This window comes from Phragmites australis, chromosome 4, assembly GCF_958298935.1.
Source record: "Phragmites australis chromosome 4, lpPhrAust1.1, whole genome shotgun sequence".
NCBI classification, from domain to species: Eukaryota; Viridiplantae; Streptophyta; class Magnoliopsida; order Poales; family Poaceae; genus Phragmites; species Phragmites australis.
The window spans coordinates 4050434-4121883 of NC_084924.1; the positions used below are offsets into that span (position 1 = coordinate 4050434).

A 71450-nucleotide genomic window follows, 5' to 3' on the forward strand; every position below is an offset into this window, starting at 1 on the left:
TTTTTTAAGAGCTAGATTATATAATTATAGCATCCTATGTACCATACTTTAAAAAAAAATCATGACTATTTCGATAGCGTTTTGAATTTTGAGAGCACTAAAATACTGTATTTTAAATTTTTTTAACATGTCATCCGTTGAAAGGACACATGTGACATGAGCCTATATTTGCAACTTTTTTCCAAACAAATGCCAAATTTTATTATTTTTTATTTTTAAAATATCTCTACTACTTAAAAAAATATATATATACTAAGTTCGTCCGCACGTTTTGATCCTAGATTTTCCGCTCTCCTTCTCCCCCGCCTGTCCACTCTCTCTCGCAGATCTCGTGATTCCCATGAGTCACCCCCCAACCATCCCGTGACTCCCACGCCCCCCTCCCCTATACGACTTCCTCTTCCTCCGCCTCCCCCTTCCCCGATCCCCTCTCCTCTCTTCTCCTCTCCTCTCCTCCACGCTCAATGCCACTGCCGCTCGGCCTTCCGTCTCCCCTCCTCTGCGCCCAAGCCGCTGCCTCCCCCTCGACGACAAGGATGGTGGCCGAGGAGATGAGAAACAGGGAAGGAATCACTGCCAAATCCCGCGCCCAAATTCTTCCCCAAATCGTTCAAAAACCCGTGCCCAGATCCTTCCCCAAACCAACGGGCGAAGCTTCTAGAAGATTCTAAGGGCCCCGATGCTCGCCTCCGTCGCCATCCTCCTCCTCCTCTCCGGCTACTTCGAGCTCCCCTCCATCTACTTGCTCCCCACCCCCGCACCCCTCGTCGCCGACTCTCGCTTCCCCACCGCGCTCGACTCCATCGACTCCCGCGAGCGATCCCCGTTCACCTCCCTCCTCACCACGTTCAACGCCTGGGACACCGCCGTCGGGTGCCCCCGCATCTGTGCCAAGCTCGCCGCAGAACCCGACTCCAACGTGGACACCACGGCAGCCTCCTTCACGTCCATCACCGGTGGCGCGGGGTGGAGTGGTGCAAGGTGCGAGGAGCTCAAGGTGCGGCACGTCGGGGTGCTCGTCAAGGGCTGGACGTGGATCCCCGACGCGCTCGATGGGGTGTACACCTTCCGCTGTGGGGTCAGCTGCGTATGGAGCAAGTCCACCGCTGTAGTCGATCGCCCCGACGCACTGCTCTTCGAGGGCACCACGCTGTCGCAGCAGGTCGGCAGCCTCTAAAATTGTTCCCATGGGCTTATGCAGCAGGATTGATTAACAAAGGGTTGCTGCCTTGCAAGTAACTCCTTTTTATTTCTTCTTCTTTTGCTTGATTAATAGTTCATATGGGTGTGGGGATTCAATGGGTTAAATGCAATAATCAATTGGAGGAGCAATTCATTGTGTATGAACTAAATGGATTTGTATTGTTCAACGAATTTCTCATTAGTTATCGCCAACGCTCCCACCCTTGCTAATTACGTCTTCACTCAGGCATAGGCCTTCAACCAAACTACAATTCTTCCATCATGCCTGGTTAGGCAAAAATCTTGAGCATCTCAGGCTTGCTATGGGCATGAGTTTTTTTTAGGGTGGCAACCAATCAAGACCACAATCCTTCATCGCATCGCAGGAGGAGATGGCATCCCCAGATAGCCAGAGAAGAACCAGGTGTGGTCGACGCCGAAGGTGTTCATGGCCTGCACCAAGCGACGACCATACGAGTCAGCAGGGTCTGCTTGTAGACGTGTGGGTAGTGCTTGGAGCAACAGGTGTTGAAACAGGATTAGAAACATCCCTTATTGGACTAGCTCACTCATCAGCTCTTTTAGTTGTGATTTGTGAAATTTAAGAATTCATGTATGGTGCTAACATTAGCCAAGCTTATTCTTCTTGTTCTAAAGTGGCTTCATAACTATGTTTCATGTAGAAGATGCCCATCCCAACACAAAAATAAGTAATGGTGATCTTTGTCACTCTGCTCTAGTCGCGGACATGTATTATTTTCCAAGTTTTAATTTTATCTGAAATGAGGGAAGATAGAGTAGAACCATGAGATCTTTCGCCCCCCTTGATCTTTGCCGGATGCATTGAACGCTTGTAATTTTTTTTCCTCAATGCCTTGTGTGTTTTCGCTGATGCGAAGTGTAATTGGACCTTCTTTCTTTATAGTGAAGTACCATTGAGGACTAAATCATTACCCTTGCAGGTATAGTGTTTCTACAGATTTTTCCTAATATTTTGGTTCAGTTTTAAGTGATTTACTCACTCATAGTCACTTATATTTCCTTGAATATGATACATTTATAAACTTTTACGTATCATGAAGAATTGATAAGGAGTGTATTTGTTTTTTTGGGTCATCTTACATGAACTAATTGGTGTTTTGTAACTCTAGAGTAGTTTGAGATAGCAACAGGATAAGCAAAATTCTAATATGTGGATTAACACTTTGGTAAATTGAAAACATCATTTATGCCCTTCGAACTTTTGCTCAAGCTTTCATACCTCGAGTAAGTAAGCCTTCATGTTGTCGTCCAAGCACTAGTACTCCTTTTGAACTTATTTTACGACTAGCTGTGAGTACCCTTTCACAAGAAGTCGTTTAATCCCAAGCGATGCAGCTATGTGGAGCCCGTTTACCAGTCCTTCATATTCTGCAATATTATTAGAAGCTTTAAAGTCTAACTGAACAATGTACCTGAGTTTGTCGCCAGTTGGAGGTTTGAGCACAATGCCAGCCCCCGAGCCCTGGAGTGTGAGCGATCCATCAAAAAAGAGCGTTTAGTGATCTTCGACCATGTTTGGCCTTTTTTCCTCAATGCTTGTTCATTCGGCGATGAAATCTGCTAACACTCCGGATTCCACGCTTGTACGTCGTGCGTAGCTTACATCGAACTCATTTAGTTCTACCGCCCATTGCGCGATTCATCTAGTAGCTTCTCGATTGTGTATTACATCCTTCAGCGGATACATCGTTATAACCGTGATCCTGTGCGCTTGAAAGTAGTACTGTAATTTTCGAAAAGACATCAAGACTGCATATATCAGCTTCTGTACTTGCGGGTATCGTAGCTTAGCATCGTGTAGAACCTCACTCACGTAATAAACAGGTTTTTGTACCTTGGCCTTTTTCTCGGGGCATTCTCGTTCGACCACCAGTACCGTGCTTACAACTTGTGGGGTAGCTGCAATATACAAAAAGAGCTCCTCTTTCTCGTTAGGCGGTGTAAGAATCAATGGAGAAGATAAGTACCTTTTTAAGTCCTGGAAGGCGCATTCCGCTTCCTCTGTCCACTCGAATCGGTCTTGTTTCTTCAACAACCTGAAGAAAAGGCATTCCTCGCTCGCTCATCCCAGAAATGAACCGACTAAGAGCAGCGATGTAACCTATCAGTTTCTGAACCTCCTTCAGTGTTCGAGGTGACCGCACCTGTTTGAGAGCCTCAATTTTGCGCGAGTTGGCCTCAATGCCTCGACTTGACACCAGGAAGCCGAGAAGCTTGTCGGACGGCACACCGAACGTGCACTTTTCGGGGTTAAGCATCATTCGATACTTCCTGAGGTTGTCGAATGTTTCCGCGAGATTGTCAACCAATGCGTTTCTGGTTTCAACTTGACTACAACATCATCGACTTATGCTTCTATATTGCGCCCGATTTGGGGTTGTTAGACAGTTTTGAATACACCTTTGATACATAGCACCAGCGTTTTTTAAACCGAAAGGCATCTTTACATAACAAAATACACCGAATGGAGTAGTAAAAGTTGTTTTCTCCTCATCCTCTAATCCCATGCTAATTTGGTGATACCCTGAATAGGCATCTAAAAAATATAGCAATTTGCAGTCTGTCGTAGAGTCGACAATCTGGTCGATGCGCGGGAGGGGAAAATGATCCTTGGGGCAAGCTTTGTTGAGGTCGGTGAAGTCAACGCACATTCTCCATCTGCCATTGGCCTTCTTGACGAGGACGGGATTCGCGAGCCACGTAGGATGACGCACTTCTCGAATGAAGCCTGCCTTTAAGAGTTTATTGACCTCCTCTTGGATGGCCCGCTTCCTATATTCCACAAACCTTCGCTGCTTCTGCACCACAGGTTTGGCGCCAGGTTTAACAGCTAGTCGATGCTCGATCACCTCCCTGGGGACCCCGGGCATATCAGACGGTTTCCATGCGAACACGTCTTGGTTTGCCTGGAGGAAGGTGACGAGCTTGAGTTCCTATTTAGGGTCAAGATTGGCCCCAATCTTAACCGTCTTGGATGGTACAGACGGGTTGAGGGACACTACCTTGACGCAACCACCGGTTTTCTTATTGTTGACGCCGTCGTTGATCTTGCCTTTGGCGTCGTCAGACTAAGAAGTGCTAGCAAGACTTATGAGCGTGGAGTTTTTGGCCTCAACGACACCTTGGTGCCTTTGATGCTTAGAATTTATGTCCTTGGGGGTGATAGCCACTCGACCAAAGTGTTCGACCATATCCAAGCTTTGCTTATCGCATTTGATCGCTGCGCGCTGATCCCCTTTAACTATAATGGCCCCCTTAGGACCTGGGATCTTGAGCATTTGGTAAGCATAGTGAACCACCGCCATGAACTTGCCCAGCATTGGGCGGCTTAGAATCACATTGTACGCCGTCTCAAAGTCCGTGACATCAAAGGTCAGCTTTTCTGTGTGAAAATTGTCGGGCATGCCAAACGTGACAGGCAGCTCGATCCGGCCGAGAGGCATGGTCGATGAGTTGGGAGTTATGCCGTGGAAAGGCTCAACTCCTGTTTTAATCTCTAATATATGAATTCCCATCTTGTCCAAGGTTTTGAAGAATTTGAGGTTGAGTGAACTACCACCATCGACCAAAGTTCTGGAAACTTTGATGCTGAGTATGGTCGGCTGAACCACGACCGGGTATTGACCAGGATGTGGTATCGCGACCGGATGATCGGTTTGACTAAAGGTGATAGACTGTTCCGACCACCTGAGATACCAAGTGGGCCCAGTCAGGGCTAAGTTGACTTCTCGCTCAACTGCCTTGTACTGCCTTTTGGACTCATACGTGGTGGATCCTCCGAAGATGTGCGCTAAGCTGTGGTCTACCTCATGGAACTGGGCTCGCTGCCCTCAACATTTGACTTAGCTTGCTTATTGCCACGCTAAGCATTCGCCTTGATCTTTTCATCAAACTTCTTCTTGAACACATAGCACTCGTCGAAGTCATGCTGGTTGCTCCGATGGATGGGATATCACTTCCCGCCACCTTGACTGAGGCCTTTATTGTCCCCAATGTTGCGCGATTTGTTCCTGTTGACCGCAGCTATAGTCGTATCGAGTCCCTTGCGCTTGTCACCGGGTTTGGTCTTCTTTCCTCCACTATTCGAGGACTCGGGTTTGTCCTTACTAGATTGAAGGTTTTTAGTGCGCACCTGCGCTTCTGCTCATTTTGCGCATTTGTCGGCTAACTCGAAAAGCTCTTTGACCCTATGGATCTTTCGAATAGCCATCTTTCCACGTAAATCTGTGTCCTAAACACCTCGTTTGAAGGTGATGATTACTGACTCATCGGAGATGTCCGGGATCGTGTTACGCTTGTCGCTGGACCGGTGGATAAAATCTCGAAGAGATTCATTGTCACCTTGGTGCAGCTGCTGGAGATCATTCTCCGTTCCTGGGCGCACGAATGTGCCTTGAAAATTGGCTATGAACTGAGCCTTAAGTTCTACCTATGAACTAATCGAGTTGGGCAGCAAGTTTAGCAACCAGGACCTTGCGGGTCCATCAAGGGCGGTTAACAGGTAATTGGCCATTACTCAATTGTCACCATCGGCTGCTCGAATAACAGTGGTGTAGATCTGCAACCACTCATTGGGATTGATTTTTCCATCATATTTCTGGATCGGGTCCGCTTTGAACTTCTCGGGCCATCGAATTGACCGAAGTTCGTGTACGAAAGCCTCGCAGCCTCCGTCGAACTCATCAGGAGGAGGTGGTGGGGGACTGTCACGCCTGCCTCTTCGAGCAGGGGAGTCATTTCAACCATCCCGTCCTATAGATCTGCGGTCATAGTAGCGGCGATCATCTTCACAGCGTTCTTCACGGTGGTTTTTGGTCACCGTCCGTAGATCATGCCGATTGCGAGGAATGCGATTCCTCAGGTCTTCCTGACTTCTGCGCCTATGGACAGGGCAACTATAGTTCGGCCCACATTGTCGTGTTTGGGCTCAACCACCTGAGATTCCCCTACTCGAGAGCGTTCCCGCCTGTGGCTCCTTGAGCCAGGACCGTACCGTCTAGGGGGCCTAGAATTGCTGGGATTTTTTGCTCGAGCTACTTGGATCTGAGTTGCATCGAGTAGGGTCTTGACCTGATTGACTATAGGGGTTAGCGGATTCGCTGAATCTTACTCTGGAATGTATCGAAGGATCAGATGTGCTCCTCGTATGTTAGCATCCGAAGTATTGAAAACGTCGTTACCAAGGCTCGGTGGCGATCGAGCCAATGAGGCTTCATGGTGACTATTTAGAGGGAGCTTCTCCCTTGAGCTATGAGTCGTCACAGGCAGAGGCGTACCCACTGAAAGTCGTCGGGAGAGGCTAGGAGGTATATGTTCTCCCGTGGTCCGCCGGTGAAGGATCGTGTTGGGTGCACGTAAGGCTCCAGCTGCGGATGTTTCTGCCGGTAACTCGGCGTCGATACTGTTGGTGGCGACAGCTATCGCCGGATCTTTGGGAATTCTTGTGTCGTGGTCAACTACGGCCTCTGGATCTATCGCCATTGGGTCAACCGATGGGGGGCCGTTGCTTCTAGCCATATACACGAATCGATCTGTTCGGCTGCTCTGGCTAGCATTAGAATCATCGTCGCGACCATCGTCGCTGTCGGTGTCCATGCAGTGGAGAACATTAGGTTTCGCGGGATCCCACTCGAGATGTTCCACCTCATGGTACGCATCCACTGGTCTGGATTCGAGGGTACCAGTATGGATCAGTCCACCTTAGCCATGGTTCCGAAGATGATCTCCGAGTCGACGAGAGGGGACTCAAAGTTGTCCGCCGTCGACTCGAAGTGGTCGTAGAAGCCATTGTCGGAGAATCCGACGTAAATTTGAGCCTGAGACATGATTAATCCTGCAAAGCAGAAGAAGGCCCCTACCTAGCACGTCAACTGTCGAAGATTAGTTTCTGACAATGTGTTCGTAAATTAACTGGGTACCTTCGAGTGCAGGGATCAATCACGAGACGAGACAATCGAAGTATACAGGTTCGGGCATCCAATTGAAGTAATACCGTACATCCTGTGGGGTTGTTGCTGCCATATATTGATGATCTCGAGTACAAGCAATAATGCTAAATCTATTACAGAGAGTATATCAGATCTGAGTTCTCTCTCTTTTTCTTCCCTTTTCTCCCCCCAGCCTTTTCGCCTTATATAGGGATGAGATACTGACTCCTATCCAGCTGTGATCGATAGAGAGTTGTGTTACTTGACGTCCAAGTAGATAAATCTGTTTTGAGTACTAATCGTATCGAGTTAGATAACCAATCGTAACCTTACTGATATGTACTTTCTTGATTTCGGATGTATCATGTACCGCTGATTCGATTCCGTGATATCTAAAACTTCTTAATATGTGTTGTACATACCCTGTTCGTATATGATATATTACTTATACGTATATACCACATAGTTAGATATTCGACAAGAGTTTTCGATACCAGGTCCAGATTGGCTGCTGGTTCTTCTTGCATCATGTTCTGAAGAAGTAAAAACGAGTATTCTGTTACTATTGTGGCGTGCTTGGCACCTGCGAAATGATATTATCCATGCTAAAGGAGGATCTACTATCAAAGGATCGGTTCAGTTTTTGGAGAATTATCGGAATACTTTGTTCAATATCCGACAACATCCAAGCTTTGAATCTGCAAACGCAAATGGCAAGCAGAAAATCGAGGAAGGCATCAAAGAGAAGAGCAGGAATTTGGGTGGTTATATAGACCAAGATGCGACACAACTCAAATGGAAACCACCACCTCAAAGATGGTGTAAAATTAATGTTGATGCTTCATATCAAGAAGACTCAGGAGAGCGAGTATTGGTGTTATTGCTCGTGATCATAGAGGACAGGTTACTCTTACTGCTTGGCGTACTATTCGGCGCTGCGCGACAGCCATGGAAGCAGAGACTCCAGCGTGCCTAGAAGGTACTAAACTGGCAGCGGAATGGGTGCAAATGCCGTCGATTCTTGAATCTGATTGCTCAACAGTGATACACGCTCTTCGGTCGAAGATGGTGGATAGATCACGATGGAGTATTATCATGAAGGACATTAAGGGTGTGATGCAATTTCTCTCTGATGTCCAGGTTTCTAAAGTTAGGAGATCATGTAATAGTATTGCTCATGAGCTTGCGAAACTAGCGCGTAGAAATAATCATTGTGCGGTGTGGAGATTTCAGGCTCCGGATTGTGTCAGGGAGCTGATAGATCTAGACTGTAATAGGTAATTTCCTTAATTAATATATTTGTTTGGTTCGCAAAAAAAGAAAAAAAGAAAACTGGTTGGCACATCAAATATGCTCCTGGGCAAAGAAAATATTCAACTGGGCCAAGTAAACTTCCTGCTGGGCTAAAGAAAACACATGCAAATTCCCACCAACCTGGGCTTGGAGCATTCCGTCTGTTTGGGCTGGCCAATAGCCATAAATCGCGCGGGCGGTAGATAGTCATCCCAGCTCTGCCGCGCTGTTGAATTCTCTGAAGAAAAAATAGAAAAATTTTACAGTGGTCTTGGAGGAACTTGAGTCACCTATTTTTTGATCGAATGATCTAGATTGGTTAAAATACTATATATTATTAGAGGTAGTATGAGTAGTATATAAGAGGAATATATGTAGTATAAAGGTATTTTTGGAAAAAAAGAAATAGCATGGTAGTTATATCGTGCAAATTCATAGGTTTAATATTTAGACTGACCTGAATGCTGATTATTTGGTTGAACGATTATTTAGGGATTAGATATAAAAAAAAGATTGCAGTGTCCTTCAATAGTATAGCGGGTAAATATTAATACTACTATCGTAATTACAGAAATATCCAATCACGTGAACAGTCAGATTAAATTTATACTATCTCTTACCTACATATAGTATAAACCACCATAAAAGAGCTAAAAAATATCGTTTCAGCCTTGTGTTATGCTTCATGTTTACATGCTGCCCATAAAAAAAATGTTTGCATGCTGAATATTCAAATGCAAACCTTGGTCTACAAGACCTCAGCAACATTTCATGCTCAACCTTCATCTAAAATAAATCATGGTCAGCAGTATATACCGAGACCTCCTTTTATAATGCACTAGGTGTCTCATCAGCTTTGATAGCCTCAATTCTTATTGTATTTTTCTTTTTTTGAGAAAAGAATAGATTGTATGCAATATCCAATGTATCTTTCATAGTAGGAAAAAAAATGCCTTGTTTTGCCTTTTACTTTGCCTTCAGTCCTCACCATCGTCCCGACTGGAACCTGTTTAGGTGAATATTTATTCAGCTGAGCAGTTGGACTTTTACTATCTTTTTTATTTCAAGGAACACTACGGTAGACACATGACCGGCGAACATTGCCATTAAAAAAGGATGAAAGGGTTTAGTACATCACCGATTTGAATGAAAGTATGGGTATGGTGAACGAGAAACTGGAAAAATTACATGATGCATAGAAGAGATTTTACAATCTTTTCAGGTAAGTTTGAATGCCAAGCAAGTACAGCGGAACACATGGGGACTCTCATTGGTAACCCATTTAGGTCTCTTTTGGATTACGGGATTTTGTCCCGAATCCTATGTTTTTCTTGTGAAATTGAATTATTTTCTGTAAAATCCATGTACGATTCCTGTGACATTTCCAGGTTTCAAAGGAGGCCTTAACGTGGTGGACTCTGTGGGCTTTCAGCTGGGCTTAGACTTGCTTTTGGATAATGTTAGTTAAAAGGATGTACTATCTAGTAAAAGGAAAAGAAGGTCCCATGTGTTCCCGATCTTGGATCCCGAGCTATAAAATGCACAATATTGGTAATCGAGAATCTTGACCGGCGACAACGAGATGAAAAGGGTTAAAGGCTTAAAGCAACTAATTGGAACATGCAATGCAATGCAAAGACGATAGATAGTCGTACGGATGGATACTCATTCGAATTGGAACAAAACATGACGTTTATCAGAACATTAGAAAAAGATCCGCGTGACACAAACTAATTTTTATTTAGACCACACAAACTATAGTTAACACGACATGTTGATTATCATTTATCACACTACATATATGGTATGTGACCGAGCGATTGCTCGATTAGTAAAGGGTGTCATTGAGCTTCTCCCCACTCAGGTTCGGACCTGGATGCACGCATATTTCTTAAGTGAATTTTAGGACTCTTGGTATTTTTTTTTCAAAAGAAACCACATGCATTGTTTGATGGACCCGTTTGGGAATTATGAGCCAAGGGAGCAGGCAATTTTTTTCCTAGTACTCCCTTCTTTTATTTAGGTAGTACGTATTAGGATTTGGAAAAATCTTCAAAAATAAATTTAACCATGAATTTGTTTTAGAATATTTTATCAATTGTTATAAAATCAATATCATATTAAAAAGATACATGAAATACAAATCCGTTGGTACAACCTTTAGACAGTAAACATGCCTATAATTTGACTAGTTGTTAATTAGTTGACACTTGTAACGCTTGATTTTTTTTTCAAACCCTAACCCACCCTACATAGAGAAAAAGAGGGAGTGCATTGCAAGAAAACAGTGATTTTTACAGCAAAACAGTATGAGATTCTTTGAAGACGCGTCTTGGAGGAGCGCTAGGCCGATGGGGGACGGTATCGATTGGATTGGCATATGCACCAGATGATCTCAAACGGCAAACTAACTAAATAACGCCACTATACTGTGAAGCGGAACTCTAAAACAATACCGAGTTGACTCATCGCAAAGATCATAGATTGGATGAAGGTCAAACTAATTATTAGTTAGTGCTCTCAAAATCAAAAAGTTATTTATGCTACAACACTTTGAAATTGATAGGATATATACCCGCGGCATGACGGCAGCACAGAAGAGGCAAATGGGCCCTTAAACCCGCGGAATAGAAAGCATAAAAGGCACTATTATATGTAAAGCATTTGCTCGAAACAGAAACTAATTTTGCTTTTGCAATACCTTTTTTTAATCTCATTTTCCGTTCTTGAAAAATGAAAAGACGTCACAAAATGTCTGGAAGAACAGTTGCGTGAACACGCGTCATCGAGTGCATCGCAGTGCAACGGATGCATCCGTATCTATGGCTATATGCTTCATCATACTAACTGACAGAGCTTCGCACGAGCCGTCGAACACAATGCTTGTTGCATCTGCATCGCATGCATGTATCCGTATCGGCGATCAAGATCCATTTGTGAGCGCAATGATCAGTCATGAGCATTGCTTCAGCAATGCGCCCTCGTTGTGTGATCTCAATTCTGAAGCTCAGCAGGCGAGCAATGGTCAGCCTTGTGCTATTGCTTTTAAATAAAAGCGAAGCGGGCCAAACTGCGAAAGCTGAAAGGCAGCTCTCGCGGGCACTCTCCTCGTTCGTGAATGGTGATGGCCTGCTAAAGTGAAAGGCGATGGAAAAGGACACCACTGTCCACTCGCTCTCAGTCGCCATCGGTGGGCGCGCAGCCAACATGCTTCACCATCATTTCCTCTCTTCACCGACAGACAGCCTTCCACCCGACTCCACTCTCTACTCTCTACTTACAATAAAATACTCCTAGCTGCAACTGGACTTGTTTGTTTTGCTTGGTCCATGGATTTACTGCCAGGTGCCAGCTAGGTTTATATAGCTGCAACTCGAGTCTTCAGTGGTTATCTATAGCTATTATCTTTTATTTTTTTACTTAATTTTTAAAAGATTTTGTTCCTAATTTTTCATATCTTATAATATTTAAAGTTATCTCTTATTTTTCTCTTTTTTAAAATCTAACTCTCCAAAATTTTCCTCCACGTAAGTAAGATTTCACTCCACTTCAACTTCATCTCCATCCATAAATTTCTCTTCTCTCTGCATAACATTATAAGGCCACGCTCAAGGGATTCCCCTCGTGAACGAAATTCCTGTCGTGAAGGGATTTTCGTTTCCTTCAGCGCTCCAACGGTTTCCCTTTACGGTTCCCTTCACGATAGGATTCTCAGGGTCATTCTCTTCAGAACGGGATTATCTCTCCTTTCCCTTCACGATTCTCCTCGAAGGGAAGCTGTTGGAGATGAGAGAAAATAAAGGGAATGAGAACGAGAAAAAAATCAGAAAGAAAATAAAATAAAAAAAATATGATTGAAGATGATCTAATAAGAGCTAGCTACTCAGTTACCCTCAGATGCATACCTGCCCTCAAGATTCTTGCATCCTATCACATTATGGCAATTAAGGTTGATTATAAAGTACCGCAAGTAACGTGAAAGGACACATGTACATAGTGACAGAGTTTTAACAAAAATTAAGAAGAGGCCAGTTCAAAAGATTCATCAACAAACTTATATAAAAAAGTTAATTTATTACTAAAATATAAGTACATTACTAAGCGTTTTTGAATAATAAGGAGGGGCCAAGGCCGCTCATTAAGCTCCGCCAGCGTATGACCGTGTGTCTAAGCGTATGTACTGTGTTTCTTTACGAGTAGATGAGTTATAGCAGACGCATGTTTGAACACGGCAAATTTGAGGCTTGTGCTTTTTATATGTGCTAGTATAGATATGGCAAATGAGACATTTCATATGCGATGACTACGTGGCACGCCAACGTGAAAGGACACATCGGACGAGGACCTAGATTGACCTAGAAAACGAAAATTGAAGGACTAGAATGGGCGACTTAAAAGTTAATAAGGGATGAAACTGTACCCCAGGAGAAAGATGGGTGACAAAGAGGCCTACTATTAAAATTCCTCTAAAAGTGGAGTAAAGTTTCCTATCCTGTAAAACTCCTTTGAGTCAATCCTACCATCCAAACACCATGCATAAGAAATTTTCCTGGATTGAATTCCACCACTTCTCTAAAATTCTTTGGTTCCAAAGGACCCGGAATAGTTTAGCAACAAACCATGGAGTGTAACATGTTAATTAGCACTTGAATTTTGAAAAAGAAAACGTTAACAAATGACCAAATCATGTTAGTGCGGCCAAGTTCCTAACTATATTTTTGGAATTACAGTTGCGCAATTTAATGAGCAATTCTCAAGTCACGGAAAGAAGGGCACATCCATATCACACCCAAGCATTTCCCCCCTCTTTGCACCAAGTGTCACGGGATCATTTCTTTTCTTGGTCTCATTTTTCCTTCAATTTCTTCCTCTTCTCAACTACTCGTTGCTCCTCCGCATGACATTGCTACCCCATCCTCTACCCCCCACCTTAGACGGCTCCTCACCACTGCACTAACTTGACGAAATTGAATGTTACTATAACACCACGTCTCGACCCTTCTCACCAGCCATCCTCCGTCACAATAGCTGTCAGCGTCCTCATTGTCCCACCCACGAACTGCTTACCTCTGAGCCCAAGGATTGGAGGAAGCCTCACTGGAGCCTGAACCTCCTAAACCCTTACCCGAATAGCTTGGGAGGAGAAGCATGGTCGCCGGAGAAGAAGATTCTTTCTTGCCAGAGCCACCAAAACACTCGAATTTGGAGAAAAGGGAGGAGGAGGAAAATTGAAGTGCACAGGAGAAGAAGAAACACCTAAGATATATTATAGCTATCCCCGATAAAGAAAAGGCAACTAGAACCGTGCCTACATAAGCAAGGCCACACAAGATAAAGTCACCTTTGAAGGCTTCAATCAAGCACCAACATACTGACAGTGGAGCAGGCCTTGTTCCCTAGTCACCCAACTATTCCTCCGTCGAGTCACTTTTCTCTGTTCCTCCTCAGCTAACCCCCTACCTCAAGTAGAAGAATACTCTGTCACCTTGCTGCCTGCTTCTCTCTTTCGGTCCCAATTTGTTAATTGCCACGCGCCGACGACCAGCACAGCCGTTATTCTTTCATTGCTAACAATTCACACACACACACACAGAGAGAGAGAGAGAGAGAGAGCAAGGAGGAGGAGAAGGTAGAGCAATGGGGATAGGCAGCGACAACGCTGCGTTTCCCTTCACCACCACCACCACCACCTCCCCGCGCTTCTGCAACCCCATCAGTCACAGGAGGTGAGGACTCCAATCTCTTGGTCGCCTTTCCCCCCTTCTCTCTCTTGTTTTTTTATGAGTTCAATCGATTTTTGAATACTTGGAGAAACAGATTGCAATGCGGTGCTAGTCTTAGATCACCTCACCATTTGCTGCGGCGGCTTTTCTTCTTTGAGATTTTTTTTTCTGCGGGGGCTCAAGTTTGCATTCCATTCCATTGATCCGCCCTAGCGCCTCGGGTTGTTTCTTTGAACGCGCCGCATTCGGCGGAACGGAACCACGGATTGGAGGAGGGCGTCCATTGTGTGCAAATGCCATCTCCAGAGTGAAAATTGAACCAGCTGCAGGTTTTGGAAGGAAGCATCGAACTGTGCTACTCTGAAAATGCTTTTGCAGTTTCGCTCCATTGCTCGAAAAAAAATATGCTTTTGCTCCTCTAAAGATCATCTGATGGCACTTCTAAATTTTTGTGCTTCTTAGGACGCCACAAGATTTGTCTACGTTTCTGTCTCTAGGGCATCCCTTCTCACACTACTTGAGCAGTTTATAGAGAAATTCATCAACAATATTGTGGTAAAAGCAGCGTTCAAGTACTAGCAGCAATGACTGGAATTATTTGTTTCCATGTTGATTCTGCAGCATCTGATGTTCATCGGAGTGTGTGGCAGAGGCAAAATGGTGTTAAAAACATTGTACTAGATGTTTACACATTGCCAATTAAAATACAAATCTTGGAATCTAAAATTTTTGGAACATTTCCTGTTGTGCAGGATATTTTCAGATGTTGCAGAGGATGTAACGGTATCGGTGGATGGTCAATCTTTTCTACTGCACAAGGTATATACTTCATTTCAACACCCTTGTGTTTTTAGTACAAAGTTTTATTTACTCTGTGTCCATATGAATCTATCTTCAGTTATCAGTCTGTCAGTGTGATTGTTTAGGCAATTGTTCATTTAGGCAGTTGCATTTTCCTTTACCGGAAGTTGAATGCCATGTTAAAAGCCATGTTTAAACCAATACTCCATGGGCATGCCACTTCTCAATAAATTGCTTGACAAAGAACGAGGAGTGAATGAAATGGACACTTGCTTTTGTTTGAGGACATAAAAATGGGTATAGGAATCCATACAAATGCTGTAATGACTAATGATTGACTACAGAACTCTTATGTGGTGTGATTAGTGATTCACTTCTCATAAATTTCATGCATGTAATGACTTTGCAAAATAATGAGTATCACGTATCAGCTTGGATGCAGTTTAGCCTGTAAGATATTTTTGGTCATTCCAAAGGCTGAAAAGTAAACAATTAATGAACAAATAGGGGAATTCACAATTACATATTTCTTTTTAAGCGCTTCAGTACACCACTTATGTAAAACTTGCACAAATTTTGAAGGATTAGTGAAGGATTTATAAACTGAGAAATGTTATTGGTACATCCCTCTGCATAACCCATGAAGCAAAATTTTAAGCTTCCTGGAATAAGTTTCACCATGCCCTACACTTGTTTTGCAGTTCCCTTTAGTATCTCGGTGTGGACTCGTACGAAAAATGGTAGTGGACTCCAAGGATCCAGATCTCTTAAAGCTGGAGCTTGTAAATGTACCAGGAGGTGCTTTTGCATTCGAACTTGCTGCCAAGTTCTGTTATGGTAGCAATTTTGAAATAACCACGGCAAATGTGGCCCATCTCCGATGCGTTGCAGAGTACTTGGAAATGACAGAGGACTATCAAGAGGAGAACCTCATTTTTAGGACAGAGACATACTTAAATGAGATTGTGCTCAAGAACCTTGACAAATCCCTGGAAGTTCTTTGTACATGTGATGGATTGGACCCAATAGTGGAGGAAGTCGGGCTTGTAGATAGGTGTGTTGATGCAATTGCGATGAATTCAAGCAAGGAGCAGCTGGTTTCGGGTTTGGCTCACTTGGAATGTGATGTGGGATCTGGAAAGTTGCGTATGCACTGCCAGGATTGGTGGGTTGAAGACCTTTCTGCACTGAGAATCGACCACTATCGACGTGTGATTGCTGCAATGAGGAGAACTGGGGTGAGGCCAGAGAGTATTGGCACCTCTATTGCGCACTATGCCCAAACATCGCTAAAGGGTGTCGAAAGACGCCATGTATGGGACTCAGGTCCCTTTGTCGGAGACAGTCAAAGAATGATTGTCGAAACACTCATCGATCTGTTGGCGACTGAAAATATTACCACGGTTACTTTGTCATTCTTGTTTGGCATGCTGAGAATGGCAATTGAAGTTGATGCAAGCCTAGATTGTAGAATCGAAGTCGAGAAAAGGATTGGTCTCCAGCTTGAGATGGCATCACTAGATGATCTTTTGATCCCCTCCACGCAAACAAGCGACTCAATGTTTGACGTTGACACCGTGCATCGCATATTGGTGAACTTCTTGCAAAGGATCGACGAAGATGATTCAGGAGAATTGTCACCTTGTGGATATGATTCGGATGGACTAAAGTCTCCAAGCCACAGTTCAGTCCTGAAGATTGGAAGACTCATGGATGGCTATCTGGCAGAGATAGCACCAGATCCATATCTGAAACTGCAGAAGTTCATGGCTCTTATTGAACTATTGCCAGATTATGCACGCATTGTTGATGATGGACTCTACCGTGCCATTGACATATACTTGAAGGTAAAGGGCATTAGATTAGAAATGTCGCATTTTTGTAGTTGTTTCAGCAAATGCGAGGTTTAATATACATAACTGATTTAGTGACAATGAATTCCATATTCTGAGTAGACATATTTCGCATCTAATAGATACCACCATATATAGACAACATTATTCACTCTTGATGAAAATGTGTGTATGCAATCAAATGGAATAAATTATAGCTGATCACTTGATTTTGATCTCTGTCTGATTAAACTTGCTGGATCAATCTTTATGCCTGAAGGTAAATTGCATAAAAAACAATCATTGATGAAAATATGATATACGATCAAACAGAATAAATTTAGCTGATCACTGAACTTTCCCCTCTGTCTGATTAAAACTTTTTTGTTTTGAAACGTCTGTCTGATTAAAACTTGCCTGATCAATCTTTGTCTGACCATATCCTGTGTTTATTCATCATCAGGCACACCCATCTCTTACGGAATCAGAGTGCAAGAAGCTGTGCAAACTGATCGACTGCCAGAAGCTGTCCCAGGACGCATCCAGCCACGCGGCGCAGAACGACCGTCTCCCGATCCAGATGGTGGTGCGCGTGCTCTACTTCGAGCAGCTCCGCCTCAAGTCGTCCTTCTCGGGCGGCGACGGCTCCTTCTCGCAACGCTTCATCTGCAGCAGCGGCGTGCCGAGCTCGTGCGTGTCCCCGCAGCGGGACAACTACGCGTCGCTGCGGCGGGAGAACCGGGAGCTGAAGCTGGAGATATCGCGGATGCGGGTGCGGCTGACGGAGCTGGAGCGGGAGCAGGGGCTGATGAAGCAGCAGGGGATGCGGGGGGACGGGCGGCCCGGGGAGCACGGCAGGGCGTTCTTGGCGTCGCTGTCGAAGGGGATTGGGCGGATAACGATGTTCGGCGGGTCGGCCGCGGAGAGGAGGAGGAAGAAGAGCGCGAGGAGCTCGCAGTGCTCGGAAGGGAAGAGCCGGAGGCGGCAGAAGGCGTCCTTCGCGTACGACTGAAGCTTGGAATCATCACTGATGGCGAGTGAGTGAGCGAGCGAGCTTGATGAAGCACATAACACTGGCGGGGCAGATGCATGCCTGCGTTTTCAGAGTTGGTGCAGGCAGAAGTGAGGGCTGTTTGAGCTGTAGTCATCAGCTCATCACTCAGACCAACCACGGGAGGAGGAATATAAGAGGCAGGCTTAGGTGGGGCAGACAGCTGTGCTTGCTACAAGCTGGTGAGGCGAGATTTTAGCGGGAATGCAGGATCATGAATGTAGCACCACCAGACCAGTACGTACGCATCTACATACTTGACTGTAATATTAGTCTATAGTACACTATTTTAGGTGGGGCTCCTTGCCTGAATGTCTGTCTGGTTACCAACAGAAGATTCGTGCAGTAGGATTGCGTGCGTGCGTCTTTGTTTTTCTCACCTGTGGTTTCCTTGGCATCGGGAGATATTTCACTCAGGTTTACTGTCGTCCCCCTCCCCTTTCCCATTCCACTTCTCTCTCCTTCCTCCCTATCTCTTCTTCCCCTTCCCTCCTCTCCCTAGATCTGGATCGGCGAGGGCACCTCTGTCGGTGTGGTGTTGGGGGCGGCGTGACCGAGGCGCCCACGCACGATCGGCTGAAGGTGGCGCGGCGGCGTGCCTGGCACGCCAAGGGGCGTCGGAGCCTGATGGGGCCCACGTGTATTGGCCACCGGCGGGGTCCACGCGTGTTGGCAATGGGTGACAGCGACCCTCGACGGGGCTCGCATGCGTTGGCTAGGGGCGGCGTCAACGCGCGTCGTCCAGTGGCGCGGCATCACGGATATGGGCTCCACATCATGTGGCGGCGACATCTGTGCACGGTGACAATGGTGAGATCGGCAGTGGTTGTTGGTGCGGCATGGTGGTGGTGTTGAGACCGGCGGTGATGTGGTGCCGATGGTGTGGTGGTGTAGGTGCAGAGGCCAGCGATGGTATTGACGGTGGTGTAGGTGTAGAGGTTGACGGTCCTTGTGGTGGTGTGATGGTGCGGCGTCAGGAGGGCAGCGACGGTGGTTTCAGTGATGGTGAACCCGACGACATTGAGTTGGGGCTCAGGCGGTGATCGGCGTTTGGGAGTGGTCGTGTGGTTTTGTACAGAGGTTGCGGTCGGTGATGCCTACGGCGGTGTGGTGGCCGGCAAGTTGGATCCTAGAGGCCATGACAGCGTGGTGGCTACCAGAGGTAGCTACACACATGTTGACAAGGCGGCTTGCAGCAAACTGCGGTACGCTAGCCCTACATGGCAGCGACTAGTACGGTGCAGGACAGCGTCGCAAGACAACACAAGTGGCAACGATGGCATGTCGGCAAGACGGCTTGCAGCGGACTGTGGCGGCTAGCCTTGCTTGGCAGCAGCTAGTACGGTGTGGGACATTGTTGGTCAAGACAGCGCAAGCGGCAACGATGGTGTGTCGGCTAGACGGCATGCAGCAGTCCGCGGCGACTAGCTTGCATGACAGCGACTAGATCGATGCGGGACGGTGCCGGACGGAACAACGTACGAGTTATCGGCGGGTGTGCTGATGCAAAGGTAGCGGTGTGGTACTAGGCGGTGGCATGGCGGCGTTTGGTCCCGCACAGCGGCGACCAATGCGGTAGATGCAATTTGTACGCAAGACGGTGGTCGGAATCACGGATGCGGGTCCATGTGCGTGTTTTGGCGTGGAGGCCAACGTTGTGCGCTTGTGTGGAGGCCGACCATGGCGTGATTGAAAGTGCATCTAGCCCCTATGTATGGTTTTGGTAATTAATGACAATACATATGGACTAACAATGTTGTTGAGATTGTTAGTAGGTTGTTCAATAGGTGATGCATGGAGAAGAGACATGCATGAACTCTAGGTGAATAGGAAGATTGAAAGTACATCAAGATGAATAAGCTCTAGGTGATGCTCGGATGTGATACATGGAGGAGAAATATGCATCTAGATAAATGAGCTTTTAGTGATGCTCATAAGAAGAAGAAGAAGCTCAATAAGATTAGCAATAAGCTTGAAGACTAAGTTACTTGTGGAGATCAAGTAACTAAAGGTATGACTTGTTAATAGAGTTTTATGGACTAACCCGTGTGCTATGTGTTTAAGAATGAGTGGGGTTAGGTTCTATATGAAGATTGACAATATGCATAAAGGCTAATAAGTTACTTGTGGAGATCAAGTAACTTAAGGTATAAATGTTATCATTTAGGTTTTATAGACTAACCCATGTACTTTGTGCTTGAGAGTGAGCTGGGGTTAGGATCCATAAAAAGACATAAGTTGAATTGAAATCATATATGCCAAGAATGAAGAACAAGAGTGGACTCCATATATGAAAAGATGAATTCCTTGAAGATGTCGAATACAAAGTGGTTTTCTATGGCAAGACGGTGAAGGGCAAGCAAGACTCAGCTGCGATGGACCATCCGTGGTGAAGGGCAAGCAAATGGCTTGGCGCCGAAGGACCAAGGCGGTGGTGAAGAGCGAGTGAAGGCTTTGCGCCGATGGATCGTGCGAGGCTATGTGAAGCTATGGATGATTCACATCAATCATATGAAGAACCAAGAAGAGATGGAGTGAAGAATATATGGAAGTTGGCAACCCTCAAAGGTTTGAAAGTAAGAAGTGGTACTTGAAAGTTTTCAAATGCTCAAAGTGGTTCAAATGAGTTTTATCTTTGAATTTGAGTATAGGTATGCCGCACTATTAAGAGGGATGCAACGTGAGCTAATTGTCGCGTCTCAGTGCTCAAGAGTTCCCAACCAAACCCAAAGTGAGAGTTTGTTGTTAAGAGTCCGGAGCGAAAAGTGCGGAAGTGTCCAAAATGGGTTTTGGAGTGTTCCTAGTTTGATCATATATGTTTTAGGTCATAAATTCAGTTGGGATATGTAGCCCTCTGAATAAGCTTTCCATAGAGTCCAAAATCGTCGAAATCGGACTCCGGAATCAAAAGTTATCGCCGTTTTTCGGAGGTCAGCTGTGCTGTGGCCGGAGACTCCAGTGTAGGTCGGACTCTCCGGTACCTGGAAAGGCCGGAGACTCTGGTGAAGTCCGGATACTCCGGTACCTGGAGTGGCCGGAGACTCCAGGAAGTCTCCGGGGCTGTTTTCTGGGTTAAGTGCCGACCGGAGACTCCGGTGTAGGCCGGATACTCCGGTAAAAGTCCAGAAAAGAGCGTAACGGCTAGTTCTGACACGTTTTGTGACCGTTCTGACGCCGTATTTGGATTTAGGGCCGGATACTCCGGTGTTCACCGGATACTCCGGTCAGTTCTGTCAAAAACAGTAACAGCTAGTTGTTTGGAGTGGGCTATTTATACCCCACTCACCCCATCCTTTGGGGCTGCTGGAAGGGCACGAAAAGAACACATTTTTAGAGCCAAAAGAACATCTCCCACTCCATTCTAGTGTGTGATTTGAGAAGAAAAGTGAGTTGGGTTGAGAGATTAGAAGATTGAGTGCAAGTGAGCTAAAATCCAATCTTGAGCACTTGAGTTCGCGATAAGAAGTTCTCGAAGCGTTTGTTACTCTTGGAGGTGAAGCCTCCTAGCCGGTTAGGTGTCGCCGGTGAGCTCCCGTGCTTGTGGTGAGCCGCGGGAAAGTTTGTAAAGGTCGATCTCGCCTCCGGAAGGGAAGAGATCAAGTTAGTGGAAGCCAAGCTCAAGTGTGACCGAGCTTGAAGAGGAAAGAGGTTGAAAGAGACCCGGCTCGTTGGAGCTTCCTCAACGGAGACGTAGGATTCACGGTGGTGAATCCGAACTTCGGGAAACAAATCCTTGTGTCTCCTCTATTGTTTCTTTACTTTTGAGTTCTTGCTCAAATCTTTGCGCATATTGCTCGATCTACTTGTTTGTGTGTATTTGAGTGTAGGTTCTCCGTGGATCTACTTGGAATCATCTCCGGAAACACACGACATCACTTGGTTTGAGCTAGAACTCTTTACTCATTAATTTCATTCAGTTTCGGGCTCAGTTCTGTACAGAACCCGGAGAATCCGGCCTTTACCGGAGTTTACCGGTGTAGTCCGGATACTCCGGATAAACAGTAATTCCAGGCATATGAACAGTATTTTCAGCTTTTTTCAATTTAGGTTTTATTGCATATCTCTTGCTAGAATTGAATAATTTTAGTCACCTTAGGATTGTAATTTCCACACTTATATAGGGTGATTGTGCACTAGTTGAGCCTAGCATATTTAGGTTTTTCTCTTGTGAAAAACTCGTTAGTTTATATTCCGCTGCAAGTTTAGGCCAACGGTAGAAAGGTTTAAATTTTTGTAAAAACGCCTATTCACCCCCCTCTAGGCGACATCATTGTCCTTTCAGTGATGGCGCGGAACAAGGTAGGCAGTGCGGCGAGGATGCGGAGACCAGCATTCAAGCTGGCAATGGCGGATGGTGGTTGCATGGCGGAGTTGCAAGGTTGGGAGGTGGTGTGGAGGCCAACGTGGTTGTCAAGTGTTGCGGAGACCACCTATGAGGTGGCTGACGGTGGTGTGGAGGAAGTGCGTCGTGCGGCGCATGTTGTGACTTGTCCAACTGGCCACAATAGATAGTAAAATCGTCATTGTAGTAGTAGTTGTTGTTGCTACTTTTATTGCCTAACCTCTCTAGGGTTGGTGTACTGTTCAATCTAGGCTTCTTTTTTAGTGCATCAGCGAAGAGGAGGTTGATCGAGCTTCTGCCATCGATGAGCACACGGCCCAAGGCAGATGTTCTGCACCATGGGTTCGACCACAATGTGGTAGTGACCAGGGCATCAGACGCACGTGTCGGCCTGGTTGAAAGTGAGCAGGACCTCCGACCACTTCAGGCGTGGGCTTGGGTCTAACGTGGTCGCCCACACCTCTCAGACCACCGACTTGTATTCCCTATTAGATGAATATATCACGGTGCCTCCGAATATGTGATGGACCATATAATCGGCCTGCTGGTATCCCAGTGCTGACTGGTCGGGAGCGGCCCAATCCTTATCATCATTGTCGTGTTTGTACTTGCGCTCTCCGAGCTCCTGGTCGATGATGCCTCGCACGACCTTGCATTCGGTCAGGTTGTGGACGTCTGTATGATGGATTGGGCAGTAGCCCCGACCCTTTTTCCCGTCTTTCTTTTTGAAGCACTGGCGTGTTAGGCCGGTTTGCTCGACCGCCAAGACTTCATGAGGTCCGTCCTTACGCTTTCTCTTCTTGTCCTTCCGGTCGACCCCTTTGGCAGGGCCGCAGGGGCGGGCCGTTCGGACGCAAGTTGCGACCTGGTATCGATCTGTCGCTCCCGGGCCTCGGCGGCCTGCGCGCACTTATCTGCAAGCTCGAAGAGCCTGGTTGTGCTTCGGATTACCTGGGTGGCCAGCTTCTCGACCATTTTCTGGTCTTTGACCCCCTGTTTAAACGCTATGATCATGGATTCCCCCATGATTCTTGGAATGTATTCTGGCGTTCAGTGAAACGTCAGATGAAGTCTCGAAACGACTCTCCTTGTCACTACCGGATCTGATATAGGTCATCCTCGACCCCTAGTCAGGTTTAGGTCCCCTGGAAGTTAACGACGAACTGGTCGCATAGATCCTCCCAGGAGTGAACTGAACAGCGGGGCAGGTTTATCAACCAAGACTAGGCGGAATCGGTTAGGGCAGTAGGGAAATAGTTGGTCATGACCTTCCCATGGCCTCCTGCAGCTTGTACCATGATGGTGTAGATCTACAAGAATTCTTCTGGGTTGGTCGAGCTATCATACTTCTCGGCTAGGACCAGTCGGAACTTGTTCGACCAGCGCACTTCATGTAACCTGACAGACAGGGCGTTACACCCTATTCTGTAATAGGGAGCCATTCATTGTTGGGCGACGGCGTAAGCCAAGGAGAGAGACGGCAGTATCAGGGTCCCGGCGAAGGGGTGGAGCCATCCAATGCCTCCCTGCAGGGGGAAGGCATGCGGCAGGGTTGCTTGCCCTTTTTTTGCTCGCGCCGAGCCCTATCCTCCTGCTCTCTAGTGGCCACCTGGCCCTGGATCACGCCCCGGAGGTCACGTTGGCGCAGAGAGTTATGTAGGTCGAAGAGTTGGCTGTCCTGACGTGGAGATGGTCCACGAGTACTCCCCGTGGCTGGGGGAGTATGGGACCTATTCCGTCGTAGGCCCTGTTGTGACCCCTGGTGACCGAAACCCTCACCGGCCCTTGTGATAGGCGCAGTGCATGTTGACGTGGTCTAGCGCCGGGTGGTCTCCACCAAGAGGCAAGATCACACAGCCATGGTGCCACAGTCAAGCCCTCCGATACAAGTACCGGTGGGTGGCTGAGGAGGATCCGCAGGGTCTACAGGTTCTACGCCGATGTCATAGTCTCGTAATCGAGACGCTGGACGCGGAGCAGCGATAAGTCGCGAGGTGGGGAGCCCCCAGCGTTTAGGCGGTACGATGGCCTAGGCGACGACGCAATCGTAGACTGTGCTCTATATAGGGGCTCCTCGGGACGATGCTAGGGATATGGGGGTTGTCTTGAAGCACCCGTCTGACCAGTGCTAGGCTGGTTCCCTCTAGGTGTAAAGCCGGGGGTTCACCATCGGCGTTTGAGGTGTTTGGGTCTTCAATGCCTCCCACTGTATGGTCTGCCATGTAGACCTCGCATTGGGTCTCGGAGCTCTCAGACTCCGGCTCGATGTCCAATGCCTAGAACACTCGGGATTCATCCGGATGATACCCTATGATGAACACCTCGCGGCGACCGAGGTCCTTGGAACGGGACTCAGCGGTTGCTGTGGATTCGGCCATAAGTTGTCTGGTCAAGTTTTTTTTCAAACTTGCTGAAACGATAAAACGCGCTCCCTACCTGGCACGGCAAATATCGAGGGTAAATCCATGACAGTGATTCCAGGGTATACTAGACAGTGGGCGATGGATGGTGTTTTAGGAAACGAGTGTGTGCGCGTGTGTTCGGTGGACTAAGAGACACATGGAGTTATACAGGTTCAGGCCTCCCAGAAGATAATAGCTCTACGTCATATATGTGTTATGAAGGAACTCAATTGATTACAGATGATATTTTTTTTCTTCGTCTCCTCTTGGAACGAGCCCCTCGTCCCTTTATATAGTTCGGAGGAGGAGCATTTACATGTGAGTCCAAACAGAAATGCCTCTACTCATCCTAATACCTAATCCAGGCCATCATTACGGAGGGCTAGACATGCCCACTTGCTCTGAGGGCACCATCCATCTAGTTGCCGTGCGTATAATGCCACGGGACGGGATAAGGTCCTTTTGTGCCGATTCCATCCACTTGCCTGGTCGGGCTGCTGATGACATCCCATTCGTCGTGCGCTGCCGTACTGGTTCTGCAAAGTTCTATCCCGCAGCATTTAATGCCACGGGACATGACAGTGCCCTTTGGCGCCGACCCTGTTCACTTGCTTGGTCGGGCTACTGACAACGTCACATCCATCATGCATCGCCGTGCTGGGCTGCAAAGTTCTATCACGCAGCATTTAATGCTATGGGACGGGACAGGATCCATCGGCTCGGACCCCATCCACTTTCCTGGTTGGACTGCTGACAACGTCCCATCCGCCATGTGCCGCCGCATTTAATGCTACGGGATGCGACAATGCCTAACTGGGCCATCTATGACTTCGTCCTCTGGTGCTAGTGTCTGGGGAAAGAAAACACTTGAGTGGATATTAGCGACTACGCTCTGGACAGGTTACCTAAAATCTGGCCCTGCGATCAGTGAGGGCTGGTCGCGGGTGTAAGCGATGATATAGGGAGATTGGTCAGACGTGCGTTTAGACTGATCGTTGTGGTCGCACGATCGACCAGACTTTGCGAAGTACGTGACTCTAATTGTTAGGTTCCCTATGAAACCCGTTTAATCAGGATACCCTTTTACTTAATACTTTGATACATTTGTTACTTCCTTGTGATGTATTTTGCATTCCTCCTTTATGTTTGCATACGAAATTGCTTTGAAATAGACAAGTAACCAAATTTATATGTGAGACATAATTGAACTTATATTGGTCTAGTATATTCAGCCCCCTTATTATTTGGTTCTAGATCCACCCCTGACTTCGTCTTGTATTCTCTTTCTTGCACGCGTGCTCGCCCTGTGTCGTCCTTGGAGCCGTGCCCGCTGCCTAGCCGTGCTAACCGAGATGGCGTGACGCCCCCAGCCCGGCGTTGGCCCAACCGGCAGTTTCCAGCTACCCGTGATCGGCGCCTCACTACCCTTCTCTGCTACCACCACCGATCCGGCTTGCCTCCCTCGACTTTCCTCTATGGCCGCAGATCTAAGGAATCCGCAAAGAGAACCCCGACGTTGCAAAATTGCTGTCAACTGAAATCAACGTTAACTAAAGCACAGGAAGTGTGAGAAATTAATCATCCAGGATCATAGTGGGATGTCCATCACTGTGATACAGCATCCAAAAGCTCATGGCCCATGGGTGATTGCTGGACGTGCACGTTGTCGCATGATGCATGCAACACTTTCGGTCGTAACAAGAAAAGATGGTGAAACTGAACTCGGTGAAAAGGGCTGCACCCCTCTTGTTTGTCTTTATCACTCAAAAAAGTGAACCGATGGCTCTTTACTTTTGACTCCGGCGCAGTATTCAGGGCAGTCAACGAGTGGCCGACTTCTTTTGCGCGTGCCGTGTGGAGTCTAGGTGCAGCCGACGGACTGAGATCTCTGATTTGAGAGAGTCAAGTACCCATGACTTTATCCTTCGGATTGAAAATAAACTATCAATATCGATTGCTACAGTTCTGATACAACATCGTGCTACAGTAGTTCCATGTACAATATTCGCTACAGTAAAGTCACTGCACTGTTCGCCATCTCACAGAAAATACTGTTCACCAATGACTTATCTTTGTTAAGTCAAAGGATCCGTGCAGTTTGGTCCAAAGAAAGTGACATGGTCTGCGGGTTTTCCCCTCGGGTCCTTTCAATGAAGTTGCCAGTGTGGATATCGAAACTCTGGCTCGAAGTTGAGGTAATTTCGTTGCATTGCGTTATTGTGTATGTTGCTGCATATTCCCATCAACTAAGGGTGACAATTTTCCCCGTTGGATCGGATCCCCGAGGGTTTCAAATTCGACGGGAGCAGATTCGGTGAAAAAAAATCTCACGAAGCTATCGGGTCGGGTCCTTAACTCAGGTCGGGTTCAGGTATGTTTTTTCATCCGTGGGTATCACCCGAAACCCCGCCCCGCTCCGCCCCACCCCGCTCGCCCGCCGCGCCGCGCCTGCCCCGCTCGCCCGCCCCAACCCGACCCGCCGCCGTCACATTGCCGGGTTTCGGGTTGCCCCGTCGGGTTTCGGGTCCTCGTCGGGGTCAGGGGTGGGGTGGTTTTGCGTCCAATATTAATTTCGAGTTCGAGTCGGGTTTGACGAGTTGGGTTTTAGATTCGAGTCCATTCCAGCAAAATCCGACGAAAGCAGACCCGTTACCATCCCTACCATCAACTAAGTATCAGTCATTACTCATTGGCGGATTGCAGGTCATCGGTGCAGCCATATGCCATGCACGACATGCTGGTTAAAACTTTAAACTTACCTGCAGATCGACTTCGCAAAAACAGTTCGGCTCCATAGAGTTTGAGATTTCGGGCCTATATGGTTTGTTGATTAAGAGTGCTAAAGTCCTCGCCTTACCAAAATTTGGGAATTTTATTTGATCAGATTTGGCCGCCGTCGTTCAATTTGACGACAGCATTTTGTAATGTATTGGTGACTCGTATTTTCACAGCTGAAATTGATCAGAAAATAAGTCGCAAATTTGTTGGCCAAGCTAGATTCTAGCATGCCAAAATCTGTCTCGACTTTTATGTGCTTCATTGGGCCACATACGGACGGACCCTTGATCCTGCTAGGGTAGTTGTTGTAACTGTACCAGATGACTGGGCATCCCTTCTCCACTAGCCCAAATGCTCAATCCACAAGTTTGGTTACACATGCTTCCTTTTCCATTCCTCAACTAAACCAAATTTGACCAACCTATGTATTCTCGAGAATTATCATATAGGATGGTAATATGGTATAGTACTAAGCTCGAGAATTATCATTTAGTACGGTAGGTAGAAAATTTCTCCTCATGTTTTGCATGTGTTGGATGCCATTGTTTTAGTATTTTCCATGAACTAAATATCAAAATTCTAAATTTGTTACTTCACCAATGGGTAACCCTTTCTAAGAAAAAAACTTAAATCGTTTTCGAAGGGGATCGAAACATCTAGTTGGGTTTTCATGCCAAACCGCATCCGTATCCGTCATATTGTATCTTTTCCTATCCACTGTCAAGGGTGGCTTTGTGAACACATCCAGGGAAGCTAACCTGGTTGTCAAAGTTTCACAACTTCTTAGTTCAAAAAAAAAAAAAAGTTTCACAACTTCTTCACTGGAGTTCTTTCGTTATTTGTTTGAATAATCTGTAATTTTTTTACAAAGGAAAAATAGCGAAGCTCGTTGTTGTGTTATCATCGGATTCGAACAAATGGCAAGATATTCGCCCATTCACTTATCTACAATACACATTGGGAGCCCACACTTTGTGTTTGTCATACTGCATTTAATTAACACCATAACATTTTACAAAGTACCGATTGGTACAAGACACATAGAGTGTTGACAATGATATATCTTACCCTTAATTGCCTGGTACATTGCAACAAAAGGTGGAGTAATGATGAATCCAACCTATCACAGCACAAAGGTTCCCAAATTCTAATTTCAGGTTCAAAAATATTAGAATAGAACTTATTGTTTTACTCACAATTTGATTAGACTCTTAGATCAATAGTATAAAATTAAGCTCAACCAAAACATTCACATCCGCAAATTGTAGCACAATATACTGGTTGTGTTAATATAATGAAAGGGTAAATGGATATTGGACATTTGGACCCAAGCTCATGAGTAGAATTGAAATTAGGTATGTTCTTACAATATAATGAGCCCGGCGAATTATATTTCTCTATCTAACATTACCCTTGTTTTTTATTCCAAGTCTGGATCCTCAGTGAGCCACGTCACCATTTGGCCGAACATCGTACAATCCAACTGCGAGTGACCCTTCTCCGTCGGATCGTGGCCTAAGCGCAAGCCGTCTTCGCGAATCGTCCAGCCCGCGTCTATCCTTATCCTTCCCTCCTCACAGCGCCTCGCTCTTTCCTCCCTCCACTACCGCTGGCCATTCCATACCGCAAACCGCCGGACGGCCGCCGTCCAATTCATGAAGTAGACCCCCCCCCCCCCCCCGAGTGACCGCATAGATGGAAAGGACGACGGAGAAGGAAGAAAGGAGGAGCAAAATGTAACGGGATTGACCACAGCGAGCCGGAAATCATCCGCGAACCACACCTCAAGCTCGATCCCGCGCCCACAGGCTATACCCCCCCCCCTAATGACCTCCCCATTCGCATCTCAGGAGCTCTCGCATCCTTTCCCCTCGCTTTATCCTCCTTCTTCCCCACGTTTGACTGCACCACCGAGCTCGCTGCCTCCATGGCGACAGCCACCTTCGTCCCCTCCCCGACCAATCCGGCTCTGTGGTGAGCTCCCCCTCCTTCCCAGAAAGCTCGTCGGCCCCTCTATTGCTGCTCTCCCTCACCGCAGCGGTCGACCCTGTTCGCCATAGTGCATGTGGCCGCCTACCCCTAAAATGGGTTCATCTCGTCGTGCTAAACCCCGTATTATCCACCCCCGCTGGATCTCGCCGCCGTTCATCGCTGGCGGCCAGTCAAAATCGAGTCAACCCACCAATCCCCTCCCTCCTACTATAGTTGACCGAAGTCTCCGATTTTGACCCGGTCAACTGGACCAAGGGCCCAATTTCATGTGTAGAGTTGAATAGATCTGAGCACCAAAAGTGTTTAGAGTGATTAATTCTCGGGCAATCCAGGAAAAAAATGCAAAAGGAATAATTATTCTATTGTTTAATCGGCTAAAAAGTTGTAAAATACATAGAAAAATAAATATAGCTCAGAAAAATGTGAAACCACTTTTTTTTTGTGTTTGTATAGATGCACTCTACATGTTAAAAATACATGCACTCATGAAAAATGTTCTATAATTTATTTATTCAAATAATTGTGCTGTAAATTTTAAATTCCATAATTAATTAAATGAACTTTGTGCAGCAAATCAGCATGTGTAATGTGACTTCGCTCACCTTCCGCAGAAGCTGCCGATCCACGCCCCCTCTCCTCTCTCTCCGCTTAATCCCCGCCTCCGGTAGCCTTCGCCCATCATATCTACCACGCGGACGCCTACAGTTTCGTTCATGACCTCTCCTGCTACTCTCAACCATAATTCTTTTTCCATATGTTAGCTAGCTTTCCTCTGAATCCCCATCTCTCCCTTTATTCCTGTGTGCTTTGTATGTGTTCAGTAAACCTAATACATCTGATAGATATTAGTTACAGTTTCCCTTTTTTCCCTTTCTATATTCCTCTTTCATCTATACGTAACCTATATGTGCTCTATATACTTCCTAAATGTGTTATGTTCTTAGATGATTATAGCGTATGTTAAATGTGCAGGTTAATTGACTGCCTATCAATGGATACTTTTACCATTTACTTGATGAAATGATTGCATCTCCTATCAATTGCTTGATGAATATAGTCGCGAGGCAAAAGCTAAAGGAGGATAATTTGCTTTTAGAAGGTCTGCAGTTGTGCCTGGGAATTGGAGCATCAATTGTGCGTCTTGCTTCAGAAGGCATCCATGATTTAGTTATGTGCTTTCTTTAGGGTATTCCATCAGGCTGTGATCAATTGTCTAGCCTGTTCTATCAGTGATTGTTGTGACCTTAACACTGTCATGTTTATGTAATTCTACGGACTATTCATCACATTGTTCTTTTTTAGATGGAGGAACAATGTTTTACCCTAGTTATCATGTGTTTCATTTGATTTGTTTAATGATCAATGTGCAGCTATGCAAAGACTTAGATCAAAATGGTACCTTAGGTGTTCGATGAACACGGATAACTTCATTAAGGTTTTTTATCATTGTTGCTGCAGTATAGGTGTTCAGTTTAGACTCCCCTCATGGTGTTCACAGTTCAAATGACAACTATGAAAGTTTTGTTAACCCGAACGAAGTAAACTTTATCATGTACAATATATGATAGATTGTAACTATAATTTCTTCCAAAATATTGTTGATATAGAAAAAAAGTGATTTATATTATATGAATATATTACGCATCTTCATTCCTCTTGAGGCAACGCGCGGGGTACCTGCTAGTATTTTATATAGTTATACATACAGGTATGGATCTGTGCTCTTGTTTCTCCCCCACCTTCCTCGGTTTTTATTGGTTCTGTAAAGTATAAACAAAGTATTTACAGTCCAGAAAAGCTTATCGTTGCCATTTTCATTTCCATTTGTTGGAGGTGAGCGCGCAAGAAGCGAGGAAGGATAGAGGCACTCATCTGAAATGTTGTTCCGAAGTAATTCTTTGCTTCTATCTTGGTCTCTTGTAATCTCCTCCTCCTCAGCGTTGCTGTTATATGCTTATCGTCTTCTCCTAGGGATTTGCTGCAAAGCCTGTTACGGCGAAGCCACCGAGGAGCATCGGGTAACCTCTCTTCCTCCCAGCGACTATGTTCTAGAATCTCTTTTCCTGGTGAATTTTCGCCTATGCATTGATCGGTCGCGTAGTTTTTAACTATGATTTGTTCAGATTGATGATATGCTTGTTTCTTTGATTATCAGTGTTGGCTCTACGTGGTGTGGATGAAAACACTCTATTCGTCAAGCCAAACAAATGAAGTATATTTAGAACTATTTTTTAGATAAAAATAATAATTTCGATCTTATACATCTTTCGATGCATAGAGCCCCTTAAAGTTTATAACATAATTTCACCTTATACGAGCTAGGATGGGACAATTCATTCGCCATCCCATCTCTGGACTGAAGTGCAAAATAGAGTTGGGCACTCTTGTTGGATTCCATCGCAAGACAGAGGATAGAAGTATTGACATCGACCGATCGACGACACGAAGAACTGCACATAGATACGGAACAGAAATATAGGGTAACGGCACGTCAACACCGACATATCACAGCCCATGCATCATCATGCGTGAAAACTCATCGAAGCACACGAATCCGTCGCCGTCGACGTCCACGCCGCCGATCATGCGCCGGCAGTCCTCGACGGAGCACCGCTCGTCGCCGAGCGAGGCGAGCACGGCCCGGAGCTCCTCCGCGGAGATCCTGCCGTCCCCGTCGGCGTCGAACACCGCGAACGTCTCCTTGAGCTCGCCCTCGTCCTCCACCTCCGCGGCCGCGATCTCCTCCAGCACGAGACCGGCCGCCTCCGCCTCCGCGAGCATCGTCGCCAGCTCCTCCTCGCTCGAGATCACCCTCCGCAGCGCCACCTCCAGATCCTCCCGCGTCACGGCCGCCGGCTTCCGCTTGGTCCCGGAGGCGGACGCGGCCGACGGCAGGACGGTGCGCGGCGTCGTGACAGACACGTACTCATCGGACGACGACGACGTGGTGGAGCCGAAGGAGCCGCTCTTGCCGTTCTTTGATCTCGTCCTCTTGGCCACCTTCTTGGCAGAGGAGGAACCGAAGAACGGCACACTAAGCTTCATGGCGATGTTACCTTGCAGCTGAGGGATCGAATTGATGAGGAGGACTCGAGGGAGCTAGGAAGGTGTCAGGAAGGTGGGAATCGGAGGCGATCGGGGGTAGAGAAGACGAGAGGAGCTATAAAGAGGACGGGACGACGGGGGGGGGGGGGGGGCAAGTGCAGCGAGCTTCCACGAAGCTTCGCGCCGGGGCGCGGGAAAAGAACGGGCGGTTCGCACGGGGCCTACACTTGCTGCGATGCGATATATTCGTCTCGGCTTTGAAGGCTTCTCTTCCCTCGTTTGGCCGGGGTGGATGCGATGGGTGCGTTTGCATGAGACGAAAGAAAGAGAGATCTCAATACTGCATCTGAAACGCTGGCAATGGCATCAAGGTGACTAGTCCGTAGCGTAGGTGACGTCAACTCATGCGAGGGTTTTAGCTTGGACGCTCCGTCGAAAACAACCTGAAACCAAATGCAAAACGCCAAACACGAAACATAGCTGATATCTACCTGAAAGTGGAGTCATTTTTTTAGCAGCATCAGCAACAGCAGCTTAATTGTAGTTAAAATAGAGAGAGGTCGACAGTGATTGGTATCGGCCATGGTAGCAATGGCCAACTGGTGGTGGCTGATATCAAAACTGATTTTTTGTTGACCACTGTGTGATCCAACAGGGTTAGCGACGACTCTCGGGTGCAGCAGCTTAAAACTCTTGCAGTTCAGACTTCAGAGGCAGGGACGTCAAGTCGGCAGCATCAACTTGGATCGGAAAATTTCACAGTAACCAATAATTAGTGCAGCAAAGGAACACATGAGTACATACATGACGGCAAATTAACTTGCATTATACTGGTCAAGTTTTGGTGTCGTGTACGGTATAATAGTACCCATGAAACGCGTACGTATGCGTTCATGCGTGATGATGTGGTTGATGGAAGGTGCCCGGAAACTTCCGGTTTGCTTGCGTTTCGTGAAGTTCCAGGAAACTAACCTGACGACAGTCGAGGTACAGACAGCGTGACCTTGATGACTTGAGTTGATTCGGGAACGAAACTCTATCAGGAATTTCGGCTGAGTTACGGCTGCTCTGCCTCGTCGTCCTTGTCTCCTCGAAAAACAGCAAAAGCCAAAGGCAGCCGTCCGTTCGCTTCCGCCGTGTGATGCAGATGGCTCTGGTTCTGGCTTCAGCAGCACCCATCCACCAGTTATTACTCCATGATAGCCTTTACTGAGCAGTTGTTCAGCTACAAGACCATCTCCAACCATATTATCTTCATTTCATTCCTTTCTCGATTATCTTTTTCGTTCTCATTCCCTTTATTTTCTTTTATCTTCAACAACTTCATTTCGAGGGAAATTATGAAGGGAAAAGGAAAGAGAATCTCGTCCTAAGTGAATGACCTTGAAAATCGTTTCATGACTAGAATCGTAAAGAAAAACCGTTAGAGCGTTGAAAAGAACGAAAGTACCGTCGTGAAGAGATTCTAACTCCTGAAGGGAAACCGTTAAAATGGTCTAAAGTGAACGGAAACTACTTTTGAGTTTTGAGTGTACTGTTGCAAATGAGTTTACAACACACGCACTTCACATTCACTGTTATGGATCCTGCATGTGAGCCACACGGCACTGGATCTGGCATGACAGTGTTATACGGCCTATCAGGTTACCACTCGGCCTTCCCATGCTCCAGAACATTTGTATTGTATAGAGAGGACATTTAAATGAAACATGGAACCGCACTTGCACAACCAGGCTATAATACACTGAACATCACTAAAAAAAACCACAAATAAAATATTAATCAAACCAAACATCCTATGATATACATGAACATCTGTTCCATGTGAAATACCAATAGAGCAAACATGTTTCACAATTTAGCCACAGGGAGTGAGCTTCTTGTTGCCTGCGCCACGAGGGTTATCATCCTTCCAGTTGTCCCATGCTCTTGCTTTCGCCTCCTCTGCATCCTCATTCTGTTGGGCTAAGCTGGTGCCATCCTTGTGCCACGCTGAGTTCGATTTTTGAATCATCTTGGCAGTCCTTTCTTGCCATTTCTCAATCATTTTCATCTCACGCAAACCAGTTTCTTCTATGCTCATTGTTGGCAGCCTGATCCAAGCAACACAGAAAAGCAACAGGAAAATGAATTTTGTGCTCTAACGCTCCAACAGTGCTTCATGAACCGTCAAAGCATGGAAATTCGGTAGGATCAATCAAGGGATAGGATCCGATTTATCAGTGTACCATTGTAGGGGATAATATTTATTGGTCTCTATCAGCAAATACAAATTACTTTCACTTCTTACTTGAACCTTGTCATAACCTATGGTCAGATCTATAAGGCAAACTTAAATTGTGTTTCATTAGGAATTGTGGTGAATAGTGCTCAATCCACATTCGGCAATAACAACATTATCACTAGCAGAGATGCATAATATAGAAAATGGTAAGCATTGCAGTGGCATACCTATAACCAGGCTGGGAAACTTGCGCAGCCATTCTTTCCCTTTCACTGGTTAGTCCTCCACCAACAAGACTTGCAGGTCCAAATATCAGGGGTTGGTTTTTGTGCTCATGAGCTTGTGAGGCGCTTGCTCTACCTTCAATGACGTCTCGGGCAAATGTTGCGCACGTGATTGGATCAGCCGGTTTGGAATATGGTGCACGGTTGGTAGCATTATGGTGCCATGCTTCAGCCTTTTTTGTACGTTCATCAAGCATTTCACGAGCAAATGCATTCCCGTCCTAAAGAAATCGAAAGGCTACCACAGGCAATTTTTCTGTTTAACAGAAGGAGTCTCGGTGTACATGCAGAGTCTACTTGAAACAGCCATGCAAATATAGGAAGCCAAAGCGCCGTCAACGGAAGTAACTGTTTTTTGGTAGAAAATCTACTGGATTCAATGCTGAGAAAGGATCACTTTTACACATTTTAATAGCCACGTTTTCTTCATAAATATGCACAAACTGTTCAACAACCACATTCACTCATAAGAAATATTTTTATAATTCCCGAATAAAAGAAAAACTCATGGGATGAAATACTTCCTGTGGTGTCCTGTAGAAGTTGCTTATCATAAGAAAACAAGTTTCATGAAGAGATGCCAAACCACGAGACAACACGTCTTCGGTTAACATTTGACAGATGCTATGTACAATTTTGAGAAACACAGGTCCTCTAAAACTTCGTGCATTGACCTACATGGAAGCTACCATATTTTTCTCAAAGCTGGTTCCAAGTTGAAGTTTTATCATTGTATAGCTTATACATCCAATCCAAATTTTACAAAGCAGTCACTCCATACATTTATCATATTTATTTGTGACATGATAACCTGAATCTCCCACATTCTCAGAAGAAATAAACGGCCTAAGATGCTACTGACAAGAAATTGCAAAATCGCTATCATTAGCATTACCTTTGCCTGTCTTTCCTTCACAGCTAGAAGCATTTCTTCTTCCTTCTTGAGCGTGTCGAGAAGATCAAAAGCCTATATAGGGAAATAAAAACAGATCTATTAGTGCATCAAATATTACTATGAATGCAAGCACTACCATTTGAGGGGAAAAAAACTCTACAACCAGCGTTACGTAATCTATAACATATATTATCGAGCCAAGAATTAGCGGTTTCCCGGTCCTCTTGGGCACTGTAGCTACTGTTCACACGCACCCACCCGTTGGATCCATACTGTTGTATATTCTTTAAAAATTTTAATGTGATTTTTGCTTCTCTTGGCCTTCTTACTGGTTTTGGGCCCAAGCTCTTGGCTGGTGTGCCCTAAAAGGTTGCCGGCTGACAGGGTGTAGGAAAAAGGAAAAATCCCCTTCAGGGGAGAGGGCAGCGGCGGCTGCAACAGCCTCTCTGGGCATCTCGCGCTCAGGGCTCTGCTGGGTGTGGTCCTGGCTGGCGCTGGCCATCAGATGCGCCCTGATGAGGAGGTACGCGCGTAGGGTTCGGAGGTTGGCTCCTCTGTGCCGTGAGTCGGCCGCCTGCCATTCCCCTTTTTCTAGTGATGCTGGGCTTTGATTCGGTGGATGAGAAATCTTGGGCATCTCACAATTTTCTGTCTCCCCTCTCTTCCCTCTGTGATTTGAGCTTTAGTGGTTGGGAGCTCGGGCTCCATCCGTGATTTGGCTGAAACTTTTGCAGCACTGGGAGGAGACCTGTTGGTGTTCAGAGCTGCGCTGCCGAGGCTCGCCCGCACTGTAGAGGTCGTGCGGTCGAGGTACTGTATCTCCGTCATCCCTCCCTCCGGCGGCAACGGCGGGTGGTTGGATTTCTGGGACTGCGGCATCTGTGAAAGTGCCTAGAGGGGGGGGGGGGTGAATAGGCTTTTCTGAAAATTAAAACTAAAAACAGCGGATTAAACTGCCGGATAATCCGGTGAAGTCCGGATACTCCGGTATGGTCCGGAGTATCCGGTCTAGTCCGGAGTCTCCGGCCTAACAGGAAATTTCAGAATAAATGTGAACTGAAGATAACCGCTAGAGTCTAAGAATTACACTAGGTCTACTAGATATCACAAGGCTGAAAAAGAAACACTTAATACTAGCAAGATTGTCACTAAAGCAATTTAAATGACAAGTTACCAAATTCACACGATAAGGTAAATTTCGCAAATAAGAACGTGTGAATATATCCCGGAGTTCGGCCACCTCACAAAGAAGTGCCTACGTCTCCGTTGAGGAGCTCACAAAGAGCCGGGTCTTCTCCAACCCTATCCTCTTCTAGCGACCACCAAGATCAAGCTAGAAATTCTTACTCAACATGAAGATGCTTACAAACTTCCCGAGGCACACCACAAGTTTTGGGTGCTCTTCGGGCGACTCCTTTTCTTCTAGAAGCTCAAAGCTTCAAGAGAGATGATCGCAGTAGATGCTCGATGAAGAACTCAATGCACAAGTGGCTTGAACCGTCTCCAAACACACACTCTCAAATTTGTCCAAACTTTGCTCTAGCGATGATCGGAGGGGCTTTGAATGCTCTTAAAGTGCTCAAGAGGTCTCAAGAATATCAGCCACAGCAAGCTCTAAATGCTATGGAGAGAGGGGGCATTTATAGCACTCTCTCACAGACTAGCCGTTACTGTTTTTGTTAGAGCTTACCGGAGTATCCGGTGTACACCGGAGTCTCCGGTCCTAATTCCAAAAACGGCGACAGAACGGTCACCGAACGTGTCAGAACTAGCCGTTACAATTCTGTTTAATTACCTGAGTCTCCGGTGAACACCGGAGTCTCCGATCCTGACAGATTTTCCAAAAAAGACTAAGTCCGGAGACTAGCCGGACCCTCCGGCATCTCCAGGTACCGGAGTATCCGGTGAACACCGGAAACTCCGGTCTTTCTATTTCTTTTATCAAAAAGATTAAATGCTAACCGAAAGTCTCTGCCGGAGTCTACCTCGGAGACTCCGGCTGCACAATAAATATTTTACCGGAGTATCCGGTGAACACCGGAGACTCCGGTCCCTTCCTATTTTTTTTCTTAAAAAGAATAAACCATAACCGAGGCTCTCTGCCGGAGGCTATCTCGGAGACTCCGGCCGAACACTAAGTACCGGAGTATCCGGTGAACACCGGAGACTCCGGACTCTGAAGATTTTCAGAAAGAGTTTCGTGTCCGTGAGTGAATGTGCCTCTCAACTGGATGGTTCTAAAGGATCTCTTGAGCATTGAGACACTAATCAAGCAATCAAATCCATCCATCTAAAAATATGTCTATCCTAGACTCAATTTCGAAAATAAAATGAATGTAAACCTTATCTAGTACCCTTCGTTGATTCTTCATTTGTTTCGGCGGGCGTTAAACCTCATTTACCTTCACAACTGATGCTTATACCTGTTCAATACTCGAAAGGCATGTTAGTTCTTTAATCGTTTTGTCATCAATAAGCCAAAACCCACTTAAGGGGCTTAGATGCACTTTCAATCTGTGCCGTGCCTTGCCTCACTCACCAGCTCATTCCAACATATACACTGTGAGCTTTCTTCTCCCTCTGATCTGAACTGTTGGATGCCTGGTATAATTGCTCAGTGATGATAAATTTCATTGAAATTGAATTAGGATGTTGAGTACAATAGATACAACCTTGATTATCTGTTTGCAATTGGCATAGGCAGTGATATGATCTTTCAGTTTTGATTATGAGGATTCTGATCTCTTGCTAGTTGAATTCTGTTTTAGTTATCTGTCACTGCCTATTTGCTTGTATTCCTGGACTTGAGTGGCATCTATCTCTGAGTTCAGCACATTGTGAAGATTGCTTTGCAATCTGTAGTTTGGAACAACTTCTATTTTCCTTTCTGTCACTTATGCAGAGAGGTATTAGTGTTCTGTTTGTCTGTCTTGTGAAGGCAAGGTGCTGGCTAAGTGCTGAATTCTGATTTTCAGTGATAATATCTTTGTTGTTATGTCCAGGAGTCTGTAGAATTCAGAGAATTGTATATCAAGATTGTTATCTAGGTGTGATCTCATGTCCTAGTTTAATTTGTGATATGACTATCAGCTTGGGAGCAGATCTTTATTGATCTGGAGCCAGCTGACAAGAATACTCTGAGAGCCATTTTAATACCTCATCAAGTTCAGTTCAGTTATATATACATGATTTATATTCTCAGTGCTCATGGTATGACAGTCATGTATCTCATATTCATATTTTTGTCGTGTATTTTCTTCTGCTTGTGTTATTTCTTTATTGGAATATGTATATATATGCTATTTATATCGCACATATTACAACACGAACACCAGCGTCGATTCCCTCCACGTGTCCCCCCCCCCCCCCCTAAACCTTCACCAGCGACGAAATCCACGAGAACCCATTGGCCACATACACTCCCCCCCGGCTTCCACACCCTTCTCCCCATACACCCCTGCACCCCATCCTCCCTCCTCTCCGCCGCCACCGGTGAACCACCGGACCCCCCCCCCCTTCCCTCCCCCCAACTCTTCACGCGCCGCTGCCCTCTCCAAACTCCACCTCTCCCAGCGAGCCCCACCCATCCGCCCCGCCAAGCCACTTCACGAAGCAGCTGTCCTCCATCGACCGAATCAGGGTAGGACTCCCCCATATGCTCCCATCCGCGTCCTTCCCCCCATCCCCCCTCCTCTCTCTCCCAATGCTCTCTTCCTCGGAATCTCAGGTGCGAACCCTATGCGACAACACCCCACCTCTCTTTGATTCTTCCTCGCGAGAACAACCCCGCAAGGCCACCTCCCATCCCCAAGAACTCCTCCATCATGCGCCATCCGCACGGGAACTCACCGGTTCGAGGAGCACGGTAGAGATGCCTGCGCAGGTCCAACTGCTCTGCCAAGGCCTGCGCTGTAGTGCTGGTGCTGCTGCCTTTAGCCTTGGATTTGGTCACTCTTGCTCTCATTTTTCCCCTTTTATTGTTGCCAGCTTTGTCTTATCCAGAAACCAAAGAGTGTATGCATGTATTCCCTATCCCTATCGTGAATTTGGCCAAACTTCTCCAACCGGATTAACCAAAAAGGAAAAAAAAAACTGTTGTGTTGCTTGATCCCTTAGATATCAGGTGTTCCATCTGACCTACTTGAATCATTAATAGCTGCTCCCAGATTTTTAATATTGTATTTTATCATTCACATATTTCCTCTTAGAGTGCCACTGTCAACCCTGATAAAGTTATGTTGAATCATTTTTCATAAAGGAATGTTCTTGAGTTAATGTTTACCAATACTGATGAAAGCTTAGGCTTCCTTATTTTTAATAGTTTATACATGATCCTCATTACGTGTACAAGTCACACTTCAGAACATTTCAATCTAAAAATTATTGCTATTTTCTTGTATGTTCATATTATTTAGATATGGCAACATTTTCCCATGTATATGTACATGTATTTATAGGACAGCCTCTGTAAAGAACCTGCTTGGTTTTTTACTGAAGTGATTTTCTATGAAACTGCATAAATTTATAGTGGATAATTTTTCCTTAACTTATATCATAGCATCATATCGAGGAAGATGGCTTCAATTAAAATATTCACTCCACATTTGATGGTGCTGATATGAAACTCGGTAAGATTAAGCCACTGCCCCCTTGATTCTTTGTACTCCGTTCACAGCCTTGGGCTAACTCTCTTTGATCACTGACACGGCTACCACCTAAGGTTCTCTCCGTCTTTTTTTGCATCCAGGCCCCGCATCATCGTTGTCTTCGCCAACACCGTCACAACCACTAGCGTCCTAGGTCATCAACAGTGTACCCCCGCTGGTGAACTTCCTCAGGTAAATCCCCAAATGGTACACCCACTCCATCCACGTGAGGGTTCATGAATTCAGATACGGTAAAGATTAGTGCACTAGTGCATTTGCTGTATTGGCCTAGACGTGCGCTATAATCACCTCACTTCTCACCGAGTCCACCTATGGCGCTACCAATTTAGGCTTAGGGTCCGATCACATTTTCCCCTCTTTTTTCCTTTATACTTCAGATGGGCGGTACAATTACATAGCAGCACTCACTCTAACTTATATGTACGTGTGTGTATATATATGTATATATATACACGTACATACGTATATATATATATGTACGTATGTGTATATATATATGTATGTATACATATGTATACATACATACATATATGTACATATGTATATATGTATACATACGTATGTATACATACATATATGTATAAAACTACTCACCTCAAATAGTATATTTGATTACCAGGACAATTAAAAATACAAGGCAGTTCCACATATATCAATACTATATCAACGCTGTAATCCCAGAAGCAATAACTTTACAAAATAAGTAAGCCTACATTGACCCTAGCTATTTCTAATGCCTTCAGATAATACTTCTCTAAAAACACAAATTGCTAACTAATCTTCAAAATCTTATACAGATTTGCAGGACTCCCTCATCAAGTAGCATGGTCTGGTTCAAATCTTATTGCTTCAGATATTATAATGACGTCAGTTAATGAATTAGTAAAAATAACCAATCCACATCAGATTTATGGATGTACCTAGCATTTCTAATTTTCGTTTAACACATAACCATTTTCACGTAATTATGTATATTCAAATTATAAATCATTATTGTATTCAAAGCGCTTTCACCAAACCAGCCATGGTGGTATTTAGGCTGTACATCATGCAGAAAAAGAGTATTCTCAGAAGAAGATGCATACAGATGTCCCAAATGCTCTGGAAACAACACTGAGCCTATTTATGTTTTCTTTAACAGATGTCTATAATACACTTTACACACTTATATTCTTTTTACTCATAATAATCCTTTCTACATTAATGAACAGGTATCGGATCACTATCATTGCAGCAAACCCAGGTAATATCATGAAAGACAACGCACCTACCATAGAGATCATTTTCTTTGGAAACATCGGTGAAGAATTCATAGGAATCACTGCACTTCATCTAGCAGCGATATCAGAAGCAAACAATGGTTCAATCCCATCAGAAATAACACGTTTATATAATCATAAATATACCTTAAGAATTAGTGTTCCATTCTCATCCATGCAAAGAGATAATATATCATTCCAAGTAAAAAATATTGTTGCTATGTGTGGCTCTATCGTCATTCCTCCACCTATATACTATGCACCTTCAGGTACATACTATAACCCACAATGTAATTCTCCTCATTAGCTTAGGTTTTGAAAACAATAGAATTCACTAATGAGATATTCAACTGTACATATCCACATGAGAATCAAAACACTCCTATCCAAGATGTCACAACAAATTTACCACCTTGCATCAAAGCACTCCTATCAAGAACAAATTTACCACATTCACCTTCTGATGAAATAGCTAGACACAAGGACAAGGTAAACTTACTACTCTTTTGCTATGCATTACCATCTAAGCACAAAACTAAATGCTGAGGTGTATTTTTATCTTCTTATATAAAAAAAAACTCTTCATCATTATGTTCCTACTTTTTTAACATAATTTTTTTAACTAGACTACCAGTAAACATATTTACATAAGCAATGTTCCACAACTTATTATGTAATGGCACATCTTCATCTCAAAAGATACCAAACTTCAAGTATGATAAAAGCCAAAATTATTAATACAATCATTGTACTACAGAAGACTACAGAGCAAGAAAACAATGCCAAAACACCTTTGCCTTCACCTGGATATTTTGCAACAATGCAACCAGTAAGTTCCTTCCCTAACAGCACAGACATTTACATAGATTCTTGATAATATAATAAACACCAATATACATCTCTATGTTTTTCTCAATTACAAGTCTCCAACAAACACAAGTGCACCAATAAAGCGAGAAGGTCATCCAGAAGATCCAGTTTCATCAGATTCTGAAACCACGCCAAAGTAACCATAAACTCTAAACATATTTTATACGCAATACCTCCATATATACTTAATAATATTCTCATCATTTGTTCCTTTTTTTCTTATACAGTGCATATGTTACTCACAAAGAAAAAAGTACTGTGAAAAGAAGGCTCCTGAGAGACCGAATCCTACTAATCATCAGAGAAAAACTTTAAACAGCTTCAATGTAGTCGTTGTCCTCTTTTTAATCAGAATACAACTCGCCGTGTGTAATCAAACTTATATTCTACCTATATGTAATCTCAAACTTACTACTACCTGAACTTTATTTAAATGAGATATAACCTAAGTAGCACAATTTCAAGAATATTACCTTCCAATATGTATTTATACCTCAGCTTCAACAATTATTTTTCATACAAAATATGAGTTGGCGCAGCGAGCGCGCTGATAGGTCTTAGTATGTCTTGCCACGGCAAACTAACTTTGCAGAGAGCCAATGAGATGGTAGCTAACCAAGCCTGTAGCACAGGAAAAGGAAATCAGAACTGGAGCATATGTTCCGACTAATTATAAAAATGAGGTGCAAGGTAATAGTATAAGCTGTGGAAGCCCACATTGACAAGATACAAAAAGCACTAAAAACAAGATTCCAAAAGAATTAGTTAGTCATGAGAAATAAAATAGCATAGAAAGAACAATGAGGATTCCAAATTTGAAGACCTTGCAGCGAGGATTTTATTGCTATGGAATAAATTTGATGGTAGTGCTGTGTCAGTGTCACCAGAGAGAACAAGATCCTCATGGGCTTGGCATGCACTAAAAGAGCATCATAGGGCATGTGGGTCATCGACAGGGTCTTCAATAAATACGTTTGATTATTATTTTTGATAACTACATCTTGATAAAAGTTGATAAAAAATAGATGATATCAAAATATTTTTCATAACAAATTCACTACTATCATTTTCATATGTCAAATCTTAATAGTTTTATGTATATTAGTAATTAAAGTTTTTAAAATTTAACTGCACATATTCTAGAACGACATCTATTTAAGAACGAATGTAATACAATGCATCAAATTCGCAAAGCTCCCTACACACATTAGACTTAATAAATTAAAATCCCTCCTGTCAAGTGGAGCAAAGCTTTATCTTCTAGATATATCACAGCTCATTTTAATTTGAAATGTGCTGAAATATAGAAACCACAACACAGAACACCTTCCAGATGTGTGATGCTAACCTCTCTTTCTTCCTCCCCATCATCCTCCAGGGCATCTTCCTCCCCAGCTTCGACGGGGGCAGATAAAGCAGCTGCTCTGAATGAGCGTCCACGCCGTTCTTTTCTCTCTCTGATCTCTTGGAGCTTTGTTTCTGCAGCCTTTTGATGTTTAAACCGGGCAACCTAGGTCAAGAAATAATAGAGAGTAAACTACAGGAAACTAACCCACCTTAAACATGTTAAGAGTAATCAGCCTATGCATCATAGATTACGCAAAGCCAAATGATATAACTATGTTCCATATTATCGTTTCAATTGTTGAGTACAAACTGCCCAGTAATTCCTTGACGAGTTAAAAGGGAAAAAAGTAATTTGGTCTCACCTTCTGTGCTCTTCTGTTTGCCATAGTATCAGGCCTTCCACAGTGTTGGCTTGGAGTGATGCCCGTATTGGAGAGAGGAGGTTCAGGCATAGCTCCTGACATTGCACCGATGCCAGTTAAATATAATATTATTTTGCTCTCCTTTAGATACTACATATACAAGTGCACCGTTTCTAAAACTATCTCCAACCATTTTTTATCAGGGTTCAAAATCTTTTTATGAAAGGATTTTTTTTCTTCAGTGCTCCAACAGTTTTTCTTTATGATTTTCGTTACGAAATGATTTTTAAGTTTATTCTCTTCAGAACGAGATTATATCATTACCCTTCACGAATCCCTTCGAAGAAATACTGTTGGAGATAAGAGAAAATAAAAATAGAGAAAAAAAATTAGAAAGAGAAGAAAATGAACGAAAATAGAATGTTGCTTCCCACGAATTGCCCTCCAACTCGCTAGGTCCCATGGCCCTCATTTTTTATTTATCACGTGGGTCCCGCTGCCGATGCCTCACACGCTGTGGCGTTTCAAGCTCGAAGCCAACTTTCGGTTGTGGCTCATCCTCTGGAATAAGCTCTAGTACTTCACATAGAGCAATGAACTCCTGTAGAGTGCAAAAGGAGTGATTGTTGATTAATAAATGAGAAACGGGTGATGTTATAACAGAGTACCATGTGAGAAAGCTCTAGTACTTCACATAGAAACGAATTACAAAGCTGCTTCAAATGAACCAATGTGACAGTGCCGATTGCTAACCTTCAAATGGTCCTGTGATGCCTTAAGAATTGGGATCCGGTCCTCCCGTGCTGTCTTCTCAGTCATTTCCCCGAGGTAGTATGGGACCTAAAAATACCAACAATTATCTGATATATAACCCCAAAAAATCGAATTTTTGAATGAAACGCTGAAACAGTTGCAAGTTCCCTAGCATTGTGTGATCCAAGCTGCACTGACAACTGACAAGGAGTCTAGTACCATCGATGGGCTGGTTCATGAACTTGTCCGCAGATCAGATGGAGGGAGGGGGACATACGAGTAGATACTTGAGATTGGCGGTGGAGACGTCGTCCCTGGTCTCGTTCGAGGAGAAGAGGCCGAGCTTGCTGACCATCTCGTCGCAGCGCCGCAGCAGCTCCACCCCTTGCGGACCCCGTCCTGCGCAGCAGAAACAAGCACGGAAGCAACACTCGCCCATTCTCTTGGTGATTATGAGAAGGATGAAAAGATTCAAAAGAGGGAGGGGAACCTGGTCGAGGGCGGAGCTGGAGGCGAGGGCGTGGACAAGGGTGGAAAATAGATAATAAGTTATTTGAATTATTTGATATTTGTATTTATTTTTAAAACGGATATTAAAATGGATGTAATTGATATTTGCTTTGAATTTGGATGTTGAAATAGATAATATCCATATCCGCCAATCAGGGAATCAATTTTCGCTAAAGTTTTAGAAATTTTAGGGTTGAATGAAATTTATATATTCCGACCTAATCAAATTTGATCAAATTTCAGTCACATTTGATAAAAAAATTAAATTTCTAACATACTGAAACGGAAGCTTGTCTGCAGGCGCTGTCCTTTGCATGTGATGCCGGGATGAACGGGGTTGAGCTTGAAATTGATGCCATCAATTTAAGGTCAGTTCTCATGGGATCCAACTTAGATAGGGCACCATGCGGTGTCCTTTTCTGGGAGATCAAATGTCGTATGCTTACGAACTTTGTTGATGTAAGAGTGCTATATGCTCCTCGCTCATGTAATCTGTAGCTGATAAGCTAGCTAGTATAGGTGCTTCTCTTGGACCCAGGTTGTCATGATCTGACCTGAGTCTGCACCTACACTTATTATTTCCTCTGATGCCGGTAGGGTTTCAGTTTATAAATAGATGGTTTTCCAGTTTCTTTTAAAGAAAAGAAGAAAGATAAAGCAATAGTCAAGTCCAAGAAACATGTTGGGTTTGTTTTTGGAGGAATAAACAAACAAGTCAAAGTCATCATGGTGGCAGGGCCCAATGATGGGCCTGGAGTGAGACAACGAAACAGGCCCAATTTGTATTTGCCCCAAAGAAGGCCACGGCCCTCTCGGCCTCCAACCCGAGAGCTTTTCTCATTCCCTTCTCGCCGCCCGCCCTTCGTCTGCGAGTGGTAGAGACGGAGTCCGAGGTGCTCTCTGCCCTCCTCACCTTCTCCGCCACCCTGATCGACGCCGTAGTGCTTCTTGGTGCCCCGTCCACTTCTCCGCTGCCTGTCCCGAAGGTCTCTCTCTCGTGGCAAGTCCGCTCCGATGAAATGATCTGTCGCCACAAACTGTGTCGCTTGCCACAACTAGGGGTGTTAGTCATCCTGACAGGCCCTTTGATTTGTGCTAGAATTGTGTGCCAGGCTAGCTGTGCTGAAATAGAGAACAATATTATATGTTAAATTGAGGGATAAGTTTTTTCTGATGAAATTGTGCGCTTATGTAAATCTTTGATGATACTCTCTCTAGTCATGCATCATGAACATGGAATGCTCATTCCTTGCTGTTAGTGATAGTTGGCCAAGACGTTCAAAATAAGTACAGGGAGGGATCCAGAATTCTCATCCTCCTCCATTGAATCTCTAATTCTCCTTTTGAGTGTCAGTCAGGGTACCAACGAAGAGAAAATTAATTTAGTCGCTCATTCGTTTTGTTGAGTTGTGGAATGATTCTCTTTCCTTGCTTGGACCTTCAGGTCAAGGAAGCGTGAACGTTGAAGATGAGCTGCCAGAAGTTGAGCCGTCAGTCTCTGCATTTGGTGTTGAGCGAGGAGCGTGGCTTGTACTCGCTGAGGCACATGGACGTATCGAGGCTCTTCTACCCATCAACGGCAGAAGCACTGGAAGCAGAGGCTAAAGCCAAGAAGAAGAAGAATGGCATCAATAAACTAGGGAGCATCGGCCGTTTGCCTGCACCGAGCATACACTACCAACCATACACGTCGGCTGTGTCTAATCCCTACAGTTTGATTAATATGTTCGCTCTCTTCGGCGAGAGCAAGAACAAGATCCTCTACTCGGACGCGGAAGGCCACACCAACATCCACAACACTGAGTTGCGCTCCTTCATGACCATGCCCGATCTGAATTCGCCCAAGGGACCCAATTGTATGGCCGCTCATATCACCCGCACTGCCGCCCACGCGAGGTCCGACTTTGATATCCACCCGAGGGTGGACTACGATGTCTTCGCCGAGAATCCCCGTGGTGAGCACACCGACAGCCTCTACATGATGGACTTGGACATGGACCAGGACAATCCGGACTGCTTTGAAGTGCTTGCATACTATCCTGTGGGGAACGGGCGATGGCGCCTGCTCCCATTGCCGCCGTTCTTTGATGACCCGGAGTACAAGGCCTGCAACAACATTGCCTACGCAGTCGTTGATGGTACCCGAATCTGTGTATCATCTGCCACTGCGACCTACTCTTTCGACACGGTGGCCCTCGAGTGGAGCAAGACTGGTGATTGGGTGCTGCCCTTCCACACCAAAGCTGAGTACTTTCCTGAGCTCGACCTGTGGCTTGGCCTGTCGCTAGCAGTCCCTCCGACCTGTGCGCTTTGGACCTCTCCAGTGCTGCCATGGATTCTTGTGATGAGCTGCCGATGGTGCAGCACGTTGGGCTTGATGTTGACCTGCCCGAGGACTGGTCGCTGAAAAGTCGCACCCTGGTGAACCTGGGCTCGGGCCGGTTTTGCATTGCCATGTTCTTCCATACTGCAGATGCCCAGGACGGTCCTCAGGTGATCGTCTTCACCGGTGTGGATGTAGTGCCCTGTGGTGACAATCAACAAGGGGAGCGGGCCCTCCACAGGATCAAGCACAAGTCCAAATGCCTCGTCACAGACAGGATCGAGTACGTGCTATGAATTGTGATCATCGATGCTCTCATCTCGGCTGGCCCAGCCGATTGCTGCATGCTGTCCTTTTTTTTTCTCCCTTCCTATATGCATCGTATCTTCTTTTTTGGGTTGGTGAAGCGGGTACTGAGATACTAGAGGTTAGATTAGTCCTGCAGTGACTTCCCATTTATTAGGTTGGATTAGTCCTGTAACGTCTAACGAGTATATCATCCTCCGTGTTATTCTGCCGATCAAGTTAGTATATAGCAAATAATTTGAATGTCACGTATGTACAAAAAATTTTCACCAAAAACCTGTAGTGGTTGTTTGGATCTCAAGGATTATCAATAAGTTTCAGCAAAACGGATTTTAGTTGTGGTTTTCGGGAAGACGAAATATCAGGTGCACGTAGCATAATCCGTGCACATGTGCACAAGCTCGACTCCAACCGCAGGATCCGAATCCGACCTGGGCGGCCTAAAGGCGCAGGTGGGGAGCTCTGGTCCAGCCATTTTGCGCATACCCCACACGACCGCTGCTCGAAATTTGCGAAAATCCCCTTCTCCACTATCTGCATCTGCATAACCTGCCGAGAGTTCGAGTTTTGTGCTATGCGGCAAAAAACCCCTTCCACTGCCATTTCCACTGTTCATTTCGGTGACATTGCTTTGTGATGTCAGAGGATGCGAGTCCCATTTGCCTCCGGACTACTTCCTATTCACTGTCGTTCACGTAGCCATACCATTCATACCTTTCGTCTACATGCCGCTCCTTCCGCCGCGGCCGCCCTTGGAATCTATTCACCGCTGCTCAACGAACTGCCGACGAGCCCCCGGCGCGCCACCCACCGCGACGGCAGCAGGAAGCCAAAACTGCAAACCACGGCTGAGGGCGAAAAGCAGGAAGCCACAACTCCAAGCCACAGCAGGAAGCTTGCACAATGTGATCTTGTGTTGATCTAAAATGATTCAATGAGACTAGTGACAAACTATTTGTCGCCTCCCCTGTCCACCGAGAGTCTGCACAGTAAGAGTTTGTGGAAAGGAAGCAGTAGCTGAACAGTCGATAGCATGGGTCTGTAATCACGAGGTCTTAAAGAGGATTTGGGACAGTGGCTGCTGTTACATGTTTTCTGAATTCATGGTAGTGTCATATATTTTCCGAGTTCATCTGCAATCATATTGGGGGCAGAAATGGCCTGTAACCAATATAATTCCAAGTTAAAAATTGACACATTTTATTTGGCCATCATAACAGAGATAATGTATAGTGAATTTTCAGTTTTAGAGCAAAATGTCTTGTACTGTTCTGCTCTCCTTGGCTTGGGTTACTGAATAGACTTTGAGACAGCATATTAGCCAGCTTTGCCTTTAAGCACATGAAGGACGTTCAGTCTTCAAATTTGTTCTTGGAAACTATCTGCATGCTCTCCTTGTTTGTGGCACCAATATGTACAAGCAGTTCGCAAGTAAACAGTATTAGTTGTTAAAGTGCGCAGCAGTCTAGCTCGGCTCGTTATACCCACGAGCTCACCGCTCTCCGCCCAAGTCTCATTGGGCATGCTATACGCACAAGTCCAATCAAAACCATGATAAGGTCTTAGACCAATTTAACCCAAAAGACTTATCTAATAAATAAAGAATCCTTTAACTTTTAAGTCATACTCCCACATCATCAATATCTGACGTGGGACTAAACCCAACATCAATGTTTGAAAGTTGCAACCGGAAACCATGGCCAAAAAAATTATGCAGCAAAGAATGTCACTGTTCGTGCGTGGCGAGCCCGCCGGTTAGACTTGGTTACAGTTAATTAGTCATAACTGATGGATCGAATTCTTTTAGTTGAAAAATGCGTTTAATCTAAATCCAAACCAAATTCCAACCGCTCCGTGTCACGTCCCACTGTGCAAGTCAGCCGACCGACCAAATCTAAAACCATTCGTCCTCCGCGCACGCGAATAAGTTCTCGCCGCCGCCTCACTCGCCGCCCGCCCTTCGTCTGCGAGTGGTAGAGACGGAGTCCGAGGTGCTCTCTGCCCTCCTCGCCTTCTCCGCCGCCCTGATCGATGCCGTAGTGCTTCTTGGTGCCCCGTCCACTTCTCCGCCGCCTCCCCCGAAGGTCTCTCTCTCTCGTGGCAAGTCCGCTCCGATGAAATGATCTGTCGCCACAAACTGTGTGTCGCTTGCCACAACTAGGGGTGTTAGTCATCCTGACAGGCCCTTTGATTTGTGCTAGAATTGTGTGCCAGGCTAGGTTCCAGATCTGTGCTGAAATAGAGAACAATACATGTTAAGTTGAGGGCTAAGTTTTTTTTAATGAAATTGTGCGCTTCTCTAAATCTTTGATGATACTCTCTCTAGTCATGCATAATGAACAGAGAAGGTTCGTTCGTTGCTGTTAGTGATAGTTGGCCAAGACGTACAAAATAAATCCTCCATCAGAGGGGGGGGGGGGGATCCAGATTTCTCAGCCTCCTCCATTGAATATCTACTTCTCCTCTTTTTGAGTGTCAGTCAGGGTACCAACGAAGAGAAAATTAATTTAGGTCGCTCATTCGTTTTGTTGAATTGTGGAATGATTCTCTTTCCTTGCTTGGACCTTCAGGTTAAGGAAGCGTGAACTACTACCGCTGAAGATGAGCTGCCAGAAGTTGAGCCGTCAGTCTCTGCATTTGGTGTTGAGCGAGGGGCGCTGCTTGTACTCGCTGAGGCACATGGACGTATCGAAGCTCTTCTACCCATCAACGGCAGAAGCACTGGAAGCAGAGGCTAAAGCTAAGATGAAGAAGAATGGCATCAATAAAATAGGGAGCATCGGCCGTTTGCCTAAACCGAGCATACACTACCAACCATACACGGCGCCTGTGTCTAATCCCTACAGTTCGATTAGTGCGTTCGCTCTCGTTGGCGAGAGCAAGAACAAGATCCTCTGCTCGGACGCGGCAGGCAACACCAGCATCTACAACACCGAGTTGCGCTCCTTGATTGCCATGCCCGAGCTGAATTCGCCCAAGGGACCTAATTATGTGGCTGTCTCCATGCCGGGTGCCGCTGCCCACGCCAAGTCTGACTTTGACAATCACACAGACAGCCTGTACATCATGGATATGAACCCTGCCAGATCGTGCTGTTTCGAGGTGCTTGCCTATGACCCTGTGGGGAACTGGTGTTGGGGTCCACTCCCGGAGCCGCCATTCTTCGAGGACCCAGAGTATGAGGCCCCCCTTAAGGCTCGCTTCACGGTGGTCGACGGCACCAGAATATGTGTGTCAACCACCACGGCGACCTACTCCTTCGACACGGTGACCTGTGAGTGGAACAAGGTGGGTGATTGGGTGCTGCCCTTCAAAGCTGAGTATGTCCCTGAGCTGGGCCTCTGGCTTGGCTTATCAGATCGCGGCCCCTATGACTTGTGCACGTTGGACAACCTCTCCACTGCCGTGGACTCTTCTCCGCCGACGGTGCAGCATGTCGGGAAGGAATTTGAACTGCCAGAGAGCTGGTCGCAGATAACGCGTGCCTTGGTGAACCTTGGCTCACGGAGGTTTTGCATTGCCAATGGCTTCGTTATTGACAATGACCAGGACGAGTATGAGTTTAACCCGGTGACTGTCTTCACCGGTGTGGAGGTGTTGCCCAGTGAAGGGGTGCTCCGCATGATCAAGCACAAGTCCAAATGTTTCATCACTCTCATCAGGTTCGTGCTCTGAGGTCATCGATCCTCATTGTAGTTTTAGAGACCAAATTGGATTGTATTCCTGGAAAACCAAGCTAAAAAATCAAGCTGGTGTTGAGGTCCGTCGAACACACAGCTTCTACGGATTATATTCCTGGAAATAGAGAGGAACACCAGATCGAAAGGCACTACAATATGGCCCCGGCCAGCGGCTGCTGCGGTGCGTCTTCGGTGGCATGCTGCGGCTGTGCGGGTGCGGTGCTAGACCACAAGCTCGAACTGAAAAGCTTAGCAACCATAACGATGAGCACACGAGATTTCAAAGCCTCACAAGATAGCGTCACCTTACACGAATCATACAAACTCGAGAAGTATCTCACGTGTTCGTCAACACGCTCCGATAGCAGCGGCAGGTCGTCCGGCACGGGCAGGTCGTCGTGCGCCCGCTGCCCCAGCACCCACCGGCCGAGCGTGTCGCGCGCGAGCCCCTTGTTCGCCGGCTCGTAACACCACGAAGGGTTGCGCACCCACCGGCTGGAGGTCTTGTTCACCAGCGCCACGTCCCGGCGCGCACTGCCCCGGAACGCGCCGGCGGCGCTCTCGCAGCCGAGCAGGTGCAGGCACATCTCCAGGTTGTGGAACCCCAGCAAGTCGTACGCGTGCTTCAGGAACGGGGACTGGTCACGTCGAGCTCGAGCTCGTGGCCGGCGACGTGCACGTACGCACAAAATTTCAGCATATACAAAATTGCATGCATTATAGCTGTTGCAAATATAGCCGTTAAAAATATATATACTAAAAAAAATATAGCCGTTGCAAATATAGTTGTTGTAAATATAGCCGTTAAAAATATAGCTATTGCAAATATAGCCGTTGATAATATAGCCAGTCTAAATATAGCCGTTGGATATATTTTTAGTAACATGATATTAATCAAATATATGTGAGTGTAATTTAGGAGTAATATTTTAAGAGACGATTGATATATTCATTCTACCAGGTGCATGTTATACTGTTATTGAATGGATCCAGAGTCTAAAGTACAGACTATTTCACAGGATTTTCTTCAGGAGGATTGTGAACCCTAGTCGCACCAACCGTTTCCCAAACCATCAAACAGTACTGCAGTTTTGGCAGCCTATAGCTCAATGATCACATCTCTCTCTTTCTCTCTCTTCTACATATATACCCTCTTCAGCTTTGAGTTGCAACAAGTAGTCATCATTCATTTTTTAAAATATTAGATGGATATCATTGCAAAGATGTTTTTATTGGAAAATACCATCGGCTGTGAGGATAACATGTGGGCCCTGGGACCACATGTCATAGAGACACCGATGGTATTTTTCAACTTAGGTGATTTTTGCAATGTTATTTTCCAATTTTGCCTTCGTTTTTTTCCCAAAAGGACGGCAAGAGCATTGCCGATATTTTCATAGAAGAAGAGAATTGAATCAGTTTATAAGAGAAACTGGATCTGAAAACCTCATAATTATACGGTTTAAAAGAAAACCGGCAAAACAACCCCAAGACGACAATACGACCTTAAATCAACAAACGACACTCATACCAAATGGCACAACTAGACAACAGACAGGTCAATCCCAACTCAACTCACGCGCTAACCAACTAAACAACTATCACCCACACACGGTCGGCAAAGCCCTACTCCCATGTCATACCCTCTGTCACATAAGTCAGCAATGTGTCACTTTGAAGGAGCACACAATAGACCAAATCATTGTCGAGGACAGAGGGGCAAACTTACAGAAGAGGCCGGCGAAAATGACCTCGAACAGCTCAACGACGCTTACAACACACGGCGCAACTAACAAACAGCCGTGCCCAACCTAACTCAACTCGTGCACCAAACCAACAACCTGAGCAACAAGCCGGTGGAGCCCCACATACACCAGCAGCAGCTTGGTTGGTGGAGCCCAGCTCCTACACCGAACCAAAACCCTAGATAGTCAGCGGGCGCGACGCTTCGGAGGAGTGCGCATTAGACATCCACTGTAAAAGGGAACGCCACATGAAATGGAAACACCGTCGCGCCGAGTGGAGGCGTAGGGGCCAACCAACAAAAGAACTGGAGACTCCATCCAGAGCAAGAGGGCCTCCGGAAATGACGCCTTCAGGAAGGTAGCAATGTCAACGCCACCGTCGCTCGACCAGAAACCGGGCAAGGGTTTTCACCCAGGGAAGCCCTCAGGGTGGGAGAGACATCACAATGTCACATCCAAGGAGGAAATGGCGCCTGTCGGAGGATAAACTCCTCAAGCGGGGACCCTAGGGAACCCCCTTTGAGATTCGACCAGGGGGATGATTCTGAATCTACCTCGTACGTGAATTTAATGCGAGTATATAAGATGTAGGCGGGACGGATGATCAATTGCTAGTGGGAGTAAATGCTCGAGGGATTTTAGACAGGTTCGGACCGCACAGAGCGTAATACCCTACTCTTGTGTGTACGCTATTAATGCCCTGAGAATGCCTCTCTGTGGATCTCTTGTGTTACAAGATTTTCTGTCTAAGTCTAGAGCTTCGGTCTTCAAGTGCCGATCTCTCTGAGCTTCTATTCATCAGGCTTCAGACTTGTGCGTAGTGTGCTTGGCTTGTTCAGGTGTCTCCAACTTCTAAGACTTGTTAGCTTCGATCCTCTTCTCCGGGGTGCACCCCCCTCTTATACTGCTGGGGAGGCTTGGCATGCCCAGAAAGGAGGGCACGAGTTCCCATGAGCCATAAATAGAAAACAACCATCATGGGGCTACAGTTTGATGTTACAGGGGGTTAAAAATCCGCCCTCGGCCGGTCTTGTCCCTCGTTACGCCAATTTTTAGCCGATGCAGTGGGGGGCCCATTGGGCAGCAGCCGAACGACCCCGCGTGCCCGCTCGGTCAGAGCTGGTCTTATACAGCAGGGGGCAAGCGATATGCCTCGAGCCCAGTGACGATATCTTCAAGCCGTTCCCCTCATGGGCCCTATAGGGTGACGTGCGATGGGACCCATCGCATTAAATATCCTCACGCCCCTACCAGGCGTTGGCAGGGGCTGGCGCACTCAGTACGGCAAGCGTGGGGGGGAGTAGTTGGAAGTGACAGGTCGCACTCCCTCTTAAATGCAGCATCGGGCCTTCCACCGATTGACACATCACCGTAGAGCCCTTGTGAGGTCCACCGGCAAGGGGCTTCTCAGATCCTCGGGGAACTACGGGTGCTCGGAGGCCACTGTTCATGGCTTCTCTACATTTTGTTTTCTTCTTAGCTCAAAATCTTTTTCTGGGGGATTCTTTTTCCTTCAGATTCCTACACTTCAACAATATTACTTTTCACGTTCCTTTCAATAACAGATTTTCAATATTTTATTATTTCCACGTAACTACCACGATACATACAATACAACTGCAATACATGACACGTATATATTATACATGTATTTTATACGTAAATGATCTTTAATTCACGTAATACACGCATAGTACTAGTACCAAGAGCTCTAGGTCATATAGCATTCGCGTACACGAATTATTGTGTTGGCAGTGTAGTAGAACCCATAAAAAGGTTAATGTATAGAGTTGATATTAAATCACAAAGATCTCAACAGCTATTACTGGAGCACAACAATGTTCAAATCATCCTTGGATCCACCACAAGTCCGCAACATGGCGGGCAATGCACGCATACAGGGCCAATCTATCACACATACAGCACAGGGGACCACCGGACAATCGCACAATGATATGGAGTAAGGAACTGATAAAACAAAATTGATACACATGTAAAATGCGTTAGGGCTTGAGATTCCCAGAATCGCGAGCTTACTATTTATGAGACATGTTAGAAACTGTGGACAGTATGAACTGCAGGCACTTCACAGATATACAGATTAACTTCTCCTCACTTGAACACATGTCAGAGCTGGCTACAAATTTCATGTGTGTGTAGAAGAAATTTTAAAAGGAGATATGCTTTTGCTTTCACTTAGCCGGTAAAGCTAACTTTGTATTTGGTGCAAGTCTCACATAAACCTAACTGCTAGGAGGGCAGACAACATTCTTACAAGATTATGCTACATATCTTCACTAGAATATTCTCTGCAGGATTTCACTCTTTCTAAAGCATGTTTTCTTGTATCCTTAGTCTCAGTAAGGGAGGTACCTAAAAGAAGTTTAGTATCTCAGACTCAGATCATCAAGATATCAAGATTCATGTGGCACATTCCACAGCATAGCAAGAGATATAAAGGGCCCGGAGGCCAAGTTTCCACTCTTCATGACATGAGAGCACCGTCGCGCGATTCTGATGCACATTTTACATAAGATACTCCTATGCAGTCAGCTTTTCTCTATGCCGTGCCCAGGTGACAAGGTATAAACCAGAGATTATTAGAAGCCCTCCAATAATACTGCAAACAAACAACACAGATTATACATCAGAGTTCAGATCAAAAGAAATGAGAAACGTGAATTGCTAGAAGCCTATATAAAAAAATTGTAGTTCACTGATCAATGTTAGAATAAGAGTAGGACATCAATATACAACATATTATGGTATTAAGAGCAGATGCCATGACTCCCTGGAATAAGGGAAGAAAATTCGAGTTTGAGTAGAAAAAACGTGCATCAACTACTTATTTTATGGCCAACATAGACTAGTGCAAAGTGCAAACAAATTCGCCACCATTACACAGCATAGATGCAGAATCTCAATTCATAGTCCCATACATGGGATCCTACTCAATACACTGCATCAGTAGTTCAGTACCAAGTACCAACAGATGAAGACCCAATGTTCAGTACCCATACAAAAGAATATATAGCATTAGTAAACAACATACAGATAAACAAATCACTCCCAGACCCGGACGAGAGAATCTACGAGAGATAGGGCTGTTCTGGTCTAGCAAGGATCAAGATGCCTGATCCCTTCACTATTCACAGGAGGAGGTCAGGCCATGGCGACCACACATAGGATACCATGGGACAGCGCGGCGTGGGCGCATATTGTCACGTTGACACGACGCCGAGCATTCAGCTTATACTAGTGGGATCGGCCGTACGGCCATGCATCCACCCACTGGCGCGGCCGCGCGAGACGGCGAGGCCGCGATGCGGAGTTATGCGGTGGCAGCGCGGCGCCCGCCGACGCGTCCGGATCCGACGACGGCCCCGGCAGGCGATGTCCCCGCCCGCCCCGGCACGCATCCGTCCCACCCGTACGTACGCAGCGCACGGAGCGAGGGCATCCCCGACCTCGATCGCATCTCCCCCCCCCCCCCCCCCCTCCACGTACGCGCACGCATTGTCGGGGGACCGGCGATTAGATCGATCGGCAGCAACTGCATGTAACGCTCGGTAAGCGGTGGATTCAGGATTTTTTCTAAGGGTACGTATTTAAGTTTTTTAAGATCAGAAATTCAATAAAAGAATATAAAATTTGATAATTCGGTATAAATCGTAAATTCAACAATAAATTTTAAATTTGTAAAACCACAATATAAATAGCTCAAACATAACATAAGATCTTATATAAGTGGAAGATTACGGGTCCATTTGGTTCATATACTAACTTTGCCACTATTTATCATAATTTTTTGCCACACTCGTCTCAGGTTAGTCGATCAAAATATTTGCCACACTTTAGTAAGACTAAGAGAATCTTGAGTCACTAACGTGTAGGACCATAGCAACAGGAAGAGAATCTTGCCACAATTATGGTTACGAACAGATGCCTAAGATGATTAAACATGACTAACCTTAGACGTGGCAAACCTTAACAAGGTCTGGCTATGAACCAAACATGCTATAGAGAAGATATCTCGCTTTGCGCTTTCTCAAACAGACCAAATAGGTCAAATATCATTACGATACTATTCTAGATTCTTCACTTTGCGCTTCCTCATAGTCATGAAAAACTCGATTATGTCATCCTCAATTACCTTGGAGAAGATATCTCACTCGATATATGTGACTAAACAATCATTCAACAACTCATCACCCATTCTATTTCTCAACTTATCCTTCACTAAACTCAATGCCGAAAATACTCTTTCAACACTTGCCATCGCCATCGGTATGATCAATATCAATTTAAGAAACAAGTATACCAACTTATACACAACATGCCTATTCATTTCAACAAACCTAATAGAGAGCTCACTAAGATTATTTAGGCCTTTAAATCTATCATCTCTCCTCATATCATCAATAAAGTTATCAAGTTGAAGTTCAAGTCTTATCAATTCCACACTTGAAAAGTCCTTGGAATAAAACTTAGCAAGCCTAAAGACTTTATGTGCATCATAAGAATCAAAAGAATTGAAGAGATTCAAGACCGACATGCAAATAAGCAACTCCATATTTACCTCATCAAACCAATTGTCAAGCTCTTTCCGAATTTGATCAATGACACCAATATACATTTCTCTTCTATAATGATCATCAATTGTTTGAGTCGGATAAAACCGTGGGGATCTTGCATGAGGCATATATCTGCCATCCAATGTAGGAATATTAATGCCATGTTTAATGCAAAATGATGTAACCTTTCCTTCAAAGAATTCTTTCCACCTATAAGATCTTATTTGTTACAGTCTTTCCTTCACCAAAGTTACAAGTGATATTGTATTAACAATATCTTGGTACTTCTTTCGTAAATATTGAGATAACTCATTTGTGTATCCAATAACGATAAGCATCAAGTGTGCATTGAAAATAAACTCAAATGACTCCAACACATGGACCATAGCATGTATGTTCGGCTAATCATCCCTTTGTTTGGGATCCTTTTAAAGAGTTATAAGTACTTCTTGATTTGTAAAATACATATCAATAATGTGCAATAGTTTTATAATGAGAACCCCACCGAGTGTCACCGGGCTTAGTTATCACTATCTCTTGGTTTAATCTACTCACACTGTCTATTTCACCCAACTCAAGTGCAGTCTTAAGTTTTTGAACTCTAACATCTTGAAGCATATCATGACGCTTACAAGAAACTCCAATAATATTTAGCAAGCGAGAAAATTGTCCAAAGAAAGTTGCACAACCAACATTTCTCTTAGCAACAACAACAAGAATCAATTGGAGTTGATGTGCAAAACAGTTAATGTAATAAATAGAATGAGACTCTTTCATGATCAATATTTTCAGCCTATTAATCTCTTCTTTCATGTTACTTGCCCCATCATATTCTTTGCCCATGAATTTGAGTAAGAGTCAAGTTGTGACCAACAAGTAAAGATTGAATTATTGTCTTAAGTGACAAAGAACTAGTGTTGACTACATAAACTACTCCAAAAAACCTCTCACACACCCTTCTAAGTTTATCAACATAACGCAAGCAAAGGGCTAGTTATTCTTTATGTGATATATCACTAGACTCATCAGCTAGAATTGCATAGTGGTCGTCACCAAGTTCTTCAATTATGTGTCTAGTGGTTTTCTAGCATAACATTTAATAATTTGCTTTTGTATCTTAGGAGAAGTCAAAATGCAATTTTTTGAAGCATTTTTCAGAACAACCTTATTAACCTCTCCATTATTTCCTGCAAGTCAATCCAAAAGTTCAAAGAAGTTTACTTTATTGCTAAATTCCTCACTTTTATCATGTCCACAGCATGACAAACCTTGACGCAAAAGAAACCTCAAACATCTAAATGAATAGGTCAAACTAACCTTGTGGAGACTTAGATCATGTTGTGACACCTCCAAAATAACATCATTAATTGGTTTACCTTGAACAAATAAATCATATCTCTCTTGCGTAACTTTGTGAGCACTATCTATACCTCTCACATGTTCGTTAAGTACATAACTACCTACGTTTCAATTTCTCCAACCACTCTTAACAAATTTACTGCATCCCTTGCCAAACAAATAACATACTATGTAAAATACTGCATCCTTCTCAATACTATATTCAAGCCAAGGATATTTGTGGAACCAAATAATACTAAAGCAATGATCTTTACCGTATATGTTCTTGGTTGGGTAATCATGGGAAAAGGTTGGCATAGACCTTTTAGAATATATCCTCTCCGAATCGTATTTTGATCATTGGCATTATAGCTTGCAAAATGCACTCTTAAGCCCGGATCATGTTCGATATGATCAACATCACAAATTGGAGGAGGTTCTTATTCTTGAGGTCACTCTTCAGCCACAACCGGAATCAGAACAAGATGTGGTTGTTCTTGAGATTGCTTTTCAGCCACAGTCGGAACTAGAGATGGTTCTTGTTCTTGAGTTTGAGCATGCTTTTCAGCCGCAATCTTCTTTGCCTTTGCTTCATATTTCCGGAAAAGTAAAGCAATATCTCCCTGCCTCTTCATCTCTCAATGACGGAATGACTTGACCACTATGTGGTTAATTAGAAGACTAGAAGCCTAAAGTTCCAATAAAAAAATCAAGGCAAGTAGCGAACAGGACCTTGCAATATGCAACATACAAACCTTATGTAGTGATGTCAAGATCGTAAGCTGATAGCGGTGTCCAGATTGTCGGCTCTACTGATCGCGTGATCCTCGTTGGCGGCTTTGCTCACTTGCCACGCGCCGGCAGACTAGAGGACAACGTCAATATACGGGGCAACCTGCTGAGCTTGCGGCCACGCCGATGGGAGGCGGGCGACAGCCAGTGCGGCGAGTGCAAGAATGTGAGGAACCAAGGAGGCGAGTCGGCAAGGAATACCAAAACGTGCGGCCGTGGGTGTGACTGCGAGCACAGGAGGAGCTATGACCCCATGACAGTCGACGCCAGCCCAGCACCAGTGGGTTTTAAATGGTTTTTTTGACAACCGAGCTAATTACTAATCGGACTTTGGGCTTGACCAGGGCAGTCCTAGGCCTACTAGGACTACCCTGTGGGTCCACCCCTGCGCTCGATCAGTAGTGGATCAGCACGCGTGACAACAAGGCGAAAGACGATCGTGGAGTAGGAACTAATCTGTTGCAGCTAGGTAGGTGGATTTCTCTTTCACGTGTGATCGCGTGCGCCTGAAGTCATGGACGACGGGCTTGTCACGACATGCGGGCTATCGGGGCGCGCGGGCAGAGGCAGGCCCAATGTACTTTTTTTTGACAAAAGTTTGTGCTAGAATTTTTGTTCAAAAATTTTGTGTTGAAAATTTTTGTTCAAAAAAGATTGTGCTAAAAATTTTGTTCATAAAAGTTTGTACTGGAATTTTATTCCAAACTTTTCTCATGCAAATTTTTTCTCAAAACTAAGTCAAGATCCACAGAAATTTTTTTCTCGATGACTTTTCCTCTGTAATTTTTTCTCTATAACTTTTTCTAAAAAAAATTCTTAGTAATTTTTTCTTAAAACTTTTCTCGGTAACTTTTTTTTCAAAAATTTTTAGCAGACAAGTTTTTTGAGAAAACTTTCCAAAACAGGAAAGTTACGGGAAGGTAAAACTTTCTAAAAAAGAAGAGTTTTTTTTGTTGTCCGAAAAGTTGCTCCTTCCACTCTCAGCGTGCGCATGAATTAGGCTCGCCCGCTAGGTAGCCGAACCCCATTACCTTTTGTGCACTGGCTGTTCTGGTACGGCTGCGCGCACCATAGCCGGAGGAAAGAACTTATGTTGGATGAGTTTTGTTGAACCAGAGCACTATGCCGGAGGAAAGAACTTATGTTGGATGAGTTTTGTTGAACCAGAGCACTATGCCGGAGGAAAGAAATTATGTTGGATCGGGTTTTATAGAAAGATCTTCATTTATACATGCTATGTATCTCTCTCACTCTTATCACTTATACTGCTAGCCGTTAAAATAGAAAAGATGATATAAATCAAAATTTTGTAAAAAAAAATCTTATAAATTTCCTTCTCATACCGCAACCATTCGACTGACGGACTGAATGGCCGAACGTCCGAGCGTAATTAACCCATTCTCCCGGGAGTCCGTGCACGCCCAACTCCTCTATTGTCTTGCAGCACCGGCGTACACGAACCGCACATCTATACGTACGCATGCGAATTACTCCGGTGCTCCACGGGAAATGCCACCGATTAATTGTTCGTCTGCATTATCATTACGCCACAGTGACTAAGCATCAGTAATTAGGAAACTTACGGCAGTAACAGGAGCTACACGCAACGCTAATTACCGTGGTCGCGCGCCGCGGTGCGCTGAGTCAACGCCACTAGCCCACGCCCGCGCGCCTCGTTCCCGGTCGCCTCTATATAACCTCCCCCCGTGCTGGCAACTGCTGAGTGCTCTCTACGCACGCCCGCGCCGCAGCCCTACGCAAAACCCCGATCGTCTCAGCAGCGAGCGCGAGTGTGCGAGGCGTGGAGATGGAGGCGGCGACGGTGGAGCCGGCCGCGGGCCTGGACGTGGACAAGCTCACCTACGAGATCTTCTCCATCCTCGAGAGCAAGTTCCTGTTCGGCTACGACGGCCCCAAGCTCTTCTCCGCCGGTGGGTCGCCGCAGCTCGGGGACGCGGTGGAGTCGAGGAAGGCGACGCCGGTAAGGACGACGGCGGCGGCAGCGGGGAAGGGGAAGGTTTGTATACTGTCCATCGACGGCGGCGGGCGAGCCGCCGACGGACTGCTGGCCGGCGCGGCGCTGGTGAGGTTGGAGGCGTCGCTGCGGCGGCGCACCGGGGACCAGGAGGCGAGGCTGGCGGACTTCTTCGACGTGGCAGCCGGGTCCGGAGCTGGGGGTGTGCTCGCGGCCATGCTGGTCGCGCGCGGCCCGGACGGGCGGCCGCTCTTCTCCGCGGAGGACGCGCTCGCGTTCCTGCTGCGCAGCCTCCGGCGCGGGTGGTCGGGTTGCAGCGACGGGGGCGGGCTCGGCAGCCTGCGGGCTCTGTTCCGCTGCCCGGGCGCCGCGTTCCGGAAGCTGTTCGGCGACCTGACGCTGCGGGACACGGTGCGGCCGGTGCTGGTCCCGTGCTACGACATGGCCACGGCGGGCCTGTTCCTGTTCTCGCGCGCCGACGCCGTCGAGACACCCGCCTACGACTTCCGCCTCCGCGACGTGTGCACCGCCACGTGCGCCGGGTCGGACGGCTCGACCGCCGTGGTGGAGGTGCGCTCGTCCGACGGCTCCACCCGCATCGCGGCGGTCGGCGGCGGCGTCGCGCTCGGCAACCCCACGGCGGCCGCCATCACGCACGTGCTCAACAACAAGCGCGAGTTCCCCCTCGCCGCGGGCGTCGAGGACCTGCTCGTCGTCTCCATCGGCAGCGGCGAGGGCGAGCAGCGGCCCGCCGGGGGCGGCGCCTCCCCGTCCGAGATCGTCAGGATCGCCGCCGAGGGCGTCGCCGACATGGTACGAAACACACGTGAAACACGCACGTTAGCCTTAGTGGTCCATTAATCTGGCATCTTGTTCTCTGCGCCCGCGCTAAAGCCTCTCTCGCATCTGACGCCAGGTGGATCAGGCCGTGGCCATGGCGTTCGGACATAATAGGACAAGCAATTACATCCGGATACAGGTCAGTGTTACCATGGCCAGTGCAGTGTCACTGTCCTCTACTTTCACAGTACACTAGTAGGGAGAGAGTTGAGACGTTTGCGAGGCTTGGATTGGACGCGACGCACGTTTAACTTTTGCTGCTGATGTATGTGCAGGCGACGGGGACGCCGCGAGCGAGCCGGGGCGCGGCGAAGGGTGGCCGCGTGGCGGAGGAGATGCTGGCGCAGAAGAGCGTGGAGTCGGTGCTGTTCCGCGGGAAGAAGCTGGTGGAGCAGACCAACGCCGAGAAGCTGGAGCGGCTCGCGCACGAGCTCGTCAAGGAGCGCGACCGCCGCAGGACCAAACCGATCGCCCCCGCTGTCGTCAAGCAGCAGCCGTCGACCCCCGCGGCCGGCGGCCGCCCCCCTTCAACGGCGTCGTCGTACTCGAACCTCGCCAGGCACATGCTCGCCAGCATCATGTAGACCACAAGTACGGGCCAAGTGAAATTGCCGGATGTTGTTCTAGCCAATTGATTTTGTGTCATGGCATCATGTAGACCACAAGTACAGGCCAAGTGAAATATGTCAGATGTTGTTCTCATCAGGCCAATTGATTTTTTTGCCACCGTCAAGAACATCAAGCATATAACAACGTTCGTGAACTATACTTGCTTGGGATCAAATAGCAGGACTTTCCCAAGATTTAGCAGTCTCGCCTTAAAAAAAGGGGATATTAGCAGTCACGCTGATCCCAAATATACCGTACTCCATCGAACCTTTTCGCTGGTTGCAGCATCTGATCCAGACCTGCTCGTTATGAATGTGCCTGCCGTTTTGGAACTCGGAACCAGTAATGTTTCCACGGTTTCAGGCTTTCAGCTTTCAGACACACTGTTCCTGCTGCTTTGCTCGGAGTTCACACCTGTTTCGAGTCCCAAGTTCTTCAGAACATGCAGAAATGCAACAAAAACCATGAGGTGACCAACAGCTGCATTTGTTTTTTACACCCACATTGTAACGTTGCGGCTGAAGAGAACAAGACTTGAGATAAACTGTCAAGCGTGAAGCAAAAAAAGTCCATGATCACATACAGGAGTAACAAGTCGCTAGTACTATTAAAGCTACTAAACTAAACGTGATGGCAATTAAGCACCAAACACAGGGGAGACAGGGTCTGAGGCAAGCAGACTGGGTTCAGCACTGCAACTCAATTCATTCTTTAACAAGAATCCTAAGGTGATGGCAATTAGGCCACGTTTGGTTCCTAGAAGACAAGCAAGCATATTTGGTTCCTCTGCATGCTTTGTTTGAATTCGGATAAGATAGACCAGGATTTTCTTACTTTTGATTGAACCAAATTGACTCTCCTCTTCTAATAAGATTTGTCTTACTTAACCTTACCAAACAAAATTAGTTGGCAAGAGCAAACGAACCAAACATATCCCAAGTGGCGTTCATGCAACATGAATCCGGCGACGACGCTACGTGGAGGCGTCAACAAGCGCTGAGCTCGGCATCGGTTGTGGCTTGAGATGTCAGAGTGTTTCAGTGTTTTCCCGTGTAGATTTTTAGCTGCTATATATTTTTTAGTGACGACCAGATTACATATAGTGAGCACCACAAAGGCACGAACGCTGCACTCTATCCACACGTCCACAAGAGACCACCCAACTCAACACATGAAAACGCACGACCAAGTTATAGCTGAACTCAACAGGGAGAGTGCATGTTGTGTACTACTATATTTCAATGCATCTTCTCGAAGAAAAAAAAAAGGAAAATATTTTTTAATAAAGAAACTTACATTTTCCCTTTAATTTTCATTTTTTGGGGTTGTCCTTTTGAGTGTTGTGTGGAGTCTGCGGTGATCCTAACTATCCTACTAATGTACATGTTAGGATTAGCTTAAGTAAGTGCATGGGCTACTGTGTATTTTACCCGACAACAGAGATTGTGAACTACTACATCGCCCCTTTTGGGTGAAATAGTCTAACAGCAGTGTTATCTGGATACGAACACAAGTGTCGAAATCCGAGTATTCGACTTGGATTCGGATGTCCGATTCGGAAAAAAAAATAGACATACGAAATACAACTCGAAATCCGATATGAGTATTGGAATCCGATTCGGATTCGAGATGTTCGATTTTAAAAAAAACATGAATGTTGAGATAACACTGTAGCAGCAATTCCGAGAAGCCATCACGTAAACCACACCAAACCATGCTACTGTAGATAGGTAAATAGGCAAGCATAATGAGGTTCAGAGGTTACAACTTACTCCAAAGCTAGCTATTGCTGGCGTGAAGGTAGCAGCTCCAGGCATGCAGTAACCAAACCACTAACCACCACTTGTCAGCACAGCGCCTGAGCCTGGAGGGAATAGAAAAATTAGCACATCACTCTGCTTTCTCCAAAGCTAATTACACTTCTCGCACGCATGCTACTGCAAGACAATAGATTACGGGGTCAGAAACCAGGAATCATGCACCGAATGGCATGAGTTTGGGCACTGCTTAATCACGCTATAGCCTGCCTTGTCTCCTCACGGCAGCTTTGGATTCCGTGCATAGGTGTGTAACTTTACTGTGTAAATCTGCCATGGCTTGTATATGCAAGTAGCTCAAGAATCTCTGCAACCACGGATGGATCCATGCAGCAACTTGCAGTTTAAAGATCTCGATCTAATCCCACTCTCCTACACAGGAAAGATACTCTAATCACCTTTGCAAAGCAACACCAGCACGGGAAGAGGCGTGGTAACCAATTGTGACTAGAAAAAGCCTCATTGTTTTTGTCCAGGAAAATACTCCTTTCGTTTGCAAATGTAAGTCGTTTTAGACTTGTGCATAAGGATTAAGAAAGTAGATCAAATGATTTTATTGTTTTTTATTTATTCTGTATTGAAAAAGATAATTTATTCATTTGTGAGAGTAATAATATTTATTAAATAAGAGTAAGACAGGAACAAAAGAGAAAAAAACGTATAGAAGTTCGAAAACGACTTATATTTAGAGAATAGTTAAGGAGACTAAAACGACCTATATTTACAACCAGAGGAAGTATAGAAGAGAAAACCCGTCTGTAGAATTGATAAGAACCAGCGTCGTCAGTAGAATTGGTAAGAACCGACGTCGAGCAGGCAAGAACAGGACACAACAACGTGCACTGACCAACTGTGCAGCTTCTGAAAAGCCTCATTGTTATTTGGTCCTTCCCGCGGTAGTTAGCAGTTACCAATTTGGCCCTCTCTGCTGTTGTTTACTGTGGATAGCAGAAATTGTTCAGGGATCTAGGATCTTGCATCACATGTTGACTACAGTAGGCTTAGTGTTTTTTCCCCTAACGTTTGCAGCTTTACCATAGACACATTTGTAGCTTTGTTATTCTTTAGGGATTGATATATTTATGCATATATTGACAAATTAGACCTGCGGTGTTTGTCCAGGAATCCTATTCTGCATCGCTCTAACAATTCTATAGAATCCACGAGCTCGTCCAGAACTGTTTACTTCTGGCTATTCTTTGGCTCTTTTGTTGTATTGACCTGCTTTGTATTTTTCAATCAGATATATTGTTCTTATAGTCTTTCAAGGTTACATATTATGTATGTCAGTTGTCAGGCATAAGAGTAGCTCTCGACATTTATTAATATCAAATATCAATGGCGATCCTTTTCTTTTATAATGTCTAGTTGAAGTACATTCAGAGCGAAGCAACAAGCTCTTTTCATCAAACTTGACATATCCAAGGCATTTGATTCGGTTAACTGGTCGTACCTGATTGAGATGCTAAAGGCGATGGGTTTTGGACAGCGTTGGAGAGATTGGATATCTACCTTGCTTCAGACCTCCACCTCCCGAATCATTTTAAATGGGATTCCAGGCCCTCAGTTCAAGCACGCAAGAGGGCTGCGGCAAGGCGATCCATTATCGCCCATGCTGTTCATCTTGGCTATTGAACCCCTCCAAAAGATCATTGCGGAAGCGGCGCGTAGAAACATTCTCAAACCAATTTTGCCCAGAGCAGCGAACCTCCGATGCTCTCTCTACGCGGATGACGCGGCCATTTTCGCCTACCCAGACAGAAATGAGCTGAATGCCTTAAGATTGATTTTGGAAGCCTTTGGTAAATGCTCGGGGTTGGTCACAAATTTGCAAAAAACAGAAATTTACCCTATTTGTTGCAATGATCAGGACCTCAATGCCGCATTGATGGGTTTCCAAGGAAAGGTGGGTCAATTCCCATGCAAATACCTCGGCTTACCACTCCATACTCGACGATTAAAGCGGGTAGACGTTCAACCTCTCATAGACAAAATTGCAAACAAGCTACCAGGATGGCAAGGCAAGCATTTCTCATTGCAGGTCGCAAGGTCTTGGTAAAGACCGTTCTCTCCTCGCAGGTCTCTTTCCACCTTACTGTCCTACCGTTACAAAAATGGATGCAAAAGAAAATCGACCGTATTCGTCGAAGCTTCCTCTGGCAAGGGGAGGAGCCGGACAAGGTCTCGGGAGGACACTGCCTCGCAAATTGGCAGAGTGTTACAAAACCAAAAGAGAAGGGAGGCCTGGGCATCGTTGACTTGGAGAAATTTGCGCGTGCTTTGCGTGTCCGCTGGTTATGGCTAGATTGGCAACAACAAGATCGGCCGTGGAAAGGACTTCCCTTACCGTGTGACCAAACAGATCGTGCGTTGTTTCATGTGTCGACAGAGATAACGATTGGAAATGGGAGGAAAGCGGATTTCTGGCACTCAAGCTGGGTGCAGGGGCAAGCGCCGAAGAACATTGCGCCACTGATTTTTTCAAAATCCTGCAGAAAAAACTTCAGCGTGAGAAGAGGGCTGCAAGACCACCAATGGATATCCTACATCGGTGATATATCTACAGATGAAGAGCTAACTCAAATCACATCTCTGTGGATGTTGATAAACCAGCTGCATCTTTCTGACGAAATAGCGGACCAAATCAAGTGGCGATGGACTGCAAACGGAGAATACACAGCAAGCAGCGCGTATAAGATTCAGTTCCAAGGGATAATGACAAAATACAATATGAAGGCGGTCTGGGAAGCGAAGGTTAAACCAAAATGCAAAACTTTTGCATGGTTAATGTTACAAAAAAAGATCTTAACGGCCGATAAGCTTGCAAAGAGAGGATGGCCTCATGAACAAGCATGCAGGTTATGTGATCAGGAAATGGAAACCGCAACTCATCTATGCAAGGACTGTGTCTACGCTCGCGAGGTTTGGTACCATATCTCAGCCTGGTTACAGTTAAACAATCTACCAAGCTTCTTGCTGTTTCGCACCCCTCGTGGTTGGTGGTGTGCGGCAATGAAGACTTTTGATAAACAATTCCGAGGTTTTTTTAATGGACTGGTACTCCTGTTTTGGTGGAATTTATGGACAGAGAGAAATGCAAGAATCTTCAGAAAATCCAGCCAAACAGCCCAACAGTTAGCGCACAAGATCAAGGATGATTTCGGCGAGATCTCTATGGCCTTGTCCCGGGAGCCAACAACGAGTAGTTTTTTGCTCTCTGTTGTATAGTTGATCCCTTGATCAAACAGAGTGGATGTTCCTTCTCCCACTCTCCTTCTAGGCGCCTCGTAGTTGTGCTTTGCGCCCCCTAATTGTTTCTCTTTTTTCTTGTTTTCCTTTCAATGGGTCTTTTGTACCTCTTTTACTCCTAGTCTAATAAAATCGGCAATCCTCGTTGCCGTCTTTTCTAAAAAAAAAAATACTGATTTCGATACATACCATCCTAACTGCCAAAAATAAATTGATAAATGCCTATAGAAACGCAAACAACAGGATGAAATGCTTCGGTAATGGCATCAAAAAGCTGCAATTTTATCCGAGCTTATCCTTATCCTCTCACGAGTTCCAACGGCGACGAGAAACAACTCGGCGATTTGGTGGCGAATCGGTCGGCGCCCTCGCCTCCGACAGCCTCTCAGGGTCGGAGTTGGAGGGTGGCCCGGCCACCCAGTGTTTAGGTAAGTATTAGAGTAGATTAGTGATTGTAGCTTATATGTTGATAGATTTGGTGGTTTGGTTAGGGTAGGGTAAGGTTTCTGAGACTGTATGGTTGTTGCGTCGCTGATGATGAAGGTGGAGATGTCGGTTCCCTCCTTCGCCGGTGAGGATGCGGCCGCTGGTCGTGCCGCAAAGTCTATGCGTTCAGCGTTTTTAAGCATGTTTGGGACAGGCTACTCGTTGTACTGCTAAAAAGTGAAGTTCCCTCGCAGGTGGTGAGAACGACTTCTGGCTTCTTCCTCAGTGCGGTGCTTTGTCCGGTTCCAATGAGGTGTTACCATGACTGTTTGGTTCGATCGGAGGAGAAGCACAAGATGAGGACCTCTGAGGGGTTGTGTTGTAATTCTGATGTTATGCAGGGGCTCCTTTGTAAACAGGGGTTTGTAATCTTCATGCTACCTCAATGAAATACGGACCTGTTCCTCTAAAAAAAAAGTAATGGCATCCAAAACAAATACACGAGCTACGGAATTTAATTTGCTGCATCAATTGAATAGAAAATGATTGCTTACTTGACACGAACACGAGTGATTTGGTGGCCCGTGGCCATAAGTACCAGGACCGTGCATCGGCTGTGGCTGTTCTCCAGCACTGTGTAACGGACTTCCATTCAGTTGAGGGCACTGGAAGCTTTCAGAACAAGTGCTGCTCACCTGCAAGAAACCATCAGTGACCGCGCAGAGGGCACGGGGCGTGCCGATTGTTGAGATCTTGCATGCGTCGATTTCATTTGTTTTGATGAAAGAAAGGGTCTTAAAAAGGGGGAAATATTGCTTTATTAGAAAAGAATAGCTTTGACAAAGTATTATATATGTGATACTTTGTCAACTGTTTTAGCAGTAACCTATCTTGACCCAAAGATTTTTGTTGATCCATAAGCAGGGATCTTATCGAGCCCATACTTGTTCAACTTGGAGAACTTTAGGTGGTATTAGGAAATATACAGACAAAGGCGTTTCAGTTGGACAAACAGTAGCCTTTTATAACTATGGGAGACAGAATAGGTTAGATTCTCCATTTACCTTTTCATAGGTGCTCATGCAGATTGAAGGTTGCAGACTTGCACTGGAAATTTCCTGCAGTCTCTATACCTTAAATCCTTCAACAGAAGAAAAGGGAAAGTTGGAAGTAGATCCATTACAAAAAAAAAGTTGGGAGTAGATATGTAAAATGCAGATTCCATGCTATACACATAGGCGGATTCAGTGAGTAGTCCAGGTGGGTCAGGGACTACTCGGGGATCTGGCTCATTTTTTGCAAGTATGTGTAGGGGCCAGAGAATATGAGACTGTGACCATAGAGCACAGCTACTTAGTCAGTATAGATGTTTGAGATTTAATGTTGCAATACTGTGAGTGTAAATTGATCTTATAATCTTGTACGTTCAATGTTGATTACAATTTTCAAATTTGCAATACCGTGAGTTTCAATTTATCCGGTATATATAGTTAATGATTATTATAGAAATGAATGTATCTTGTTGTCATTGATAAAATTTAGCAAGAGTTTAACAACAAGTTACTAATTGATTTATCCTTGCCTAGAAAATTAAGTACTAGCTTTGATCTTTGTCTAGAAAAAGAAAAAGAGAGATGAAAGCGAAGTGTTTGTAGCACTAGCTAGCAACTAGAGCAGATGCATTGCACGATAGAATACTAGTTGTTGTTGTCGGGATTGATCGATCTTGTTAGTTATTTCAATATTTGTTTGACAGATATCGATGTTATTATTTTTCTTTATTATTCAGATTGCTCACACCATACTTAATTAGTAGAATTTTAGAAATTAGATTGTGTGGTTTATTCCAAACTTTGAACCATTATATAGCTTAATCACATTTATTGAGCTGGATATTTTCTCCAAAATAAGTGAGGATAACATAATTGAGATTTCCATGACCATGAGAAAGCGTAAAGTGAAGAATCTAAATTAGTATTGTAATCTCCTATTTATGTAAGACCTTATTTCATATGTGAACAATTTATATTGTAATTTTTGCAAAATTTAAACTTATTTGTTGAATTTACGATATTACGATATATTTTCAATACATTTGTATTATACTTTTAGAAATTTTTTATTTATATATTGATTTAACAGTGTTATAAAAAGTTAGAGTGCCTACCGAACTCAAAAATTTTAGCTCCGCCATT

General features: G+C 45.4%; 5 protein-coding genes and 1 pseudogene across 5 annotated transcripts; 4 read left to right on the forward strand and 2 right to left on the reverse strand.

Annotated features, from left to right (window-relative positions):
• Positions 1-679: 679 nt before the first annotated feature.
• LOC133914021 (alpha-(1,4)-fucosyltransferase-like) lies at positions 680-1177 on the forward strand. The gene has a single exon (XM_062357185.1). It carries the CDS (start codon positions 680-682, stop codon positions 1175-1177), a length of 498 nt encoding a protein of 165 aa, XP_062213169.1.
• A 12700-nt stretch (positions 1178-13877) lies between these two features.
• On the forward strand, positions 13878-18163 carry LOC133915306 (putative BTB/POZ domain-containing protein At3g08660). Its single transcript, XM_062358421.1, has 4 exons — positions 13878-14170; positions 14920-14986; positions 15670-16815; positions 17264-18163. The coding sequence occupies exons 1-4, from the start codon at positions 14082-14084 to the stop codon at positions 17810-17812; spliced, it is 1851 nt and encodes a 616-aa protein (XP_062214405.1). The 5' UTR covers positions 13878-14081; the 3' UTR covers positions 17813-18163.
• Positions 18164-31727: 13564 nt separating this feature from the next.
• Positions 31728-32520, reverse strand: LOC133914091 (probable calcium-binding protein CML36). The gene has a single exon (XM_062357243.1). The coding sequence runs from the start codon at positions 32408-32410 to the stop codon at positions 31871-31873; it is 540 nt and encodes a 179-aa protein (XP_062213227.1). The 5' UTR covers positions 32411-32520; the 3' UTR covers positions 31728-31870.
• A 1748-nt stretch (positions 32521-34268) lies between these two features.
• Positions 34269-46653, reverse strand: LOC133914022 (PP2A regulatory subunit TAP46-like; annotated as a pseudogene).
• A 3469-nt stretch (positions 46654-50122) lies between these two features.
• LOC133914092 (uncharacterized) lies at positions 50123-51970 on the forward strand. The gene is made up of 2 exons (XM_062357244.1): positions 50123-50294; positions 50781-51970. Exon 2 carries the CDS (start codon positions 50812-50814, stop codon positions 51883-51885), a length of 1074 nt encoding a protein of 357 aa, XP_062213228.1. The 5' UTR covers positions 50123-50294; positions 50781-50811; the 3' UTR covers positions 51886-51970.
• Positions 51971-61956: 9986 nt separating this feature from the next.
• LOC133914093 (patatin-like protein 3) lies at positions 61957-63856 on the forward strand. The gene is made up of 3 exons (XM_062357245.1): positions 61957-63127; positions 63231-63293; positions 63430-63856. The coding sequence occupies exons 1-3, from the start codon at positions 62147-62149 to the stop codon at positions 63736-63738; spliced, it is 1353 nt and encodes a 450-aa protein (XP_062213229.1). The 5' UTR covers positions 61957-62146; the 3' UTR covers positions 63739-63856.
• The last annotated feature ends 7594 nt before the right edge of the window (positions 63857-71450 follow it).

What these genes read in the sequence shown, in the direction of transcription:
- LOC133914021 (XM_062357185.1), top strand. Translation starts at nt 680, where the DNA reads ATGCTCGCCTCCGTCGCCATCCTCCTCCTCCTCTCCGGCTACTTCGAG.
- LOC133915306 (XM_062358421.1), top strand. Translation starts at nt 14,082, where the DNA reads ATGGGGATAGGCAGCGACAACGCTGCGTTTCCCTTCACCACCACCACC. An exon ending in AACCCCATCAGTCACAGGAG is followed by an intron (nt 14,171 to 14,919) that starts GTGAGGACTCCA and finishes CCTGTTGTGCAG; the next exon opens with GATATTTTCAGATGTTGCAG. An exon ending in AATCTTTTCTACTGCACAAG is followed by an intron (nt 14,987 to 15,669) that starts GTATATACTTCA and finishes CTTGTTTTGCAG; the next exon opens with TTCCCTTTAGTATCTCGGTG.
- LOC133914091 (XM_062357243.1), bottom strand. Translation starts at nt 32,410, where the DNA reads ATGAAGCTTAGTGTGCCGTTCTTCGGTTCCTCCTCTGCCAAGAAGGTG.
- LOC133914092 (XM_062357244.1), top strand. Translation starts at nt 50,812, where the DNA reads ATGAGCTGCCAGAAGTTGAGCCGTCAGTCTCTGCATTTGGTGTTGAGC.
- LOC133914093 (XM_062357245.1), top strand. Translation starts at nt 62,147, where the DNA reads ATGGAGGCGGCGACGGTGGAGCCGGCCGCGGGCCTGGACGTGGACAAG. An exon ending in CCGAGGGCGTCGCCGACATG is followed by an intron (nt 63,128 to 63,230) that starts GTACGAAACACA and finishes ATCTGACGCCAG; the next exon opens with GTGGATCAGGCCGTGGCCAT. An exon ending in GCAATTACATCCGGATACAG is followed by an intron (nt 63,294 to 63,429) that starts GTCAGTGTTACC and finishes ATGTATGTGCAG; the next exon opens with GCGACGGGGACGCCGCGAGC.